Raw genomic sequence first — 72,089 nt, forward strand, 5'->3', positions numbered from 1 at the left:
TTTTTCTTCGGGCTCGTCCTCACTCAACTGGGCAGCCTATAGTTAGAAACTTTTTAAAAAAACTCTTCCGAGCTGCGTCGAACTGATGTCCTTTAAAATCTGAATCACCAACAGATGCGATGCGCCACTAAGCCTAACTCAACGAACTTCCAGTTCAGAGAGAATGAATGCAACTTTTCGTCGTTGTTGAAGAGAAGGTGAAAGAATGGTGAAATGGTGAAAGGTGAAATGTGTTCTTCTCAAGGTGAGCATAGAGGATATTTTCACAACTGCATTGGCCAAATTTAACAATCTAATATACGGTATGGAGTTTGTTAATAATAAAAAAACTATTTTCATAAGCTTACCCCTAGGCCCTAATGGATTGGAAATGGAATAGAAGGCAGATTTAAAGATGGAAAATGACTAAGATGGAAAGGGATGGAGGATTTAGATGATGGGATGGCAGGCAATCTTCCATTTCAATTCCACTATTTACTTTTTAATACGGTATTATGACATAAAACAAATTGTAAAATAACTTGAGCAAAAGTTGCAGTTTGATTATGTTTCTTAAACTGACATAAAACATTTTCTTTCGAATAATAAAAAAGAGTACTGAAGTCATGTGATTTATGCTTTGTGTGGAGCTACATGTGCTTGAGAGGTTACTGATCTTTTAGTTTTCATTCCTTGATCCTATATGGGTCAATTTGCATCCTTGTGGATCTTCCTCTTGCTTCATGAGCTAATCCCATAGAATGCATAGATGTTTGAGGTGGAACTCTTTTTTTTCAATTAATTCCCGCTTGTAGTTTTTGTGCATTCGATAAAAGTTTTCAATATAGACAGGATCCGTCTATCCGTTAGCCCAAATAAGGTGGTTTTTGCCTTTTTTCCATTTCAGTAGAAAAAAAGAGCTCAACTTAATATATATACATAATTATTCTAGTTGTCTATGCGTTGCTACTAAATCGTTGATAAACCAACTTGTGTGCAGATCTGCTTCCTGATCAAATATTTGTAATCACTTTGTGTGCTTTCCGAGACAATGTCAAACCAGGATTTCGATAAAGTGAATGTACTGCTGGCAGAACCAACCCATCCTTGCGATTTGGCGTTTCGATATTGGCAGAAAACTACTTTACATGATTATCTGAGTCCACTTTATGATTATGATGATGATGGTATGGACAGCAACGGTGAAGAAGGCAGTGATTACGGCCAACAAGTTACATCAAAGCAGCCTAGAAATTTGAATCACCAAGTTAATGAGGACCAACGTAATAGCAGAAATGCAGTGGAAGTTGAACAAACGTACAGTGCGATTTCGAAGACCTATATGAATACATCTGCATTGATAGAAGAACAGGAAACAACTAAGGATACTAGTTCAACTACATGCACATACTCGGTAAGACATTTTACATTGAACAAATGGTTAACTTAAAATTGTCCGTAAAACTTTTAAATGTTTCTGTTGTCATGTTTGCTATCCAGGCTAGTTCCTAATGGCATAAGATTTTAAGTTACACACACCGGAAGGCAAGAATGCAGATCTTCGTGTCCACTTTCAGTGTAAAAGTAGCTGAGCTAGTGTTATTTTGTAACGGCAACAGATTACTAGCCTGCAGTAGAGTCCACTGCGTGGCCAAGAGGTAGAGGAATTTAAGTACCCTTCAACGGTTTAAAAACCTTCAAACGCTTTTGGAGCAAAGGTGGGTTCTTTGGATGTGGACAACCATTTTATAGCACAAACAACAAAATTATTTTACCAATAATCTAACCCCAGTCCCATACCGATTTCACAACCAGGTTTTGCGTCTGATTGCTAAACTGGAAGCGGTTCAGACGCGTACCATTATCAACAATACAGCAGGGATGTCAATTTCAGAATAACGGATTCCTTAGATTTAGAACCGGTTCCAAATTGGAATTAGATCCAAATTATGGCACCGGAATAAAATACTCGCCAAATCAAGAATATTTAGATCTATTACACATTTACCGAGAACTCGACTTTTGGCCTACATTTGAGCCATCACCATCTCAAACCTTGCGGGAAAAACATTAAAACATGGACGTGTAGCGAAAACCTTGTTTTTACTATATCTTGGTATGTTTATTGCTATTATATAATAAGTTAGTAAAAAATGGATAACACACATTTCTAAGATTAGAAGTTTGGTGTGAGGGTTTTAATTAGAAATTATAAGACAGCTATTTCTAACATTACAAATTGGCAGTAAACACTCAAGGGGCCCGCTCGATCATTTGTAAACCGCATGTGGCCCTTTCGCCAAAAAGGTGGGGCATACCTGTTTTAGGCAGTTTAAATTTTTTTCGCGTTTTAAACTCGATATTTCACTACAAATTATCGTGTTTATACGCGTATCCTACAGTTGAATGTGATATACGTTCATAGGTGATTTTCTTTTCAAGCAATAGTGAAATAATCTCTAACAACAGAGGTGTCGAAATCAACAGTAAATGCGTTTTCCATTTTTTTTAACGGGACTTAAGTTTTTCAATGGGACTTCAGTTTCTCCATACTTTCTGCACATAATTTTCATCGATTAAAATTTCCAGGCATATAACGTTTTATCAGTATATCTAGGCATATAATCATCATCGAAGTTCCACCACACAAATAATAATTGACTAAAATAATTAGAACCCATTCTTCTTAAAAACATTTTTGTGGAAATTTGGCCGTAGCCTATGCTTGAATTCACGTATTCAATTGTACAAGTAGTCTTATAATAATTATATAATAGCCTACGCGTATTTTAGTCTTACGAATCAGTGCCGGTCTTAGGGTATTTTGGGCCCTGTGCAGAATATACTTTGCGGCCCCCAATGACAATGATCCAATTCAGTAGCGTAGCTAGGTATTTTGAAAGGGTAAAGGAGGTGGTTTGATGGTGTGTTTGACGAAGGCGACACCTAGCGGCGGAGGGTCTGGGGGGCCTCCCCCAGAAAATTTTGAAAAATTGCTTTGAATTTAGGGCATTCTGAGAGCATGTTCAACAAAAATTTGGGTATGAATATTATGTAAAATGGTGCTGTCCGATGGCATAGCAAAAGGATAAGATCATGTTTTCTTTGGCATTTTTCGGAAATAAAGCTATGTCTCTATGTTGAGTCTGGATGCAACCTATTTCGTCCCCTGAACAATTCGCACCCCGATTTCGTACCATAACCCTGGTACGAAATAAGTTGAATCCTTAAACATTTCTAACGCTGACGTGTTGCATAGCACGAACAATTGTTGAGAGAATATAATTTCCAGCACATTCTAGGGCGCATCTAGAAAATGTTAATACTGTATCCCTCAGCTTCCATTTAAGCAGAAAAGGTTTGGATTTTTAGGTTGCTTCAACGTTTGATGACATTGAATCAGCATAATAACGGTGAATTCTTCGCTAAGAATGGATGGGAGTAGCCTACCTACTTCTACACTAATCAGCGCAATTTAGTTCAAGTGTTACATCACAATGTCTGGCTTTGATCTCCGAATCATATTGATAAGGCAAGGTTGGTTACAAAATTAAATTATACGAGGAGGCTAAGTTGTGGTATTACAGTACAGCAAGAGAGAGAAGTTCTTTTATTTGCATCAACAGCACATGTGGAAAAAACAATACAAGATTACAATGTGAACTAGGTTGTTTTAATGTTTGCTGACGATGATGGAAGTGGCAGAAGGACCGAACTGGTCATCAAGTCTGCCACACCCGTGTGGTGTCATAGCTTATTTGACATGGAACGGTGTCGGAGTTGAACGCAAATATATATTGTATACATTACAAAATAAAAAACAATACACACACGAAATTTAACAGTACAATATAAAACAGGAATACAAGAAGCGATGCAGAAATACAAAATGGCATAGGCTATACATACAACACAGCATAAGGCTACTGGTAAGGAAAAAGCAAATATACAGTAATTAGCGAGATACGGTGAGAATAAGTAAAAACAGTGCAAGAAAGAGAAGGCCCAGGAAAAATTTGATAAGTGAGAATGAATATACGATGAACCTACAGTACTTGCTCTCCATCACTTTCGCTTACATGACACGCAAAAATAAACCTAAGGATAAAAGCCTATTGAAACTTTGCACAGCAGAAAACAATAACGTTAGTGCAGAAGTTTTCCGACTCCTGCCCAGAGCATTGTGACGCAAGATAAGCCACACGACCTCGTTTGGTGGAGGTTAATCAGTTATGTTGTGTATTGGGCAGCTACAGGGCGCTTTGACTCTTCAATGGTCTGGTCTGATCGGTCTGATGAAGGCCTTTCAGAGTGAAGAATTATCAACATAAAGTGATTAAGCATGACGATCGAAGTTAAATCTCGTGTGTCCGCCGTGAGACTTAATTTGTCCGCCGAGATAGCTGCTCAGACTGGACACGTTTGTCCGCTGTCAACAAAATTGAATTTCGACTTATTTCGTCCCCTGAAAAGATCGAGAGAAATTTTGAAATGTTTGCGGCAACTCCGATCAGCGATTTCGGCTAAAAGTTGTTTTTTTTCTCGATCTTTTCAGGGTACGAAATGTTCAGGGGATGAAATAGGTAGTTTTTCTATGTTTTCTTGTTGCTAATTCCTTCGTTGAATTCACTTGTTGAATTTTTCCATTGGTAATGACAAAAATTACTGCATTTTCTGAGTAAATTGCGGGCCCCCTAATTTGCGGGCCCTGTGCGATCGCACGGTTCGCACACCCCAAAGACCGGCACTGTACGAATGCTCTCATAGATTGAAATATAGTTTAAGGCAATCGCTGTTGTTTTCAGAGTTTTTTATTGTTATATTTTTGTCACGTTATATATATAAAAAAGATTTAAAACCAATTTTGCAGGTTTTGTAGCTGTGTGAAAACCCACTTTAAAAAGTGTAATAACTTTTTAGTTTCCAGGCTAATTTGAAGTTCATCTTGCCTTAATTTTTCCCAAAACGTTTGCTTTGTTGCATGGATAAAATTTTAATTAGCATTTGGTTCTATTCACATGAATTAAAGTTGTCTTTGGAATTATTTCAGATCTTTCAAAGCCTTTGTTCTTCCAATCGTTTGTCAATACACTCCGCTGTTTGCGTAGCCTGTTCAGTAGATAATTTAGATAAAAATTATACCTTAACATTCAGATAAATGTCATTGTCAGGTCGTTTGTCGTCATTAAATTTATGGTCTTGAAAGCTTTGTCTTGATCATGAAAGAGCTGTTTTCCAGATGTAAAATTCCCATGAAAAAAATAAAGTTTGTATGATATGGTCACATTGGTCAGATTCGATTAGAAAAGTTCCAACATAAACCTTGCTCACCAATTGCATTATTTACGCGTTGCTACTGATCGAAAGTAGTTTCATGTAACTCATTTGACCTCGTTTACTGGAATTGTTAACATTCAGATAACACAACATTATGTGAGTGGTAGACGATAGATCAGGGGTTCTTAAACTTTTTTTAACGCGGACCCCTTAAAAAAAAATTTGGTTTGCGTGGACCCCCTTTGTGGCCTAGTCCGAGAAACGTTTTTGATCAGGATGAATTGGACTTAACGCAATAAAATTAAAATGAATTGGTAACAAAATTTATGTTTTATTAAATTTAAGAAATAGCGAATGCAGATTGTTTTTCAATATCTTCGATTTAATTTCATTAATGTGAAGGATGCTGCTGTTTGTCTTCAACAAGAACATGAAATTGTGACTTCGTCTTTGATAGGGCAACACGCATGTCATGCTTTGCATCCAGCCGGTTTCGACTCTTTGTTTTGATAGTTACCGTACCAAAGATGAAAATCCTGACTCACATAAATATGTAATCGCAAAAGGGATTAAAGCAGCCATGGCTCTCTTTATCAAAAGAGGATATGCTTGCATCAACGAACTCCAAAAATCGCCAATACTTTTCGTATTGAAGGACATTCTTAATGATTCTATTGCCCTTAGTTCAATGAACTCATCTTTTGCAAGGTCTTCACCACTGATAGATTCCAGTTCAACGAGGAAAGGGTAACGTATCCATGCTGTATTTTTAATATCCTCTGCAGCTAAGCAGTAACCTCTGAAAGGGTTTTGCAATGCTTCCAAATGTCTGCACATGCCTGTGTGCAGAGAAGATGGTAGAGCATTACAAACTGCAATTCCATTTTGAAGCATCAATTCTTCTAACGTTGAGAAATTAGAATAGTTGTTATAGTCTCCAATCTCCTTTTCCACGGAGATAACTTGTCCTAAAAAGCTTTAAGTTTTTCAGAAGCGTCCATAGTTGTAACGGCAGGGCCTTGAATAGAACGATTTACCTCATTCATATGAGTAAAAGCATCCGCCAAATAAGCTAAACCTTGAATAAACTCTTTACTGTTAAACTGCTTTGAGAGTTCAATATTTTTGTCTCTTAGAAAAAAAGAAAAAGCACTTCAAAACTTGTCCCTTGACAGCCAGCGAATTTCTGTATGATAGAGGAGAACTTCATGTTCCGCTCCCATTTCTTGACATAACCTCTTGAATATTCGATGGTTCAAAGTGGGCCCGTGGGCGTTGATCAAAGCACAAGCTCTGATAAAATTAACGGTTTTCACACTACCAGACAAAATTACTTTCAAATTTGTTGGGAGAGTTTTCCATGCTCATGCATGGCGATGTGAAAAGCAATGAGTAGGCTAACGATGACCTGAGGAAAATCATCAGCGTTGTTTGAACTTAATCTCTTTTCTTTTAAAAAATTTATTCCGTTTTTGGAATTATATACTAAGATTTCCATTCGGTCTTTATGGACCCCCTAAAACTAGTCCGCGGACCCCTTGGGGGTCCACGGACCCCAGTTTAAGAACCCCTGCGGTAGATGTTGTTTTATGCTCCCATCTACATTATGACGTTTTACTACGTCACACCACTTTGAGCGTGCACTTCCACTTGCAACACACAATAGTCAATACAGTAACTCTTTTCGTTTTTACATGAGAAAGTGTTGGTAAACATTAATGTTTGCGAGGAGTTTTAGAAACTTTTCTGTTAAGTCAAGATTAACTTTAATTTAATAAAATAAGTTACCCGTCTGTCATTTTTGCCTTCCATGTTTTGCTGCTGATAGATGACCAATGATAACAACCGGATGTTTATTGATTACTTTAAATTAGTAGAGTGCACAACTGTTTTAGTCTGAAGACCTAATTTACTTTACTGGATTGAATATGAATAACTTTTTTTAGCTTAATAAAAAGCATTTGCAATCAGTTTACTCATAATGATACTGATGCATCTGAAATATGATCTCTTCAAATATCTCGTCTGTGTCAGCTTTGGCTGAAGAATTGGCTTGGCAAGTTTTCAGCATTCTGCTGATATGATTTGATGAATTACTTGAACTACTTAATTACATGCTTCGTAAAAGAAAGTTAGCTTTCTGCGTTTTTTTCCAAGATTTCATGAGCTAATTTCAAATGCAAAGCAAAGTACGGGCGTCACTCTTTTCCGCTCAAGCATGCGTTAATGGGGCATGGCCTCTTCCTCTTCTTGCGAGTGTGGTGCTGAGGAACAGACCGCAGACCACATCATTAACGATTGCATCTTTATCATCACCTTCAAACAGCGAAAGACCGTTTGACCATCTAGTCAGCTGCTCCAAGAAATAATGTTAAATAACAAAGTATTTTCTAGTTTTTCAATCTTTTCTTTACTTGTAGTCATTTTAAATTAATAGATTTTAGTAAAATGAGTAACAGTAGAACTCGGTTAATCCGGATTCGGTTAATCCGGATCTTCGCCTAATCCGGATGAAACTGGAAGTACAAATGAGTCAGGTTTGATAGAAACGTCATCGGTTAATCCGGATCTTCGCCTAATCCGGATGGAATCGCCGGTCAAATCGAATCCGGATTAACCGAGTTCTACTGATATTCTGTATTTGGTTGGTTGGTTTAGAATCTTTATCCTCGGTCTGACAAAGCCTTGATTGGTTATTCCTGGTAGTTTCGCATACTTGTAGAGGCTCTTGACGCAGGGCCGGTTACCGAGATTGACAGAGGGAGGTTTTGCGATTGTTGAAGTGTTGTTGCCGGAAAATTATTCCATTCACTAGGTGCCGCTGAATAGAGAGCATTCCTGAAATGCGTTGCTCAAGCGCACACCCCGAGAGCAGTGCCGGTCTTAGGGTATTTTGGGCCCTGTTCAGAATATGCTTTGTGGACCCCAATGACAATGATCCAATTCAGAAGCGTAGCTAGGTATTTTGAAAGGGGAGGAAGTGGTTTGGCGGTCGGCGGGGAAGCCTGATGGCGTGATCGCCGCAGACGATACCCAGCAGAAGGGGGTGTGGGGCCTCCCCCAAAAAATTTTGAAAAATTGCTTTGAATTTGAGGCATTCTGAGAGCATGTTCAACAAAAGTTTGGGTATGAATAGTACTGTATAATGGTGCTGCCCGGTGGCATAGCAAAAGGATAAGATCACGCTTTCTTTGGTATTTTTCAGAAATAAAGCTATGTCTCTATGTTGAGTCTGGATGCAACCTATTTCGTCCCCTGAAAAATTCGTGCCCCGATTTCGTACCCTGAAATTGGAGTAATAAAAACCAAATTTCGACCTATTTCGTCCCCTGAAAAGATCGAGAGAAATTTTGAAATGTTTGCGGCAACTCCGATCAGTGACTTCGGCTCTGTTGTTTTTTTTTCTCGATCTTTTCAGGGTACAAAATGTTTAGGGGACGAAATAGGTTGCACCCGTTGAGTCTCCATGTTTTCTTGTTGCTAATTCCTTTGTTGAATTTTTCCATTGGAAATGACAAAATTACTGCATCTTCTGAGTAAATTGCCGGAACCCTAATTTGCGGGCCTTGTGCGATCGCATGGTTTGCACACCACAAAGACCAGCACTGCCGAGAGTCGAACTTGCGCCGCGTGATTTTGAGCCGGGCGCGTAACCACTGAGCTAACGGAGCGGACGATTTCTAGTAAGACAATTTCTACTAAGACACCACCAATGGCGTGTAATGTGAGTTGTTTCAACCAAGTGGGCTGGTCAAAATTAAACACCAGTGGGGTGTCATGTGACGTGATAAAAACAAAAACATTTTTTCATTTGTTTCAACCAAGTGGGCTGGTCGAAATTAAACACTAGTGGGGTGTCATGTGACGTGATAAAAACAAAAGCATTTTTTAGATTACAAAAAAAACAAACTACTTAAAGGTGCACTGCAACGAAAATACATAGCTTTTGTATTTGTAGATCTTTCTGAAATAAAACGTTTTTCAACGATTTTTTTATTTTTTGTGTTACCATTAATTAAAAAACCTAAAAAAACGTTTTTTGAATTGAATGATTCTGATTGGTCAAAATTTTTGATGACGTCATTGGCTGGCAAAGCGGCATCCAAGGTCTATTGTTTTGCGTACAAACACAAGGAACAAATCGCGTAGGCTACCGAAACAGCGAACAATTTTGTGCTAAGGGAGTTTTTACACCCTTTAAATGGTGGCTACTTGTATGGCTCCCGGTTGCACTAACCGGGAAATCGTCAAATCTTTCATCGTTTACCTCTGAATAATGACGACAAGCTGAAGAAATGGATCTCAGCGATGAAACTCAAAAACCCACCTGTAAACAAGTACTGCCGTGTGTGCACCAATCATTTTCTGGCCAACGATTACCAACGCGATCTACAGGCAGAGCTACAAGGCACCAAGTCCAAACACCTGCTCAGTGCTCATCCCTGAAACTGTTCCTTTTGTCTTTGATTTTTCAAGATATGTGAAAGCCACTGTCAATACAGTACAGTACCCACAAAACTCGATCGACCTAGGTACAGGTCTGTGAGTACGATCGGGCGTTTGGATCGAATAGCAAAGCGAGAAAACAACAAGACTTTGAAACAGGTCAGTAGGACAGTAAAACATTGGCAGGGTAGGCAAAGGCATATTAGGCAACTCTGAATACATAGGCTACTTTTAGTTGATATAAACCACTTGGTTCAAGCAAATTATTTTCCTGCATTTTTTTCAATGCAAATTTTCCATCCGACTGCTGTCTGAACTGGTGTTGTCAGAGCACGAATCAGAATGATGTTCTTCGCTGTCAAGTCGCCGTCTTTTTGGTTCAAAGAGAAATCCTTGTCTTGTTTCAGACATCTTGTTTATGCTCAATATACAATGACCTATGCGACGTTTCTAAGGCAAATGCATGAAGCTGTTTACTTGGTTGCCAGCCGATGACGTCACAAGACACATAGCGCCATCAGGTGGCCGATTTTCATTTGGTTATATCTCCCAAACAAAAAGACATATCAAAAAAAAATTTTGAAAAATATAATACTTAAACACTAAAGAATCACCAAAAAAATTTTAATTTTTCATTTCAGGTCCCCTTTAATCGGTATTTCAGTAACACAATGCGGCCACATCATAGCCGTACGAGCCAGGGGGGGCAGCCGCCCCCCTGTTGTTTCAAAACGTCGCGAATTCGGGCAAAATCTTGAAATTATTAGGGCAAAAATTGCTATATAAAAAGCTACAAAATTGCATGAATTAAGAAAAACTATAAATTAATATCTTTTACCTATCAAACTAAGTACAGCCTCTTATTTGCACAAGAAATGTGCCGCAAAATTTTCATTTGGCACACCCGTACTGATGTATTGTATTGCATGGTAATCAAACTATAGTACGAAATGCATTTAACCAACTGCATCATGCCAATTTGGGCAGCCACCAAAATATGTCTCTAATACTTTAGTGAAACTGCCCAAATCAAAATACAAAATTTGCTATAGGCTATAGCTAATTTTATTAATTTTCACAAATGCATCGTGTTGATTTGGGCAGCTAAAAACATGAAATTATTTGATGAAACTGATTAGTCTGTTTATGCAACTGCCCAAATTAGCGTGAGGCAGTTTCCCCAAAATGAACAAATTCATTAATTTTTACCATTTACATAACTGTATCGTTTAGATTTGGGCAACAAAAAATATGAAATTATCTGATCATAGTCTATTTATAAAACTGCCCAAATTGGCATGATATGATGCAGTTGCCTAATTGCCTCGCATCAAAATTTACAAAGTCTTTAATTTTTTTCATAATATTCATAAATGCATCATCTTGATTTGGGCAACTACAAAATATGAATTTATATAAATCTGGTGAATAGCCTACTTTTACAAAACAATTCAGGTGGGGAGATCACAGTACTTTTTCAACCATAAACGGACATAGCTAAGCAACACCACAACATTTAACAAAAACATGTTATACCTGTTAAAAGTACTGTAATGTTAAGGTGTTGCTTAGCTTTGTTTGGTTACTTTTATAAAAGGTTCTGCTACTATTCGGCGAGTTTCATATTCGGCGATTTTTGAAAATCCAACAACGCCTTCTGCAAATCCGATGATTGAATATTATTCAATATTCAGACATTGAATCAATGTAAATACGTACTGTTAGGCTAATTGGGTTCTTTGAATCCTACGTCACCGTCTGTATGCAAACTTAGAATATATTAAACTTAGTTATTTTTGTCATCAAATTACCTAGCCTAACTATATTTTTAGAAGTAGCCTAGTGCTGCCAGACCTTTTTATTTTTGTACTAAAATTCGTATCATCAAAACTACTTTAATTGATTCAACAAAGTTTATTTGAACAGAAGTAGTAGGCTATGTCTGTGTTTTATTACATTTAATTATAATTTTTCTATTGTTATGTACTTTTTTCTGAATCTGCCTGGTCACCCTGAGCCGGTGTCCTGCAATGTTTATTTTTCTGAGTCTTTTATGACATCACAACTGAATATTTAAGTGGCCTTGTTTATTATTTGTGGTGTGTAAAACAATATTTGTTACTCCTACTTACCATGCTCTTCAAAGATGAATTCAGTTGTTCTATCTTGATTACTTTGGTAAGAAATTCTAGCTAGCTGGTGATCAGTGGCTTAGCCAGGGGGGTTGGGTATTGCAAAGAGCGAGTTTTTTGCCATTACTAAACATTCAAATATCCCAGCCAGGAATTAGCAACAAGAAAACATAGAGAATTGTAGCTTTATTTCCGAAAAATACCGAAGAAAACATGATCTTATCCTTTTGCTATGCCACCGGACAGCACCATTTTACAGGAATATTCATAACCACATATTTGTTGAAAATACTATCAGAATGCACCAAATTCAAAGTAATTTTTCAAAATTTTCTGGGGGAGGCCCCCCAGACCCCCCCGCTGCTGGGTGTCGTCATAAGCGAAACACGCCCTCAGCCCCTGCCCTTTCAAAATTACTGGCTACGCCACTGCTGGTGACCTTGTTATGTTACTTTTTCACTGTTATCATGCGCCGCATACATTATATTTGGGCAGTTTCTAATAAAAGCGTGCACATTTGGGCAAATTTACTTTCTGCCCCCCCAAAATGGTTTGGTCTCGTACGGCTATGGGCCACATAAAGGGGTATCGCTGGCCGTATGTTGCAAGCCTTTGCCTTGAACAAATGGACTGTAAATAAATCTATCTCCAACCAAGAGTGCTGAAGGATGTATTTTTTTAAACTCAACCGTATAAGTACTCCGAAAAAGGAACCCATTCACAATTTTAATTTTGTTAGATTTTCAGAAGTTTAAATTACTGAGGTTGCTATTCATGTGTTGTATGCATGCACAAACACTACATATCATTATGTAGCCTTTAAATGTGTAGGTATTTTTAAAATACAAAATAGGCATAGCCTCATGTCGTGCGAGAATACGCGCTTTGCTCGCAGTACTCGATGCCATACATAGGCTGGAGAGCTCATGTCTGTTTATTGGCCCACTAGTCTGGGAACCAACTGCCATTTTCCCCTTAACATTGCATTGCTGTATTAAGTTTTTTTTACTGTTGATTTTGGTAGCCAAAGGTCTCTATTATCAGAAACTGTTTAATGACATGTTGTCACCTTTGGGCAATTTAAGAAATTCAAGATGGCGTCCAAGATGGCCGCCATTACCTATAAATGATCATAACTCCCTATCCATTCACCTTAGGAAGCTGATTTTTGTCTCTATACCTAGGTCGTAGGAGTCCAGCTATCCATTAGAACTAAATATTATTATCGTATTACATACATAATGGTAGCCTAATTTCCAAGATGGCGTCCAAGATGGCCGCCATTACATATAAATGACCATAACTCCCTATCCATTCACCTTAGGAAGGTGATTTTTGTCTCTATGCCTATAGGTTGTAGGGGTCAAGCTATCCATTAGAACTAAGTATTATGTTAATATCGTATTACATATACATAATAGTAATTTCCAAGATGGCGTCCAAGATGGCCGCCATTACCTATAACTGACCATAACTCCCTGTAAATCCCATGTAAATATCATATTGTAGTAGACGGGCACTAATAATTCACTGTTGTCTTTTTAGGTGCTGCCCGTAGCCTAAGTATAGTATGACGATCACCAATAGTGAAACATGAATGGAGAAGAGAACAGTGTTTTTTCGTGTCCACATTTGAATGTGAGAATAAGACTAAACCGTTGAAATCAGTGGTGCCGAAGTAGGGGGGGATGGGGAGGATATATCCTCCCAATATTTTGGCAGCATCCCCCCCCCCAATAATTTAGAAACAAATATTTTCTATGAAGTTGTACTTCGATTTAGTTGTTTGCAAGCATCTCAAATTGCTGTTGTTTTTCTTTTATTGGTGTTTGGTCACAGTTCTAAATTGTCTTGGATTTGACGCTAGACAATGGAGGACCTTCATTGAAGGTATTAAGGACGAGTTAGAGGCTCGAGGCTCGATTGGGTGTAGGCTCGATGGCAGCTACTGCAGACACTTAACTGCATTATAAAATACTTTACAATCAGTTCATAGACTGGGTTATCTCTGAATTGACCGAACGGTTTGAAAGTAGCCTGAATTCCGATTCGGCGAAGTAGGCTATAAAGAACTTGCACGAATTTTCAAGACCGGCTGAGTTTCTGAAATGGTCAAAATTATCCAGAGCTATAAATAGACAATCGATGAGTTATCAAATTGATTCATTCAAAAAGGCAACAGGAGCAAAATCTCTGTACGATGCTAAAAGAGCTTACCAAACATTGTCTGAGTTGGAAAAACCTCTATATTCTCAAATACTCCAGCTGATTAAGATGCTTTTAGTTTGCCCGGTAAGCTCTGCTGCTTGTGAGAGGTCGTTTTCCAGTCTTCGTAGATTGAAAACCTGGCTGAAAAATACTTTGGGACGGGAAAGGTTGAATGCTAGCATTGTTTGCAACATTCACCAAAATGTTCTTAATGCCATCAGCAAAAATGACATTGCGAATGAGTTTTCAATGTGCACTGCCGTAAGACGCAATATGTTCGGTTGTAACAAGTTCTTGTGATGTGTTTGAAAGAATGAAAGTTTTTATTTTTGTCATAAATTTGCAGATGTTCTTCTACTTCTTCTTTAGCTTCGATTGTTTTCAGTCTTCTGACTAGTGACTTTGTCCTATAGTGCACCAAGAGTAGTGATTCTAGTGAAAGAGAGGACAAGAAGAAAAGTATAACTTTCGTTTTTTTTGGAAAAACTAAATATTCATTGGAAGATCATATAGGTTCGAACAGGTTCGAATCCCGCTGGAGGTACCAATTTTTCTTCGCTTGTTTCTTAATCTTGCAGCAGTCATTCGCAAGAGCACTGGTAGCTCTTTTATCTCTGGTCACAGCGGTAAACCATAATCTCTTCTTGGGAAAATTTTAACATAAAGTTCCCTAATCCGTTCGTCTGTATATAATGACCGAAGAAACACACACTTGAACTTCTTTTCAAACAGTGTATTCCTGTAAAATTAGCCCGAGGCTACCGAAAACGAGGGGGTGCAACGCGTACACCACTGAAAACTGTCACTACAGAACAGATTACTTGGATAAAAGACGGAACCTTTGTCCAGCTAGCAAGCACTAAGCCAACAGTTAAATGTGCGGCCAACTTTCAAACAATCATTTTACGAATGACCAGAATAGATAGCAATATCTCAAATTCACGTATGCAGTACTGTGACGCAATAATGAAAGACAATTATGAAGTCATTCCAACAGGTGTTTAAAGCTGATGTAATATTTCCTGTTTAAACAGGCCCAAACAGGTCTGACAGGTTTGACACAATTCTTATGAACGCTGGTGCAATTTTGGCACATTTTCTAGCAACTTCCATGACGTAATATTCAGTAGACTTGAACGGTTTTATATGACGTTTGATTTGTACAGAGATTGGCCGTAACATAGCGGCCCCTAGTTATGACAGTCTAACATGGCATAACTAAAAAAGAATTGAAGGACAATCGTGAGCCAATGAATAAAAACACATGATACACAAATTGTTTGAATCACTCACGTTTAAGTTAATACGCAAATACAAAGGGCATGCAAAGAATGAACAGCAATAAGAATAAACACGACGATACATGAAATTGGTACCATAGGTACACGCTAAATGACGCTATATACAATAGTTGCGATAATAACCGACTGTTCCGGGCTCAGACAAGTATCGGCCACCGCAGACAAAATCAGGCTCAAACCCTAACACTTAGGTGTTCTTTACGGGGGCGAGGCACGAAATATCCCTCAACACGTAGTCTACTTTCACTTTCCCCGTACTCTCATCATAGTTGCAGACGGCAACTTTGGCTCTACGAACCACAGGCTTCCCTTTCCTAATTTGTGGAACTACCTCATGCACCCTCCCAAGTTGATACTTCCCACGTTTACCAATGTCTTGGAGAGAACCTACCACTACAAGTTGACCAGGCTCCAAATTCTCGGCCATTTTTAGCCATTTTTTCCGGCCCTGAAGACCTGGCAAGTAAAAATCGATCCATTTACTCCAAAACTGCTGAGAAAGTGACAAATTGAACCGATAATCCCTTCTTAATTGGTCACGATCATGTGGTTTCCCAACAGCACAGTATGGGTCTAAGTATGGGGTCAAAAGTGAGGCAGGGGTGATGACAGTAAAATCCCTAGGGTCGTCACTCAAAGGTACCAAAGGGCGTTCGTTCACGATCCGAACGGCACTGCCTGTGTACGTAAGCAGTTCAATAAAATTGGGCTTACGTATTGAAGAGTCCAAAATGTGAAAAAAGTATTTGGTCACATCAGCCATGAAACCAAATCTTTCAAGCCGAAATCTAGCCAAGACATCTGCCAGAGGGTTTAACAAGTCAGACAATTCAGGACAAGAAGACATTACATCATTTACACAAGTTCCTCGGAATTCAGATTGTTTTAAAGCCTTCTTCTTTAAATCAGCAGCTCTATCTGACGCCAACACAAATTTGTTAGGTAAATCAATATCTTCCTTCAACGGAACAGGTATCTCAAATCGACCATCTTTCAACTCAATATTCGGTTCGACAAGTTCTCTAGCCAAAATATCATTGCGAGACAATTCACAGGTTTCATTTTGCAAAGTCAAATCCTGAATGACTTTATTCAGGTCTGCTATTTCCATATCACGAGACTCAATTTTACGCTGAAAGCCAGAGATGACATCCGACTCTGAAGACGTCTGCACTCTGCACACTTTAGCAACGCTTTCAACTAAGGGTGACTTACCACCACAAGCCAACCAACCGAGAGGAGTGAGTAAAGCATGCGGTTCACTGCGATTTTCACCAACACGTTCTTCTTTTGCCCACATCAAATAAGCGTTGTCGTTTCCAATCAGTACATCTACAGTACTACAATCATTCAAATGAAACATATTCACGTCATGAAAATGACGGAAACTACTTAAATCCTGCTTATGTGGTAAAGTCTTAACATCGTCAGCCCAAGCTGGGTTAACCACCGAAGTTATATCACAAAACAGTTCATTCGTCTCTAACGACTGAATGTTGAGTTTAACAAGTTCAGCACAAGTAGGTTTCTGACCAGCCAGAGTATCCATTTTAAACGACGCTTTATCATACGGTTTAAGACCAAGTTCGCACACCAAGTCACTCGAAACAAAGGTCAACTGCGAACCAGGATCATGCTGACAATACACCAACTTCGATTTGCCAGTCATTGGATTCAAAACACGAGCAGCAGTAACGCGGTTAAAGGCTGCTTTAACATTTCCAATCTTAACATTACGCACAGGAACTCTGGCACCAGCATCATCTTTACCGACCGAATCCAGAGAATCACGTGACGTCACATAAAAATCATGCAGAAGAAAATAGTGTTTCCTATCGTTGGTAGGTCCACACTTACGACAGTTATTTGCATGATTACAGTCTCTAACCATATGCTGGCGCAAACAATTCAAGCATTTGCCAGCTTTCACAATGACATCTCTCCGATCTTTAGGTGTCAAGCGCAAAAATTCTTTACAATTAGACAAAAAATGATATTCAACTTGACCACGTGATGAACAACAAAAACATGCCGGTATGTCACTACGTCTGGCCACACCGCCGCGCGGTGCGCCAACAGCAGTCGAGTACTGCGAACTCCCTGAAATCACATTATCATGGGGTTTTACCGACGTCTGCCTAACCGGACATGAAGGCAATTTTCCTTTGCCAAACTTTTTAAAATGCTGCGACTCACCAGAATCGCCCATTAGCATGATGCTAAAATCAGTCGACTTGCGCGTTTCCTCCCGTACTACAAAATCAAACAAACTCTGAAAAGTAGGTTCCTCAGTGCTACCATACTGATCACCTAAAAAGTCAAGATAACGCTGCTTGGCGTCAAACGGGAGTCGCTTAGCCAAATCCAAAACAAAACGTCCTTCTAATTTATCACGCTGACCATAAGCTTTCGCGTAAAGCAAACACTGCGACAATTCATCTTTAAACTCTTTCAAATCACTGGAAGAGATAGAAGTCAATTTGCTACCATAGCGATACTTTCTAATTTCTGGTTCTGCGAAAAGACCTCCACGAACTCCAAAACGTTGGGACAAGCGAGCTAACGACATTTCTATCCTGTCTTCCTCTGACAAGCCAGGAGTGTCAGAAACCAAATTAGCAATCGTTTGTGCAGCTGTTCTAACACAAGCTGCTTGCAACAAAGTCAAACGAGTTCCCTTAAAGGGCGAAGCTGCCATCAAGGCCATAACACGATTTTTAAAGAAGACAAATGGCATATTATTACCATCGTAACCAATCAAGGCCGCCTTATCGAAGAACGTCCTACTATTTTGGTATTCAAAAAAGCAATCCTGCTGTTGAGAACTCGATTTAGCGGGAGAAGACAAGCTATATCCCTTAAGGGGCTGAGTGGGCTCAGTCACATGCACAGCCCGATCACGATCCTCGCAAACGTTAAAATCAGGAGACGCGATACGCCTCTCACAACCACCCAAATTACGTGTAGCTGGGCGATCAAAAACTAGCGGCGCAGAAAACTGTGAAGGGGGCAAAGCATTACTGCTAATGGCGGCCCCGTGACCTGTACGCTCTGGGGGAGGAGTTCGGTTGTAATTTGCAGACCTTGGCTCTACAGCCTTCGGAAGACCCTTAGCCGCGGCCCCGAGACCTCCTGAAACAGCTGGAAAACATGTGGATTGTACAGGTCCACTTACGGATTGAACAGGCGTGTGGAAAAGGTTAGGTAAATTAAACTGTGATTGATGTTCACTTCTGGAATGCCTAGAAGAGCCCTTCCTAGAGCTACGCCGGGAGCCCAACTCAGAACGATATTCAGCTAAAACTACCTCTTTACGTTGTTCGGCCCTCAACTGAGCGTCTTTGAGTGCGAACTTAGCAGCTCTCGCTTCGGCCTCAGCTCTCGCGATGGCCTCAGCTCGTATGGCCTCAGCTCGTATGGCCTCAGCTCTCGCGGCGGCCTCAGCAGCTCTTGCTTCGGCCTCAGCTCTCGCGGCGGCCTCAGCAGCTCTCGCTTCGGCCTCAGCTTGGATCTGGAGCTCCTCTCGTCTTAACTGTAGGTTAATTTGTGCAACTATCCGTGACGAGCTCTCAGACATCCTAGTGCTTACATTTGAGGCGCTATCCTCAGGATGTATGTCAGCATCCAACCTATCTGACAACTCACTTTCTTTTTGTTCGAAGTTATTTTTTAACGAGTTAAATTCGGGATCTACCCTATCACGAAGTTCTGCCAAGATTGCAGAGTTAACAATTTTACTCAAAAGAGCATGGAAATGCCGTAATTCCTCTTCTAAAGTAGATAACTTAGATCTAAAAATTAACAGTTCCTGCTTATCACTCAAAGAACCTAGGGCTACAGAAAGTTTCCCAATTTGAGTCAAAATATCCCGTCTAAGATGCCGGGCCTCTCGAACTGACTTAGCCTCATCGTTAATGGGTCCCTCCCCAGAATGGCCTGCCCGACCGCAAAGAACATCATCAGGCTTAAACTCAGTCGAGTCGACGGCGGTCGAGTCCCTGTCACCACCGAGTGTAGACATATTAAATGTTAGGGCTAAATTTAACAATTAAAAAATTAAGTTACACAAACACACAAATTACAGTAGTTATAAAAAACTTAACTGCAAAGACCGTAAAAATACAAAAAAGAATTTAAATGCACGATACCGTAGCTGTACGAGTATGTGAAGTCCAAACGTCCACAAAACTTGCTTGGATTCTTCCACTTGAATCTTCAAGCACAGATGGATTGCCTTTAATCTTCTTTCTTGCCAATAAATGTCAAAGTTATTTTTCTTCTGTACCAAACTGAGAAGAAATGTCTTTACTTTTTAGCTTAAAGTTCTTCAGTTGCCTACCGAGAAGAAATGTCTTTAATTTTCTTTGCTTCTTTAGACTACCCACCAACAAGATCTTCTTTTATTATTTCTTTGCTTCTAAGTGCTTCTTAGCCTGCCAACTACAAACTTCGTCTTTTATTTTTTTATGTGCTTCTAGTGCTTCTTGGCCTACCAGCTAACAAGAACTCGTCTTTTATTTTTTTTGCTGCCTGTGCTTCCGTACAAACACTAGCCAGAGAATCGTCTTTTATTTTTTATGGTCACAGCGGTAAACCATAATCTCTTCTTGGGAAAATTTTAACATAAAGTTCCCTAATCCGTTCGTCTGTATATAATGACCGAAGAAACACACACTTGAACTTCTTTTCAAACAGTGTATTCCTGTAAAATTAGCCCGAGGCTACCGAAAACGAGGGGGTGCAACGCGTACACCACTGAAAACTGTCACTACAGAACAGATTACTTGGATAAAAGACGGAACCTTTGTCCAGCTAGCAAGCACTAAGCCAACAGTTAAATGTGCGGCCAACTTTCAAACAATCATTTTACGAATGACCAGAATAGATAGCAATATCTCAAATTCACGTATGCAGTACTGTGACGCAATAATGAAAGACAATTATGAAGTCATTCCAACAGGTGTTTAAAGCTGATGTAATATTTCCTGTTTAAACAGGCCCAAACAGGTCTGACAGGTTTGACACAATTCTTATGAACGCTGGTGCAATTTTGGCACATTTTCTAGCAACTTCCATGACGTAATATTCAGTAGACTTGAACGGTTTTATATGACGTTTGATTTGTACAGAGATTGGCCGTAACAATCTCCATGATTTCTTATCTGTATACTATGCTGTTAGCAGCTAATTTATCGAGATCCGGTGATTGTTTAACAAACTTAATACCGGTAGCCTACCACTAAAATTGTGTATAAAAATATGCATCCCCCCCAATGTTCAAAATCGTCTAAAATTTGATAAAATGTTGATTTAGCCCCCCCCAATCCTCAACTAACTTCGGCACCACTGGTTGAAAGACACTGGTCTTGTCAGTATTCAATACTTTATCAAGCATAGTTAAATCTATGGGGACAGGTAAGTTATCATGAACTTCTTGAAGAAAAAGTTAATGAAAATCCTGAATGCACAGTTGAATGTCACAGAAACTGTGCTTCAACATACACTTCAAGCCTCCAGGTTCAAAGGCACAAAAGGAAGAATCCAGAATACTCGTCTTACATTCCGCCTAAGACCAGGAGACGGTCATCACTACCAGGGTATATCTTCAAAGTACATTGTTTGTTTTGTGGTGAAACTTGTGTGCTTCAAAAAAATCCGAAACACCCAAAACGTTGGCGACCAGCATATTTATGTCGGAAATGGCCAGCGCAGATGGCAAGAAGTCACTTAACAAACTATACGTCGTCGTCGTGTGAGCTTCTAGGGCCGAGGGTCTACTCTTTACCACCCCAGATTCACGATGTTCCCGGACTACACTGGAAGGCTGCTAGAGAGCAGCCAGTCTTTGGTTTCATCATCTATGACACGCAGACCTTCCACTCCGTTAGGTGGCTTGAAGATGGTACAGTCATTGATGATGTGGTCTGCAGTCTGTCCCTCGGCACCACATTCACAAGGGGAGGAAGAGGCCTTTCCCCATTGGTGCATGGTTGAGCGGAAAAGCCCGAGGCCCGCACGGACACGGTTGAGGCGCAGCCATGCCCGCCTTGGTAGTGTCAGGCCAATGCGCCGCGTGTCGACGTCCGGATGAACGAATAGACCCGACGTCCACTCAGAATTCCATTTATGGTCCGCCCAAGTAGCCGCAGAGATGTCCCATTCATCAGCTTCATTGATCAGAAGTTGAGTGGCTGGCACGAATGGGTGTCTTGATTTCAGTCGACTGGGGTGCTCGTTTGGGAGAGCAGAGATCTTGTGGTGGAAAAGGTGGTCAGGCTCCAGTGCCCGTTGACTGAGGAACAGAGTGGCTTCTTCGCGACGAAGCTCAGCGGGTTGGATGCCAGTGAGAATGGGGAGATTGTCCAATGGTGTGGGACGCAGGCATCCGGCCACTGTGCGCAGGGCGCTGTTTATGGCAGTGTCAATGTTATGGCAGTGAGCACTGCGGCACCAAACAGGTGCATAGTACTTTGCTGAAGGGTAGACAAGGGCTAATGCTGTTATACGCAAAGTGTCAGCCCTCGCCCCCCAGCTAGAGCCTGCCAGGCGCTTGAGTAGCGCTTCGCGAGATGTGAGTTTCTTGCGCAATGAAACCAAATGGTGGCGGTATGTGAGCGATCTGTCCAGTGTCACCCCAAGATACCTTGGTTCGGGGCAGAAAGACAGAGATTTTCCGTTGTTCTGAACGTGTAGCTCACGATCAGCTTCCCGATTGTGGAGGTGGAAAGCTGCTGCCACAGTTTGAATTCGCTGAGTTTCAGTCGCCAGTTCTGGAGATAAGCTGAGAGAGTTTTTGTTTCCTGGCTCAAGGTGTCTTCTAGACTTTCCCACAACTTTGTGGAGGGGAGAATTGCCAGGTCGTCCTTGTAAGCATATTTTGCAGAGACCGTAGTTGGCAGGTCGTGGGTGTAGATGTTAAAAAGAAGTAGAGACAGGACCGATCCCTGTGGAACGCCGTTTTTCAGACGTCTCAGTCTGCTTAGACACATAGTGTAGATCAGGGGTGTGCAACCTTTATTAAAGGAGGGCCATATATAAACATCTGGGTGAAACCGCGGGCCGCACGTTTATTTAACATATGCTTTCTAGTAGTTGCAGGCACAAAAAAGTAGTTTATTTTTGTTATTGATCTTATGGCATTATTATAGGTGATCTCCTTGCAGAAATATTAAGTTAAGACGCATAAATTTCTGAAGAAAACTGCTATTCAAATGTATTGTCACACCGACTACGAGTTCAGTGAGAAATTTAAAGCTGGCTTCTTTTCCCGACGACCTTTTCCAAATTTACTTTAATGGAAGTGCTCGCAATTCGAAGTCCATTTTCCAAGTGTTTGTCTGTCAGAACCGATCGATAGGGCGATTTTACGACGCCCATTTTAGAAAAAAATTGTTCGCACAAATACGTTGAGCTAAAAAGAACCATTTTTGAAGCCATGAATTTTTTCGAATGTGAAAAGTCATCTTGGTAGAGATGTTTTTGGTAAAAATCAAAAAATTGATGACTTCTTTCCGCAGTTCGTAAAATCGTTGCAACATGCAGCCTTTGCTTAACCAACGCACCTCGGAAAAGTAAAGTAGATCTTTATGTGTCGTGTTGAGATCATCCAGAAACTTTTAAACTGACGATGGTTGAGCCCTCGTGCTCGAATGAAATTACTGCCTTAATAACCGGGCTCAAGACGTGTTTGAACTTCAAGGGTTTTGCGCACAGATTTTGCTGGTGAATGCTACAATGAAAAATTGCTATGTCATCATCGATTTTACTCTCCCTCAAGGTAGACTTCAAGAGACCTATGAATCCAATGCCAGTTCCGGACATGGATCGAGCACCATCAGTTGCGATTCCGCATAAGCTGGACAAGTCCAATTCAAACTTGTCAAAAGCATCAATTACTTCAGTAAAGATGTCAGCACCAGTTGTCGTGCCCTTCATTGACTGTAATGACAGAAGCTCTTCCCTTTCGTTCAAGTCTTTGTCAATTCCTTTTGCAAATAAGGCCTACTGTGCTGTGTCCTTCTGGTCCGTACTTTCATCGATCGCAAAACTCCAAGAAACAAAGTTCTTCACCTTATCCCTGAGAGTGTCACTAATATCACAGGCAAGATCATCGATACGCCTCGCTATCGTCCACCGTGACAGACTTATTTTCTCGAACTCACTCTTCATTTTAGGGCACATTTCTTCTGCGACATCGATAAGACACTGCTTCACAAACTTACCGTCAGAATACGGTTTCATAGTTTGAGCTATTCTCTGTGCAATTCTGTGCCTATGATCTACTAACGTTCCAAATAATTAAATACAATCGGATGAGCGGTGGCCGGGGGGAAATTTCTAAAATGGTTAACAGAAGGTGCGAAATGTACAATAATCTACTCTACAATGAATTTTTTGCACGTAGACTACCAGACTAAACTAAATTATGAACACGTTTCGCGGGCCGCACACAATTCAAAACTGGCACATCTTTGCGGGCCGCACAATTTTTCTTTGCGGGCCACATTTGGCCCGCGGGCCGTACGTTGCACACCCCTGGTGTAGATTACTTGGTAAAGTGGCAGCCATCCTTAGTTATGAATTGTATAATGTACTTTTGGTAGTTTGTGTGAGAATTCACAATTACAATTAAAGAACAATTGTTATAATATAACACCTGTTGTCGTTTTCCTTTTCATATTTTCCTCTAACATTGAATAGTAGGCTATTTAAGATAATGTAGAGTTACGACGGCCATCTTGGAAATTACCATCATGTAATACGATATTAACATAATACTTAGTTCTAATGGATAGCTTGACCCCCACAACCTAGGTATAGACACAAAATCACCTTCCTAAGGTGAATGGGTACTGGGTAGGGAGTTATGGTCATTTATATGTAATGGTGACCATCTTGGACGCCATCTTAGAAATTACCATTATGTATGTAATACAATATTAAGATAATACTTAGTTCTATTGGATAACTGGACTCCTACGACCTAGGTATAGAGACAAAAATCAGCTTCCTAAGGTGAATGGATAGGGAGTTATGGTTATTTATAGGTAATGGCGGCCATCTTGGACGCCATCTTGAACTTCTCAAATTGCCCAAAGGTGACAACATGTCATCAAGGTAGGCACTTTAACATTACCCACTCGTCGAAGAGTGCCTGCTTTTCAATGTGAAATTGCTTTGTGTTTTGGTGCAGCGTTTTTCAGCGGTTTAAAAATAAAAAATGTGACAATACTTTTACGGTACACAAACTCGACATTTTATGGCTTAGGCGCACCATCGGTTTTGTATTGCTGATCATCATTTGCAATGACTATTTCAAATCAGCGAAATTAGTAGCATATGCTATTTTGTTAGTTTGTAGAAGAAACGAAGCTATCCTCTCTCTTTCCTACAAAATGTTCTTTTTATTTTATTTTTTTCGTTCAAAAGAATAAGACTTGTCCAACATTAAATGCTGGTGAAACGATATCGATGTTGTCAGCCAGAAGCGTTGAGGAGCAGGGCCTTTGAGAGAAATTTTCACTAAGGGTACGAAGAGTCATTCCGGGCCCCCTTTCACTCCGGGCCCCCTTTGTCTTGGGCAAAAAGTGTGATGTTTGCTTAGGCGTATTTCACACCACACAACATTTTACTGCAGAATTGGACATCTGTGCGCAATAATAGTATCAGGCTGCAATAAAACTATTATTTTGTGTTGTGCATATCATGTGATCTGACCCTCGCCAATTTGTGTATCCTGCATTGAATTCGTGTGTCAGTTGTTGATGGTGCTGTTGAGAGGTGTCGCTTATAGTACATCTTTAATGTAAAATTTTAAACTAATTTTTTTATTTCTCTTAGATGTAGCTTATATTTATTTCTGAAGAGGACACTATGTGATGTTGAAAACGTTGGATTTAGTAGTTTTTTCATGTTTTTTTTGTGTGTTTAATGTTAACTTCATTAACGTTACTGAGTGTTATATGTATCTGGTATGGTACAAGCCAAGCTCTCTACCAAGGCTCAAACATATCATCTTGTTAAAACATAATCAAGTTAATCATCTGACCAATCCTAACCTTTCTTCAGTAACTTTTGCATTCACCACATGCCCAGCACTAGCAGAGGTGAACGAGAGAAGTCACTTTTTTTCCTCCGGCTCCGGTCCTACTCCAAAAGTATTCTCCGGCTCCTGCTCTAACTCCGAAATTCATTTTGAAGTGAAATAAGCGTGAAACTATCTTTGTCAAATAGTTTTTAAAAAACACAAAAAAAGCACCCGGGCTTTTTGCCTGGGTTTTTCTCAAACCTGCTTTTGCTACACTATGCCCCTCCCCCCCAGGACAGGAGAATAATTAACTTTTATGATTTAATTTAGGGTGCTTTTAACAACATTTTTACACGTAAAGCATTAAATTACCACTTTAGGCCCCTAATTTGCTCGCAAAGCACTCGATTACCTTTCTGGGCCCTTTTGCTAGATTACGGGCCCCCCAGGACTAAAGAATAACAACTTTTATGCTTGAAATCAGTCGGTTAGGATGGTTTTAACCAAACATTTTTACGTGTAAACTATAAAACCACAATTTCGGGCCCCCAACAAACTCAGGCCTGGGCCCTCAAGGGTACGCCGTACCCTCCGTACCTCCCTCTCATAGGCCCTGTTGAGGAGATTATCCAAGGTGTACTTTTGAATCTCAGATGGTTTAATTGATTCAAAAGCTTTTTTAGAAAGGTTCGCATTTGGAAGGAAACTCTTCAACGCCAAGTTTTTGGAGTGGCCTTAGTAAAAGTGTTAGAGTATTTTTCATCATCATGTTGATTGTTGAAGTATTTTTCGTTTGACTCAGCGTCATATATTTTCTCAAGACAATCACTGCGTCATTCTTTTCTCTGTTTATAGATTTTGTATTTCCAGAGTGATGCAATTGAAAGTTTTGGAGACGGTCGTTTTCATTGGCAATAGGTGCAAATTATCCTCTGAAAACGGCCCTGTAGGTTATAGTCTTTTATTTTTTTAGTTAAACTCCGTAGCTCTTTGCATTGTTATGCAGTCAAAGATGGAGTTCTAACAGATTTTGGAGTTAGTCTGATGCTTTTCAATGTTAGTTCTGCAACTTACAAAACTAAAAAAAAAAATAATTTTAATAAATCATAAAGTTTTATTCTAATAAGATACACACGAAAAATTATTTTAAATAAAAAAAATAGGCCTAGTTAAGTTTTGTTTCACAAACTAGAAAGTAGTTTTTACAAATCGTAAACTAAAAGTTTTATTCTAATAACATAAACATGAAAAATTATTTTAAATAAAAAAATAGTTAAGTTTTGTTTTACAAACTAAAAAGTAGTTTTGACAAATCGTAAATTAAAAGTTTTATTCTAATAACATAAACACGAAAATTAATCACAAACTCAACTTTTATTAAACTGAAAAATAGTTTTAACAAATCACAAACTTTTAATTGCACAAACCAACAACCAAAAATATTTTTAACAAGTTACAAACTTTCAGTTTGTATGATTGATAAATTAAAAAAAAAACATTAACTAACGAGGTGCAAACTTTATGTTCCATAATTTACTACTGAAAATTAGTTTTAACAAACGTTTAAGTTCCATAATTTACAACTTAAAAAATAGTTTTAACAAACTACAAACTTATAAGTTCCATAACTTACAAACTGAACATAAAAAAAATAGTTTTAACAAATTATAATCTGAAAGTTTAACACATGAAAACATACACATGAAAAATTATGTTAAGTGACAAACTTAAGTTTTCTTTTACAAACTTAAAAAATATTTTCAACAAATTGCAATTTTATTTTTACAAGCTTAAAAAACTATAACAAAATATCACAAGTTTCTGTTGCATAATTTGTAACGTTAAAATCTGTGTTTGGAGATTTGTTTGTATGTTTTTATCAGCAGGTGTCATTACGTGTTGCAAAATTTGTAACGTTAAAATCTGTGTTTGGATATTTGTTTGTGTGTTTTTATCAGCAGGTGTCATATTCTGCTGGAATTTGTATTTTTTTATGCTTGTCTTAAGGTAACAATTTGTGATGTAGATTGCGCTAGGTTTGTTGGTTTTTTTTTCCAGTCCTCAGATTGTAGAAGTATATGTTGCAACAATTTGTTCTATAGCTGTTCATTTGGGTGTTCTCGTTGTTTAAAAGAAATGTTGATTGTTTAGCTGGTATTAGCATCATCTAAAATAAAAATGTAAAATTTATTCCTGCATGATAAGCCTAAAGTTACGTTGTTTTGACCAAGCTATTACTCCAGGTTAGTTACATGTATCAAACGTTACTATAAAGGTTTAGCTGAAACCACTGTTTTAGCGAAACGTAGACCTAAAGAAATAAAGGTTTACCGAAACTAACATAAACCAAAACGAAGATTAACCGAAAAGATGAAAAAATGCAGTATTTATTATTATTCAAGATGATTAAATGCAGTATTTATTAAGGTTGTTGGACAAGTCATAGATTATAATAATTATAACCAACCCTTTGATCATTTGCCGTACAATGAACTAAAACCATTCCACTGATTAAAAGATTCATCAAAGTACAACAAAATATTCAATCAACCTAAACATTCCAAACAACAGTGAAACCTCATATACCAATAAAATTACCAAAAGATCCCACCAATCAATGACAAGTTATGGAACTCGAAAGATCTACTGCCCATAAGAATGAAACACAGTATTCGGAAAGACCTGGAATCGAACCAGTAGACCTATCCATCAGAATCAATAGTGAAAACACTATTCCTGCAAGCAAACAGCTTCACGAAAAACATGGCTGCAACCAAACCGATAAAAAATTAACAAAACATACAGACACATACAGAACATATACAAAACATATACATACAGACAGTTTGCTAACTTACACGCGATCAGTTCTCACTACGTATTGTACGAGAAGAAAAACAAACATTCGTTGGCATATGGTATTTAAATCGTGATGCTCTATATGCCTAGAACCAAAAGATCTGCAGTTTAAATCAGCAACACTACATTAGCTAATATTTGTGCGGTTGATATTTTATGTTGGTTGAGCAAGAAATATAAATAACGTTAATAAACCTTTATGATCTTCAAGCATATGCTTTAGGTGTGCTTAGGACTTGTATTGTAGACAATTATGAACGCCTACAAGATTAAAACGATTACGCGATTAAAAAATTCAATGCGCAGTATCATGAAACAGAAGCGATGACACAAAGGTATTCTGTAACATTAAACAACCGCAAACATAGGTTGTTTCCTTGCTAAAGCGTTTAAAAAAAAGTAATTAAGCTTTGTAAAACGTTACAATCAGATTCAACATCTAATTAAAATCAACTTGGGGGTATGTTTCAGTTTTAATTAGTCCATAACCGACTCAATCTTAAACTTTACTGACATGTTTCGGTACAACTTATTACATTTAACCTCTGACACACTCTGGCAATGAACAACACAAGGAAAAACTGGAAAATGTTAACTGGCTATGAATTCATTATGCCTGCATTCTGCTTACTAGGCTAGTTTAAACAATTCTGCTACAGGATGCAAACCAAGCTACTCATATCCTGACACATATAGGCTACTGTTTACTATAGGCAAGCCTCTGCTTAGTGAATCAACATCCTTTTGCATTAATTTAACGTTCGTATCGAACAACCAACATTCATTACACCAGCTGTGTAAAGCCAAACGACTTCATTACTTTTGACAAAATGAAATTTATATTTAAAGAACCTTGTTACCAAATATATATTCTACTCTCATGTAGTAACCTACTTGTGCAAAATATAATTGATGCTACAGTAACAACAATTGATCAAACACTAAACGAACCAATATTATACTTTTACCGTGCGGGCATTTATGTTGTTGTCGAACTTGTGAACAAAAAATTAGTACATGTCCTTGTTGCAGAAAACGTATTTTAAAAACTATCATCGTTTATCGTATTTAATAAAATATACTTTCATAGAGTGACGTAACACACCGAATATACCTATATAGTTTGTCAATACCCACAAGATGTCAATACCCGTAAGGCGACGGCACTTGTCAATACCACTTCCGTCAATACCCGTAAGGCGACACTACCCACTTCCGTCAATACCGATGGGGGGATAAGTCAACATCTCCAACTACTCGTGTGAATGTTTGGCACCTAGCAAACAAAATTAGTTTGCGCTAGTGTATGTGCTGACGCTGACGCCGCCAACCTTTTTACAAGTTACGTTGGCACATACGGCGTATGGTTTTTCGAACGTTTGCGTTTACGCTGACGGCGTCAATATTTTTTGTATGCGCGTACATCACTGTTCACATGTTTAAGTAATTTAATCTGTAAATACAGTGACATACGCAAAGAGGGTGAGAGTTGATATTTTACCAACCGACAGTCTAGGGCTCTAGGCTACCTTAAACCTTGGTCAGACTATAAAGTAGCATTAGGCTACTCTTGTAAAAAAAGTCAGGTTATATCGAATGCCCCTTTCCCCAAAACAAAACAAAATTTCCACTGAACGTATCGTCAATTGGTAATTGTCCTTCCCACAAAACACAGAAAAGCAACTTTGCTCAAGGTATATTTTCAAGGGTATATTTTCAAGTCTGATTAATGTAGACTAGGGATGACAGGACCAGGGGATTGCACACTATAAAAAAGGTGGACAACTGGAGGGTTATAGTGTTATGACAAATTTGGTGCAACTGCAGCCTGAGGTCTACTGCCTTATGTCGCACACTCAGGTGCAGTGCATGTAACCTGTTTGAGTGTGTACAAAGTGTGTACAGCCAAAATAGATGCATAGAAATACGTGATATCATGTTTATTTAATAATATTTAAATGTAGGTCATGATGATGCAACGGCATCCACGCTACAATGGCATTGATAGGTTGCCTCACACTGCTACAGTAAAGTTTTGCCGATGTTCTAGCATACAAAATTTCAAGAAAAATATAGCAAGCCGTTTGAAGAAAATGAGTTGACGCATGGCTACCTAAAGATACGGCCTGATTTGTCCCATTTTTCAGAAATTTCTAGATTTTGTTAACTTTGGGCGAATGTTTAAATAAATTTTTCTAATAATGATATTTTTACGCTTTCTTTACTGTTTTTCCCAGATGACAGAATAGGTTTTGACATCCTCGCATGTCGAAAAACAAAGAAAATTTGATTTCGAAGATTTTAGTCAGACTATTAAATTTTCAATAACAGTCTGATTCAGCGTTTTTCAACTTACTTTTTCTCATTTGCTATTGCTTCCCCAAAGCAACAAAAGCTTTTATATCATTAGGAGACAGCAATATCACAAGAAAAAATTAGCAATATCACAAGAAAAATCAGTAAAGTGAGTCGTCCCGGCAGTAGCGTAGCCAGGAATTTTGAAGGGGGGGGGGGGTTATGACGACCCAGCGGCGGGGGGCCTCCTCCAGAAAATTTAAAAAAATTACTTTGAATTTGGTGCATTCTGAGAGCATTTTCAACAAAAATGTGGTTACAAATATTCCTGTAAAATGGTGGTGTCTGGTGGCATGGCAAAAGGATAAGATCATGTTTTCTTCGGCATTTTTCGGAAATAAAGCTAAGTTTCTATGTTTTCTTGTTGCTAATTCCTGGTTGAGATGTTTGGTATTGGTAAAACCTGCTCTTTTAATGCAATTTTGTTTAAAATTAGGCAATTTTTTTTAGACTGAAAGCATCATTTTCAATATCGTGACGTCACACGAGTGCCAAAGGGGGGGGGGGGTTGTAACCCCCAAAACCCCCCCTTGGCTACACCACTGCGTCCGGTATGCCACTGCCCCTAATGTAGACCAACATACAACATAGACCAACATAGACCAGCATACAACATAGACCAACATACAGTTGAGTTTTGTTGGAATCGTACCCTTATGGCAACTCGCTGGATCCGCCCTGCACAGTTGACCACTGACGCAAACGTAAATATAAGTGAAATACACATAAACTTAAGTTGAACAATAAATATCTGTGCACTTCTGTTCTAATACAACTTATTTATTTATTTCAGGTGACAGCAAAAGAATGGCAAGAATTTCCAGGCAACCTTTATCGTTACTATAATCAATGTAAGAAAATGTTAGAAGAAACTTTACCAACGAATGGTAAGCTGAATACCGAAAAGTTTGGGTGTTTATCAGGACAATTATCGTTTCTAGCACTAGTTGCAACGTTCATCTGATGAGATTGAAAGTAAAACAACAATAAACAGGATGGTTTATTGCTTCACTGACGTTTCGCGCATCATGACAATGCGCATCCTCAGAGCGAATAACATACAAAATAAAATTTCAGATGGTTATATACTGCAGTGCGATTGAAGGCAAGAAAAAATATGAAAACACACACAATATTTTCAAAATTGGCCAATGATGTATGAGCGGTTGCTTTCCACGTTAAATTAAGTAAAAACTTCCAATAATAAACATGAATTCGAAGCTGTGAGAACCAACAGAAAAAATGCGATTGAAGGCAAGAAAAATAGAACACAATATTTTGAAGACTGGCCAATGATGTGTGAGCGGTTATGTTCGGACTGGGACACAATGTGTTGTGTCAAAATTATTAGAAGCCAAACTAAGCTGTACAAGTAAATACATTTCGAAACTAAATTTTACCACTAAAAGTATAAAATTGTCTTCAGGAACATTCTGTCCAGGAGAATTCGACGGCTTCATGTGCTGGCCTCATGCCAATGCGAGTTCACTGGTGATGCAGCCTTGCCCAGATTTCGTCGAATTGAAGAACGGTAGTTTTTTTGTTTGTTTTAGTTGTTTAGTATGGATCGTTTCTTTTGAACCCGCCTGCACTGAAAAGTTGTTCATTTAGAACAATTCCGTCATTTTTGTTCTATTTACTTTCATCGTTTGTGTTTATTATGCAAGACATAATTCAGTATAGTAACGTAAAAAATTTCAAGCAATTTTCAATTTCAAAAAACTTTGAGTTTCAAGTCGTGTTTTTAGTCGAACTATTTTTTACTAAAAAAACGAAACACGGATGCTTTTGATTGTATTATTGTTCATTTATGATAACTTAGTTCAAAACATTTGGTACTTGTCTTAGCCTACACCTAATTGATGTTTCAGTGAAGCAAAGCTAAGTGAGTGCAAAATTCACGTTGAAATTTGTAACGTAGCCTAACGCAAAAAAAAAATCATTTAATGGATTTGATTCACAAAACATCATAAGCTACCAGAAGTATTTGGGAAGGACAATCAACTTTATGAAACAAAAAAATCACAACAGTTATACAGTTTTCTTCTTTTTATTTTTTATGTCTATTACAAAATGTAATTCTGAATTGCAAACACAAAGAATCCAGCAAGAGGAAAGGATCATAAATTTGATTATAAAATAAATCTTACACAAAGTGAAAGGTTGCGAGACGACGCTTCTAAGAATTCTATTTTGTTCTAACAACGAACATGACTTCTGTATTTCAGTATTTTCTTGTAAATTATCACACAACGTTGATTTTGTCTTACACTCGAATGAACTTGAACCACCCTTGCAGGGAAAAAAAAATTTAAAACAATTCTCTTAGAACTGAGACTCCTAGAGCTTAGAGCTAGATGGACTTTTACTTTATCTCTTTGAAAAATGCGTTAACTATAAGTTTTCTTTAAAAAAAATGTTTCGGCGGCTCAATTACCCTTTCTGGGACTTGTAATTGTGTTGCTCTTGTATTTACGTTATTTTACTGACCTGCCTGCTAGCGGCAGGTGTAAAACTGTGAAACTGGCTCTTCTGCTCAATGCCTACTGCACATAGAAGGAATGCCACGCCTTTAAAGTTTTAGTTATCAGTCTTCGTTAAAAATTCAAATGATGCCAGGACGGTCTTTTGCGTGGACATGTGTGACAAAGTTTTTGATATGTAACTTTATCAATCAACTGACATCCTTAAATAAATTACTAAAATCAGGTTTTATCTTCATCATCAAACTCGGTAACTGAGATCAACGCAGCTTATGTGCAACGTCAATTTGAACAAAAAATCAAGAATTGCAAAATTTGCATCTCTGACAGTCGAGTAGCTTAAGCCGGTGATAAAAGGCAAGCATCACGCCTCTACTCTATCTAGGGGAGACCGGGGCAAGTTGAGCAGGTTTTTTTTTAAATCAAATTTTTTTTTTATTTTACTAACTTTTTCGAAGACTCAAGTATTGCATTTCAAAAACATGCTAATAAGCCAAGTTTTAAGACAAAAACTGGTTGGTTTTATTTATTATTTTGCACTGTATTCAAGTTTAAGTAACGATTGCGCAACTTGCCCCGGATTATTTTTCGGGGCAAGTTGTGCAACACCATGGTGGGCAAGCTGTGTAGCACCATGGGGTAAGTTGAGCAACATTAGTGCCAGGGGCAAGTTGAGCAACATATTACGACCATATTACAGTTGCACAACTTGCCCCGTTATCAATTGCACAACTTGCCCCATTCACACTTTTTTTAAAGAACAAAAATTTCAAGAAAACCAACATATGTACAAAAAAATTTTACTTGCGAAAATACAATTACATCACATGCCTACTGACCCCTGCTGCTAAAGCTTGACTAGTTCTATTGTGCATCCAAAAAATCAAAATTTCGTTTGCATCCGAATTTCGATCCTAAGACCTAAACACCTTATATCGTTGATCAAGCCTAACCTGCCCAAAAAACTGATAACTGCAATTCACGTGCTTCAAAGGCATTATAGGTAAAATATAATAATGGCGTTAAAGATTCATTACGCTCTTTATTTCCTTTCAAACGGGGACTTGCACAACTTGCCCCGTTGCACAACTTGCCCCGGTCTCCCCTACAACAAAATAAAAACCACTTGAGCGTCTGAGCACCTCAACAAAAATGTATTACACTTCTCTACAAGAGAACTGATTTCTTTTAAGGGCTGGTGACAACGTGATTAATATCTTTTATCTATTTCTTATTTTTGAGTTTGTTGGTGTTTTATGAATAATTTTTATCGACGTAAAGGATGCAACAAAATCAGTAAACTCTGTTTTTGCTGGACTTGATGCCAACAAACAGTAGCCTACGACTTAACAAGGACAACAAAACTATGAGCATTTTCAAACTGTAAACTTTAACTTTTCTTCTTACAACATTTCACGGAAACCTAGAGTTTGGGCTTACCGGATTGTTTATTTTGCCAGGTTCCTTAAACGGGTATCGACATTGCACTACTGACGGAACATGGTTTACAGTTCCAGGAGACAATGAAAGTGTTTGGGGGCACAGGGATCAGTGCAACCCATTCACCCTAAGTGATTCGGCCAATCAATCTAATGAAGAAGTATACATCTATAGAACTGGAAGATTAAACGAGTTGTAAAATGATGAAGTTTTTGGAAAAAGTATTTTTTAAGGACGTGATTGCTTTATCAACCTGCTGGGAAACGTATCCCATAAACATTATACCTGTATTTTACTTTGAAAGTAAAAATGCAGTTTTATTTGTTATGAAAATATTTTTTTTCCACTGCCAACTCCAATTGGCTAAAACAAGACTTAACGCCCTTTTAGAAGCTCTTTACTGTGTTGCTCTTCACGTAAAATAAGATAAAAAAAAGTAGATCGAGTATGTTCATCTAAGATTTTGTTCTAATCTTTTAGTAAACTTCATTACTCAATATATCGCAAGTATTTTTATATATCTTCTTTTCAAACATGCAACCCTAATCATCTCACTTAAATGAAAGTGGTTGATAAAAGTCGCTTTGAAACCTTTATTAACCATAAGTAAACGTTTACCACCTTTAAAAGATCTCTTAAAAGAAAGCAAAATCTCAAATTTAATTTACAGAGTTCTTGTGATGTTCGCAATTAAATTTATGTTGGCCATATGAAACGAAATCTTAAATCTTGCATTGACGAAGACAAAAAGGCTTTGAAATATCAACGCCCTGAAAAACCTGCTCTTTGTAAACATGCCATAACTTCAGATAATAATCTATAACATGGAGCAATGCTAAAATTCTCAAAGCTGAAAGTGATCACAGAAAAATGACGTTTTTTAAAAGTTAGTTTATTAGTCAAAAGCCTCATGTAATGAATCGAAATGGTGGCAAAAACATCTACAAAAAACTGTTGTAAGTTCTTGACTAGCGTAGCCTATTTTAATTTGTTTCAAGCTGAGTGTAAACTGTGTTGTGGTGCATGTAGAATCTGATCGCTGATGATTCTCACTGGCTTCTTCCCTCTCTACTCTCATTTTAGTTTCTTGGTTGACTGACAACATTTAAATTCTTGTTATTCTAGCTTCAAAATTTGCGCGCAATAATTTTTGATGCGAAATTGAATTTAGTTTTGCAAGTTTTGTTTTCACGTCAACATGGTTCTGTTTTCTGCCATGCTAGAAAGGCAGTTTTTGCCTGATCTAGCCCCTTAAAAAGTCAGTCCTGTCTTATTGACGAAACGTCTTAATGCAAACAGCTTACTTCACAAATGTAGATACAAACGACCCGTTTTAGCCTGATGCTGCGAATTTGCTGCGGTAGAGAAAGGAACTCGCCACCCTACTCTCCTTAGTGCTGATGGCTTAGTACAATGAGAACCTTATCTTCTCATCCCTCGATGTTGAATCAAACATGGGACTCACCTTTACCTTATAGTAGCGGTTTCTACCAGCTTTTGGAACGCAGTTTCCTAGTCACAGCAAACAGCGAACTCCAAGCATCAGGCTTAAACATGTCGTTAATATCTATATTGTGAAGTAAGCAACAATCATGCTGCTATAAGCGAAACTCAATCTATTGCCAACAGCAACAGCTTAGTAGAACGTTTTATGTTATTGAATATTAACAGTTTTAAAAAGATTACAAAAAATTAACACATTTTGTGCACCGGACTTTGCTTAGGATTTTTATTTTTATTTTCAATTATAGGAAAACCTTCTCAACACTTTGAAGACCATATACACCATTGGATACGCGGTGTCGCTCGTTTGTCTTGTGGTTGCTCTCTTCCTGCTGGTGTCGTTCAAGTAAGTTGAGATCATAAATTGGACAACTACCTAGAACACATAGCTGCTTTCATCATCATTAAGTTTCTTCCTCTTGTCGAGAGCTGGAGGCAATAAAGCGCCAAGTTTCTCTGTTGTAAGATTTTTCTACTGCCGTTTTGTAATTAAGCCCTGACCAGTCCAATATCATTAGTCCAAATTCTTGGTGGTCTGCCCCTATTTCGTTTGCAGTTCATTTTTTCTTCTAGTAGTTGTCTTTGAATAGAATTATTACAAATCATGTGGCCAAATATTTCAATTTTCTTGATTTATTTGTTTGTAGAATTTCCATGTTGGTTTGTATTCTAAATAGTACATCCTTGTTTGTGATTTTATCCTTCCATGCAATTTTAAGCATTCTTCTGTAAATCCACATTTCAAATGCCTCAAGTCGTTTAACCATTTGTGATGATAGTGTCCATGTTTCTGCATTGGAAAGTAACGTAGTCCATATATAGCATTTCATAATTCGTTTTCGAATGTTGATGTTAATTTTGCGTGTTGTTAATGTCTTTTTCATTTTTACGAAGTTGTTTCTTGCTATTTCTATTCGTTTCAATATTTCCGTATCGCATCTACCATTTTCAGTTATTGTGTGTCCCAGATAGGTACGGTAAAGCTTTTGACTTGCTCGACCAACATTCCGTCAATAGTAATATTTAAACTTTGTACATTTTCTTTTCTTGTAATAATCATCGTTTTCGTCTTGTTTCTGTTGATTTTCATGTTAGATTCCTTTCCAGTATTGTTCATTTTTTCTATTATTGTTTGGAGAGCTTCTGCTGATTCCGCCAATAAAACAGTATCGTCTGCATAATGTAGGTTGGATATATCCATACCTCCTATGCTGATATCTTCTATTCCATCAATCTGTCTGAAAATCATTTCAGTACACAGGTTGAATAGACGTGGAGATAGTATAAATCCCTGGCGAACTCCACGATTTATGTCCATTGCACCAAATAAACCATCTTCCATCTGAATATACGCCTTTTGCGTCCAATATAGATTAGCTATCAGTCGCAGATCTTTTCCATTTAAACCTATATCAGCCAAACATTGCATCAATTTGTCGTGTTTAACTCGGTCAAAGGCCTTTTTATAGTCTGTAAAGCAGATATAAACGTCTCTATTGATTTAGTTGTAGCGTTCACATCAGTTCTCATATTGAAACTCCCTTCCCGTGTTCCCTTTTCAGGCATAAAGCCACTTTGAGTTTCATTAATTTCATTTTCGATGATTTTTCTATTTCTTTTGAGAATAACTCTCAGCAAAATTTTTAGTATATGACTCATCAGACTAAGGGTTCTAAATTCTGTGCACTGTGTGGCTTTTGGCTTCTTCGCAGTTTGACAAGAATGGATTCATTCATTTCTAGTGATATGTGGCCATTCATGTAGATGTTATTACATAAGTTATAAATATGTTTCAGTCCTTCACAATCCAGAGCTCTTATCATTTCCGTTGTTATATGATCTTTACCAGAAGCTTTATGGTTTTTCAATTCATTTATGGCTTCATCAATTTCAGATTCCAGTATTGGTTCACCTTCTTCATTATTAATGGCAGGAATATTTCCTCTCTCATCTCCATACAGGTCGCTAATATACTCTTCCCATCTTCGTGTTGCCAGATCTCGGTCAAAAATCATTTTCCGTCTTTATTTTTGATGCAATCGTTTTGTCTTAGTTTTGACTTTCTATTACCAGTCATTTCTTTAACTTTTTGATGCATATCCCGTGACTTGTGTGTACTGTAGCTTCTAATTGTTGTATAGTTTCACACTGTTCATCTCACCACTTTTGTTTTGCTGTTTGACACTTATGATTTATTTCTTTGTGTATCTTAAAATACTGGATGATATTGTCTTTGTTTCTTTTTCTTTCTATCATCAAGTCTAGAATTTCTTGATGCATCCATGATTGCTTAGAGGCATTTTTCTTTGGTTTTAAAATTTTTTTGCTTGCATCATTCAAGTTCTTCTGTATTTCATGCCATTGGTTTTCAATCATGTTCGCAGTGTCGCCTTCTTGTGGTCCAGATTCGTTGTTCAGTAGGGCAAATTTGTTGTTCACCAAAAGCTTTCAATTTGTTTGAAAGTTGAGAGTTGCATCTCTAGCAGTAGGCTAGCTAGTATTTAAATTTTCAAAATGATTTTTTCAAAGCAAACTGTATAAATGTTTAAAGTTATGTGAAATTTTGATTTTCAAAGACATATAATATTCGATTGGTAAGTTCAGTGGATTAATATTAATCACAGCTGTAAAATAAGTTTACTATTCACATCAAGCTGTCTTTCACGTCTTATCATCAATCTCTTGACTGTTACGTAACCATGATGACATGACGTAGGCTCCATTTTCCAAACACATTTTTCTCTACCATGTTATTATGGTAAAATGTTTGCTGTATAAACAAATGCCTTGTTTTGTACACAATTCCACATTTTGGCAGTTCAAAAATGTACAGTTAAGTTTTAGTTGTACTTGTAAAAATATTCCGATAGTAATAAGAAATAGTAATAATCGTGTTCTATTTTGTGCACATTGCAATAACATACAGGACACTTGATTGCTGGTTCAACTCAGCAGACAACTGGAATTAGCAAAGGGTCATGCAGTCATTCAGTAAGCTGCCCCCACTGCTATGGCATCCCATTAAAAGTTTCTTGCCGAGCCATAGACACGTGCTCTAGAGCGGTGTCGAACCAACGTCCTTTTTTACACCACTCGAATGGCAGGCGACGGACTCTCTGAACTGCCAAGCGAAGTTTAGTCAAGTGATTGCTGCTTCGCTTCTTGTTATGTGTTCCCGGTTCGAAACCCGGCTAAGTTGGTTGTAAAAAAACAACGATTCCTTCTGTGAGCATGGTCACATGTAAGAATAAAGTAAATCTGACCACTAGCAAGTGCTTTCATGGGAGTCATAGGCCAAGTACCATCACATTGTTTTCCAGGCTATGTATTTGATTCGGAGTGTGAAGTTGAAGATGCTTTACTTTTAGTTTTCGATAAAGATGAAATCAATAAGAAATGCTTTCTAACACTAAACCACACCTTTTCTTTTTTCAGAAAGCTTCGTTGCACCCGAAACTATATTCACATAAATCTAATGCTGTCGCTTATGATCCGGTATATTGCCGTGTTGGTGAAAGACGCGGTTATCCAGGAACAATACAGTCCCAAACAATGTGCTGATAATCCTACAGAAGGCGAAATGATAACATATTGTGATGGAATAACGGTGCGTTGTTAGTCATTAAAATTGTAACTTTTTAGCTCAGGGTTATCAGATGTTTTACGCTTAATTAGCTCAGTGGCGGTGGGACGGCGCGGCGGATAAGACGTTGCATTTCCATTTAGGCAAACCTGGTTTCACTCCCAGCTTCAGATGGTTGTTAAAAATACCGCTCACCTTTTCCTAAGGTGTAATAAATTGGGTGAGCATAATTGCTGCAGGAAAGGCGGCTAAGAAGGAACTGGCCACCATACTCTGCGTAGTGCCAAAGGCTTAATACAATTAGAACCTTAACTTCTCATACACGACATTTGAATCAAGTAGGGAACCACCTTTATCTTAGCTCAGTGCAGGGGGTTCAGTGGTTAGAAGCTCGACTCAAGGTCAAAGCGGCGCTGGTTCGACTCTCGGTGTGTACGCTTGCAAAACGCATTTCAGGACTGCTTTCCATTCAGCTGCACATAGTGGATGGAATAATTTCCCAGCAACAACATTTCAACAGCTATCGCAAACTTCACTCTGTTGATCTCTGGAACTACCCGGGGTCAAAAGCCTCTACAAGTATGCGAAATTGCTAGGAATAACCTACCAAGGCTTCGTCAATCAAAGGATAAAGATTTGAACTAAACCAAATCAGATGACTCTTTTTCACCAAGTCGAACTCACCAAAATGAGAATATCTTTATTTCAACTTGATTTCAGAAACTTTCAACTTGTCTTGGCAGGTCCGATTTTCAAAAAAACTTGAAATTTTGTTGACTAAAAACTTGAATTGAATGGAAAATCACCAAAAAGTACAAAACTCCACGACAATGCTATCAACTGCTCATCAGCGTCTTCGTTTCTTGTAAAAGTTATCAAAATTTATCCGAGTTTATATTAATGTACTAGAGGTTTCTTTCTTAGTTATAGAATGACTTTGAATAATCGCTTTCATAGTTGGAAAACGTGGACTTATCAAAGAAAAGCTTCTTCACATCTGGATAAAAATTTCTGTAGATTAATCCGACTATGGAATACAATATTTTTGCAATAAAATATTTACAATATGAATTTCTATTCCGATTTATTAATGAATTTGTTAAAGTAACTTATGACAAATGGAACCAATATGAATATATACTGTGCTTTAATGGTTTTTAAATACTTAAACAATTATGTTTTGAGCTGATGCAATTCTTAAGCATCGTAGCAGCAACACATGTTTGAATTGTTTTAGTCACTGTGGATACTTCTTTGTTTTCTGTTTGTAACTTGATGTTGAAAGCAACCCATACCTGCGATGGATACAGCGCTATATGAAAACATACATAGTGTTAAAGTTCATACCAACACGTCTTATCAATGTTTCAGATAAGCTGCCGAGTAGTCATTGCGCTGATGCATTACGCGGTTGTAGCAAATTATTTCTGGTTGCTTGTGGAAGGCCTATATCTCCTTGCATTGCTCGTTTTCACCATGAAAGACGACCTATACTTTCCCGTTTTCATGGCCTTTGGATGGGGTAAGTTGACACAAAACCTATTTTAGAAGTGAAAGAAGCCGATGTAAAAACTACTGAAAGAAGAAACTAGAATTACTTTGCCAAATTGTTTTTTTTTCATCGAAAATTTAACATCGAAACTTTTGTCTCTTTGTTTCGACAAAATGAGCAAAACGTAATTTACAGCAAACAATCTGTTTCTTCATTCGTCAATCAAACTTTGTTCTCTAAAAAGCTACCTGTATCATTGGATCATTGCATCTACTAATCTTGTTTCCTCTCTTTTATTGCCTTTTGAAATCCATGTAGTAAGTTTCATTGCCACTTTTGTGTGCAGGTGGTCCATGGATTCCGGTTGGTGTTTGGGTTGTGCTTCATCTGGCCTTGGAGAATGTTGGATGTTGGGAGTTGAATAAAACATCACAAATACTGTGGACATTAAGAGCACCAATTATTATATCTATTGGGGTAGGTATTTTGTTACTTGACAAAGCAAACAAAAAGTATTCAAGCACAATGGCAATAATTATTTAGGCAATGGTAAGTAATTTCGTGAAAACAATTTACTTAAAAATATTTAAAGCCTCATTGCACAGTACAATTTTCGTTTCAGTTGATGTGAATATGCAAGTATTTGATTGTATACGAGCACTGGCTTGTTCTTTTTTTTTTGGTTTTACTATGAATGCTGATTCATAATTAGTGCAGACAAGATTACAATGTCAAAACCATTTCGAACGTTGCCTTTCGAAATAATTTCAATATAAAAATACTATTTTGAATATTTGAGCAAAAATCAGTTCAATCTTAGTAAAATTTTTGAAACATGCTGAAAGTTTTGCCCAAATGTTTATCAAATTTTGCCAAATTTTCCTCTAATTGAATAATTTAGGAGTGCGATTGCACATTATTTATATTTGCATTATAATTTTGAGCAAAAACCAAAACTAAGTTCAATCTTAATAAAAATTTTTAAACATGATGAAAGTTCTTGCCCAAATGTTTATCAAATTTTGCCAAATTTTCGTCTAATTGAATAGTTTAGGAGTGCGATTGCACATACTAATATTTGATATTTGCATAATCATTATTTGAGCAAAAAATCAAAAATGAGTTCAATCCTAATGAAATTTTTGAAACATGCCGAAGTACTTGCCCAATTTTTTTTTTAATTTTTGACTAAAAGAAAAGTTTGGGGGTGCAGTTGCATTCCTTGCACCCCTAGGTCCTGCGGCAATGTTTAAGGATACCAGTAGGCCTACTTGCTGGAGAATCGAATTAAATTTGCTCCATTGGAAATGACAAAAATCAATGTGTTTTTTGAGTAAATTGAGGTCCTCCTAATTTGTGGGCCTGTGTGATCGCACGGTTTGCACACCTCAAAAACCGGCACTGGGCGGATCCACCGCTATGTGCCACACTAACCTTCACACCCTGCCTCCATATCGACCTGTCTAAATCGTCCTCTTGTCAAGCCCACTTCACTGCTTCCCTCCTCAAATTTCCTATTCCACATTTTCTTGGGTCTTCCTTGTTTCGTACGACCATCAACTTGCAACTACAAACATAAAAAACATCATATTCATCCCTTTTCAAAACATGTCCAATTGTCCATACCACTTTACTCCATTTGCCTTCGCCAATTTATTCTCATTCAACGCCATTAACACTCTCATTCAACACAAGTAAGGTCATAAGTTTCTTGGCATTCCTTTTCTCCATCAACATGTTGTGCAGAAAGTGATCTCTGGGAAGGATGCGATGTTGTTGACACATCACAATTCTATGTCATTTGGAGAAGAGAGCATCCATTCATCAAGCGTATCAATATGTCTACAATGAGATCGTTTAATAATGATGTAACTCTGATATTTTTGCATTCACACCGTGAATTTAAAATGGAAATACTTCACAAGTATAAAAACATTCTTGTGTACTCCTTCCTTGTGCACTATTTGTTTTGGAAGAAAGCAAGCATCATCATCATCGTTGATGATGTATCATCAATTCATGTATTATGATGTATGTATGATGTATCATCAATTCATGTATCATGATGTATGTATGATGTATCATCAATTATATCATCAAGCATCATCAATTCATCAACCAACCAAATCTTTACAGATTCACTTTCTCGATAGTTTGCTTCATGCACATCATCTTGAGGAGGAGGAAGGGGAGCTCCACCTCTTTTTGACAAGGCATTTTTCTACAAATTGATCAAATAGTGGATCAAACCTAATAAAGATTAGGATTATAACTAAAACTTCTCTTATGGTATTCAAATGCATGCACTTTGAAATGTCTCAAGTGCCCAGTGTCCACTTTTGAAGACACATTACAATTAGGAAATTTTATCAAGAATGAAAGCAACTGTGCCAAAGATTAGCACTTAAGTCTATAATCTAGTGATTCTAGTTTGTGTTTGCTACAAAATTGACAAAAGCAAACCATTAATTAAGAATAAACTACTTTTTAAAGTATGTCGAATTTACTTTGTCAAAAAGGGTTAGCGCTCCAAAACAACAAACAAAGTAACTCCACGTGATTGCTCTGACGAAGACAAAACCTTTATGGTATCCTCACGTAAAATCTTTTCAAAAACGAGTTAGGGAAAATGAAGATATTTTGATTTAAAAAGTGTCCACTTTTGAGGACACTATATAGGCACTAAAGAGTTAAAAAAATCAAACTTAATTCTGAAAACACAGTTACGAGGTAAGTTCATAAACATGTAAAAATCACAACTTTTTGTTGCTTTTATCTTTTTATAGGCCAACTTTGTCAACTTCATATTCATTGTCCGCATCATTGTGTCCAAACTGAGAGCCAAGAACATGACAAGGAATGATTACAAATACAGACTTGCTAAGTCTACTCTTGCGTTGATTCCTCTTCTCGGAATACATTACATAGTGTTCATCTTTGTCAACGACGAGGATATGTATTTGAGCAACATTATGGTGAAACTCAAAGTTTCTTTTGAAATGATCTTGACATCGATTCAGGTAAAAGAAAAACAATGTTGTGTCTGAATTGTCTGAAATGTGTTTAAATACACTGGTCTACAAAAAAAAAAAAATTTTTTCTGCGTTTGGACTTTGACAACTGATTTCAGGTAATTTTGGGATGCCGAATCCGAATCTGAACTCAGATTTTTACTATCACATAAAATTTTTGAGATATGATAACAAAAATACTTTATTTTGCCAAAAGTGAAAGATTTGGCGTTGCGTTTACTACTAACATATGCAGTGCTATAGCGAAAGGTTAGTGTTAGACAGGCCAAAACAGCTTAAGTAAGGTTACTGAACAAGCATCGCCATAGGCCTGCTTAAATCTTTGTGGTTTCATGCAAAACATTGACAGGGAGGGGGTCAGTTATACTTTTAGCCTCCCTTTTAGCTTGTTATTACTGCGTGGTAATGTTGCTTAGAAAACAAATTGGTATCAAAATTGTAGTTTGTGGGTGTATTTCAGCTACTTATGCACTACATGGCCTGGATTTCTGGATATAGCACAATGCGTATGTGTGATAAACGCAACGTCAAATTTTCCACTTTTGACAAAAGTAACAATTTTTTGTTATTATATCTCACAAACCTGACGTGATAGGCAAAATCTGAGGTCAGATTCGGATTCAGCACCCCAAAATTACTCTAAATCAGTTTTCAAAATTCATGCCGCAAAAATCGTGTAGACCAGTGTTATGTCTAAAATATTTAAGTGTTGTTACTAAGGGGAGAAAATTATTTAAAAATTTCCTCCAGTGTAAGGGTTATTGACAAAATTAAAATTTGAAAAGCAAATAATAATCAATTTATATAATGATGCATTACATAGCCTATGATTGTTTACATAGGCTACAATTGTCAATCAATCAATACTTTGATAAGACGAGAACATCACTAGTGTGAAGAAAAACATAAAAATACATACAAGTGTTTATAAAAACAATAAAAACTATTAATACTACAAAAAGTGCTCAATGCTAAGCTAAAAAGCAAAGCAGAGCGAATTAAATCAAATATAGTTATTACTATCTGAAGCCTTAACAGCCTGTTTCACCTTAACGCAGAGGTGGGGAACCTGTGGCCCCCGGGCCGAATGCGGCCCGCGTGACTGTTCCATGTGGCCCGCGTCAAAATTTCTTTACCCAAAATATATTGAAACAACAGCTCAAAAAAGAGTATAGGCTCTGCATTCTCGGTATATTGCGAATGGCCTTCTATGACTAGTTAATCCATCATAGAATGCCATTTATAACAACAATGTGTACGTCACAATGTGACCAGTCATTGTTAATCGGCCAGTCATGCCATTTGTGAAAAGTGTTTTGCAGAGTAGCTTACTTCTCAAATTAGCAAAATTTTACGTTGTATAATGGCTTTTGGAAAGAAAAGAAAGATTGGTGATCAAGGCAGAATGTTCCGGAAAGATTGGAACTGACTGATAAAAACGTGGAGATGCAGTTAAGAGTTGCAACATCTTCCGTGTCAGCAGACATCACACGACTCACCAAAAATAAAAACTTTCAGCCATCCCACTAGCTGTGAAAGTGAAATAAATCATTGTCTACTTCGCTGCATTTTTTATCTGTAAATAAAATTTTGAAATTTTTAGTGGCCCGCCTGTGTTATTTTATGTGGCTCGCAATACTAAAAAGGTTCCCTACCCCTGCATTAACGGATCATCAGAAGGGTCTTGGAGGCAACCAAACAACCATACGGTCTACTGGTTGATTTCCACCACTGCTTGTCAAGTAGCCAACTGCTGCTGTGTATCAGTAAATTAATATTTGAGAAATAGAATGCAGCAGTTCAAACAAAAATATCCCCTGCGTCCCATCAAAACTAAAGCATCACATATGGACACGTTACTGTATTCTCACATCAATCACTGGCATATCTCAAATCCTCGCAACACAAGCCACAAAACATTGGCTGGGCACCACAAAATTCCCTGTGAAACAAAACATCAAGTGAAGGTTTAACCACTTTCCGTCAGTACATATTCTTCTCATACCTTTACATATTACTGCTGAAATATACAGAACACTGTACTGTTGCTGATGCTTATGTAACCTACTTTATATATCACTACTACTACTCCCGATAAATAAAGTTAAATACCACCTTTAGTTTCTTGCCGGAGTAATCATTAGATTATTCCCGCTCATTCACCCTTATTCAAATAAAGTACAATAAAAATAGGCCTATATAGTGTAAACATGGATAAATTATACATACCTTTGCAAATTTTTGTTTTGATTATGAAAACGTCAGAAATTGTTTAACAGTTTTTGGTTGGTTTGTGAATAAGAAGTAGGACATGATAAAACTTAGAAGTCAAATACAACATCCTCCTTAAATTCTGCGATTGTTAGACAAAGTTTGCTGTTACTCGACGTATGGATGAACCACTGTAGTCTTCTATAATCTTCAACACATTGTTTTACCAAAAGTAAAAAAGTTTATCGTTTGCCCACCATGGTATGGTTGATATATAAATCTATTTCTGAAATACGTTCTTGCAGACACTGTAGTAGGCTATAAACCGGATTGAACTGACTTTCTTGCAAATCGCTTTGAATTCATTATTGATTTAATAACTTTAATCACGCCAACACACCATAAATAAATTAAAATAACGTGCTACAAATAATAAAAATCGTTTTTATTGTTCTCATTGGTGAAGAAAAGGTTTAAAGATTTGCTGTCCAGAATGGACGGGTAGCCTATGTTAGCGCAATCTTAAAGTCAGTCTAAGAAATATCGGTCTTTACGTCCACCATGACATGAGCTCTGACTACTACAAACTAACAGCGCTTTTAATATGATCTAGTGCGCGTAGTGTAAATTAAATCGTGAAAGATCAGTGGCAAGTTGTTGGAAAACTAAAAACAATGTTATTTTGCAGGGGACTCTTATTGCATTGCTTTACTGCTTCCTAAATGGTGAAGTCAGATCTGAGGTGCAAAAAGTAATACACAAATGGAGATTGAAGCACGATCTTCCATCAGTTATACCACGTAAAAGTTCCACCTATAAAACCTGCGGTACTCAAGTGATCACTCTTATACCATGTCATAATGGTAAAAAAATTCACAAAGACACTATTCATCTGTCACCAGCAGATAAATGGAACTCCACTATAAGTGGCCGTCGGCTAACGGATACCAGCGGAGATCAATCAATTGGAAATCTAGAGGGCTCCACAAAGCCATTGATTAAAGCCATCCAAGTAGATAATCATTCACGCAAAAACAATGAGTTTGTTTGAAGATGTATTATAAAACAGTAACTAACCATCGAGAAGTGCTGCCAATTAAGGTTTCAACAATATCGAAAAAAGTTAATTTACGCGTGGAATTAGGAGTGGTTGGTGGCAATGGGTAGTGATGACGTATAATAAATTTTATTTATTGCTTGCCTGTGTTTTATGGTTGTTCGATGTTTATTCTTAAGAGAATTCGAGCAAGGGTACACAAAACAGCGGGGGCAACAATTAAAACTCCAACTGGATTTCCACAAAGTGACTCAATGAAAACAAACTCATGACCTAACCGAAACAAATCTTGTTGTTATCTATTGGCTCCAGTTGCTTTCCTGGGTTGCTTATCTCCACCCAGAGTGACTGCTCTATCATGTCTTTCGTTGCCTTCCTTCGACAACGTTTGTGTTTAAAGTTTTTAATTTTTCCAGGCTTTGGCTAATTTAATCAAAAAATCAAGAGCCCAAAATGTAGATACCAAGCTCATGTTCAGCAAGCTTTTCGAAAACTATACTGTCCTCATCTTCAGTGCTATAAATATATTCTTCTTCTATCGAGTCTTCGTTCTCTTTAGAAGTTTTAGTAGAATTCGCAGCTACTACTGTGTAGTGTGCTGACAGGGATCGCGACGTGAACGCTTCTACTATGATCCCCTATAAATGTATTATGATCGTTCGTTCATTTTATAAACATGTATAAACATTTATAGCACTGAAGATGAAGACAGCATAATTTTCAAAACGTTTGCTGAACATGAGTTTAGTATCTACATTTTGGGCTCTTTATTTTTTGATTAGATTTACCAGATATTTCAACTGTTTTGGAGATAACTTTGGCTAATTCCTGTGCATATTTTATGAACCCATTTATTGCAGTAACTATAGTACGTCTTATGGAGTTGCAACTAACTGTTACTGAGCAAGGATCAACATGGATCAGCCTTTGCTGGATTAACAGTCTTTTCAACAGTATGGAGTGCTTTTGTTTTGGTCACGTTTTTCCTCAAGCCTTTAGATTTTAATGTGTTGTTTCATTCAATATATCGCTCTTCCACTTCCAGTCAGTTGGCCCAAGAAGTACCAGATCCGCATAGAAGTATTTCTTTGTCAATCTTTCTCTGACATCCTTTGTTACTTCGAACTTCTTAACATTTAACTTGTATAATTGCAAGTAAATCATAACGTTTGTGAAGCTACTGTACATGCAAAAGCAAGGTTTCGCATCTACAAAAAAAAAATAGTGTTAAGTTAAAAGCATAGTTTGACAAGAGTACAGGATGTCTCATTGAAGCAAGGCTTTAAATTATTATCGCTTTCATCCAGTGCTTGCCGACGTCAGGCGGTTTTAAGAATATTCATTGTTCTTGTAGGTTGTTCTTGTTCATTGTTCTTGTATTCATTGTTCTTGTTCTTGTAAGCTATGCGGTTTCGGACACGGGACTTCTTTGGTATAAAATAGAATTTAAAGTTTCAAAGCAGGTGGTGAAAAGTTAATTCAGGATTTAGTTCCGTCCAATACTATTATATCATGTGTCCTGTTTGATGGTTCACAAATGGAGCATGGAGCATAAAAATGGCTTGGTTGACTAATATCCATGCTAAAATATGATAAAAAATGTGATGCCAATAAAACGCAATCTATCTATTTGTTTATGTATTGATTAAGTGTAAATAGCAGCGGATTTTTATATGTCGTCACATGATTTGCTTTCGGTGCTTGTTTCTGTGTTATAATTTTGGTAGAGAGGTAACTTTGTTGAACCATGAGTAAGTCAAACCAAGCAACGACACAGCATTTTGCATAATATGCAGAAATACAGTTAAAATCGCAAACGTTCCAATAGGACTTCGTTTGCCGTGTCTGCTTAAAGTACCATATTTGATAGAATCTTTATCCTCGAACTGCGAAAGCTTGTTTGAGAGCTTAATCCTGGGAGTCTCGCAGACTTGTAGAGATTTTGAACCACTGATACAGGCCCGGTCAGCAACTTTCCAAAAGGTACCCTAAAAAAATTCCCCACTTTGAAATTTGACCAATCAGAGTCGCGCTGATCAGTAGGGTAGTCACTTTAGCATTTATCAGTTTGAACTTTGTTTGGGAATTACAGAAGAAAAAAGAGCAACAGCAGAGGTGGGAATCAAACTTACATCAATGAAATGACTACCATCGCCCTAAACCTCTGCGCCAAGTCAGCCAATGGCAAACCAATGACTTATTGTAAATTAGCTAGGAATTGCGTTTTTCCTTTGTTCTTCCGAAGTTTCAACATAGGGGATTTTTTTATGGTACCTTTTGGAAAGTTGCGCCCGGTCACCAAGATTTACAGAATCAAGTTTCCGTTTGTTGTTGAAGTGTTTTCTGGGAATTTTTATCCACTAGATGTCGCTGAATGGTGAGTAGTTCTTAGAATGCTTTGCTCAAGCGTACACCCCGAGAGTCGAACCAGTTGATCTTGAAGCTTATTTGTTCATGAAGTTAAGAGCTTAAACAACTGAGCTATCGGGGTGGGTCATTTACTGAATGAATGTATCCTAAGTCATTTGCCATGTTTAATATAATTTTTTTGCATTTTGTATTTCCTTTATGCTAACATGTGTAGGCCTATAGCCGAAAATGTTTGCGACTTTTAGATCATGTTGTATATTATTTTAAGTGTCGACTCGTTTTTTAGTTCTATTTGCTTATATTTCTGTTGTGCATAATTTAAAACTTTCCGTGGATTTATCGGTGATGTAATTGTTATTTTTTGCGTTCCCATGACACTTTTTATGAATGCAAAATAAATTTGAAACAATTTGAAAAGGGTAATAATTATTTACATCACGACATTTGCTGGAATGAAAGAACAGTTATATACCAGCAGTGTAGCGGTTGCAATAATTAACAGGTAAACTATTAGCTTATGCGAATCGTGGAGAAATTGTTCATTTATTTGCTTTTAATAATTTTTTTGTACTAAAGACAGGCAAGACACAACAATACAACAGGGTCGAGCATTATAACAATATAGTTTACGTATTATATTTACAAATAGTTTTAACTGTCGAACGTTTTTTAGGCTTCACTTAAGTCCTTATCAGGAATCTAAAAATATTTATAAAAATGCAATATGCAAAATATATTGTTATAATACTCAACCCTGTTGTATTGTTATGTCTTGCCTGTCTTTGGTGCAAGAAAGCAAATTCTCTCCCGAAACTATATTTAATAAGCAATTGATTGAGTTTCGCTTTTAGCAGCATGATCGTTGCTTACTTCACAGTGTAGATTCTAACGATCTGTTTAAGCCTGATGCTGCGAGTTCGTTGTGGCAATATTGAATTACACTAGCTTTCGGAACACAGTTCCCTAGTTATGTGCTATGACGAATGGTGTTGAATTCAGTGAGTGGTATTTAATAGAGATTTCAGAGAGAATATTTAATAAATTTTACAAGCAACACGTTTTGACCTCATCATTTAAAAATACACTTGCTCCTTTAACAAAGCAACTAGCAACAGATAGAGGCAAGGAGATAAACACAGGAGTTAAACCAAATCAAACTTTCTTGGCACCAAAAGTAGTGGGTGGGCTTGCTTACTTGCTACAAACGTTTCGTTACGTCACTCCTCAGAATTCACTCGTCTTGAGTAGAAAATTGTGATACAAAAATGCCGAGGTTGACAAATGTATGGCGATAACTGTAGCGTCAAACTCCATATAGGCTGCGATGTATCCTATACTATACTTTCAATCAGAGTTGGATCAATTACATTGCAATTGAATGTAAATATAATTACATATTTTCTTGTAATTGTAATTAAAATTGCGAATTTTTGTTGTTGCATAATGTAATTGTAGTCTCAAAAAGTCCAATTTACAATAAACTTACATTTAGTAAGTTGCACACATGATATATAATGCTCCTCCACTAGTTGTGAGGTTCAAAATGGACTTTTACATCGCAAACTACAATGCAACTGCTTTTGATGAAATCAAACAGTAAAAATCATTGATAAAGATAAATAATGAAACATTTAATTTTTGTAAATGAGACGTGTAATTAATTAGTCTACATTTGGAAGTAAATGTAATTTGAAAATGTCAGAACAATGCAATTTAAAATGTACCGATATTTACAAATTTTGATGGTATAATTTGTAATGTTATTGAACAGAAACTGTTGAGTAGACCAAACTCTGCTTATAATCTACGTAGCCTATGTAAGTTATCCACTCTTGCTGGGTCTACTTCTACGCTATATGTAGCCACTGGTTATAGGCAAATTGTTCGTAAGCAATTGTTCGTAAAGCAATTGTTTGTAAGCAATTGTTCGTAAAACAATAGTTCGTAAACTGTTTTTCGTAAAATGAAATCCGTAAAACAATTCTTCGTAAAGCATTTCTTCGTATACATCAAATTTTAACTGCATGCACGAAAATATGCTTTAGGAAGAATTGTTTTACGAAGAATTAATTTTACGAACAATTGTTTTACGAACAATTGCTTACGAACAATTGTTGTACGAACAATTGTTTTACGAACAATTGCTTACGAACAATTTGTCGGACACCGTCGCCACTGGATGAAATTATTAGAATTGTCTCCGATAGCCTGCCACATCATTTCTCTCGTCAGATTTGCCTTGCCGCCTTATTGTAAAGAGACACCAACTTGTATCAATTCTACTGAGTTTGTCAGTGGCTTACACCAAAATACTTTTTTCTAGTATCTTGGTTGAACAAGACCCGGGCAGGTGAACACGGTCAATACAATGCAATTTATTAATGCAATCCAATTTCCACAAATACTGCAAAAACAGAATTTTGAAATACAGAATATAACAGTAACACTTCCACGAAACTATTTTATTGACTAAGTGCTTTATACCCAACCCTGCACAGTTTCACCTCTGCGTTGCAAGGTTTTCATGCATGTCATATTTTGTTCGAGTACATGACGATACCAAATTGCTATGGTTTGGACATGAAAGAAAATAAAGGGATTTTTCGAGTTGGGTACTTGCTATTTCAATACAATAACCAGTAGTAACTTATAGCACTAACTGCCATGGTTTACATCACAATGAAGCGCTGGCGGTTTATGATGGTTAAACAATGTAGGACAGTAGGCTACAATAAAACATTAGAAATTTTAAACTGTAGTGAAGAAAAGTATAACGCAGGACAGGAACAAACATCATAAACAACCATATTGTTGTGGTTTGTAAACTGGAGTGTAAAATACTGAAAAGCGGTACAGATAAATTAAAGGCAAAGAAAAAATGAACTTTTGAGGTCTGTATCCCTGAACACATAGCCTACTTGCTATCAGCCACCGCATAATGTAGCCAACACATCGTTTAATTAATCATACGATGTTACGATATTTTTGCGATGAAAATTAGTTCAATATTATAATCAACACATGATAGAACATTTATCATCACAAATTTTCTAACGCATTGGAAACGCTTTGGCGAATAAAAAACAAATAATATAATTTTTGGTGGGTTAACAAACAGTTTGAGATAGGTTTATGCTCACTGGAACAAACTGGAGACAAAACAACCTGTGTACCAGTCAAATAATTATGGGAATCTTTATCATTGAACTGGGAAAACCTTTTCAGAATCCTGGCAGTTGTGTATATTGTGGATGCGGAGACCTTAAACCACTTACGCAGGCAGGTCAGCAAGATTTACAGACTGAGGTTTCTACTTGTTGTTGAAGGTGTTTATAAATTATTGCATTCACTACATGCCGCTGTATGAAGAGCTAACTCTGAAAGTGTGTCGTTCAAGCGCACTCACCAAGAGTCGAACCACCGTTATTTGATTTTGTCATTTCCTTGTTCTCACAGCTAATCGCTTATCCAATAGTTGCCACGTGACCATTAACCAATCGAAAACACGAACTGCGATTGGCTATACGGTCAATCTTCTAGAAAAGCAAATCTTCCAATAACGATTGATTTCTCTCCCTGGATTTGTTATTAGGTTAACTGCAAACTATGGTAGGCTACAGTGATTTTTAACACACATTGCTACTTGATCACAGGCCAATACTGTAGTTAGAAAGAAAACAAAATAATAATAACAACAAAATATGTACAGCAATATCGATACAAAAGTGGGCTATGATAGTGAAACGAAATAAAATTTGCTTTTTCACATTTGTAGAAGTTTAGTAACTAACTTATTCACATGAACAATCAACGCTTTTCGACGTTTGTTAATCTCAAGTGCTAAGTTATTTAAAATGCGGTCAGCCAGTGGTTCCCAACAGGCATCTGGCAACGTTGAAAACGAACTCAAAACAAAATACTGTGGAAATAGTTGCTTGATAACAAGTTTAGCACGACGACTTGGCTTGATCATTCACTTCTTACGCAACAAAAGGAACGATGTTGCGATTTAAAGGATTTTGTAGAATTTAGATTGAAAGCACTCTAAAAATCTGGCAACACTGGGCTTAAACATGTTTCTTAATTTTCTTCACATCCTGATGAGAAAGCCAACATGAGCTTGAGACATTCTTGCCATTTTCAAATGACGCATCAGAATGGCACAAAGTCCATTTTTAAATCTTTGCAGTAGGGGAATCACTATACTTACTTTAGAAAAACAAAGAAAAAACAAAACAAAGTAACAACAACAAAATATGTATTGCAATATCCAAAAAAAGTAGGCTAAGATGGTGAAACGAAATAAAATTTGTTTTTTTAAACATTTGTAGAAGTTTAGAAACTAACTGTTTCTTCAAGACTGTTTCTTCATTCTTGTGTTTTTGAGAAGCTGTTGCATTTCTCCTGGGTAGATATTAGGCAATGACGGTCGAGGTGTATCATAAAAGTCACCTGAAGTGCATAGAGAAGGTCTTGGAGAATCGTATAAAAAGCCTTCAGCACTTGCTGGACTTTCGGGGGGACTTGCACCTCCCAAAGAGTTGTTTTTGTGTGCTTCATCTGCTAACCTTTGTAGTCGACTTCGTATTTGAGTTATATCATCACCAGAAGTATAAGCGCATTGCAAAAAAATGTCCGGGACAGAAGGCCTTGGATGCTTGTAGCGGCTGGCCTGAATCAACTGGCCATCACTATTTTTTCTGTTTGTCGGCTGCTGGGAGGTATTTTCCGGTGTGTTGTGAGTTGCTTTATTCACAAACTTTTTTCTTGGGACTATTTTTGGAGGGGTCATGCCAACTTTTTTAACATCTACAGGGTCTTCGCTGAGTAAGTTTGGCATGGAGGAAGCGATATTCTCGAGCTCAGAAACCGGAGGCAAGCCATATCCTTGACATTGTAAATTTCCTTTCAAAAGTGAAATTTCAGTGAAAGAATTTTTTGTATCTAAAATTTGATTTGAGAGCTCGTTGTTATCAAGTGGAGTGATCGACAAGTAGCCGTCTTTGCCCACCATTGGATCTTCATCGTTAGAGACGGTCACTTCTGCTTGAGAAGACGATTGCTGCCATGACTGGCTTTTATCTGCGTCCTCAATCAACGATTCTGTAGAAATGTAAGTAGCTTTTGGCAATCCTTTTGTAATTTGCTGCACTTCACCACTTGTTGAATATTCTCCTACAGGAATGCCTTTGTCAGAGGGAAACACAAACTTCCTTTCACTGTTTGGCTCTTGCGTTGCATCGTTAATAGTTGCATAAGCCGGGGAAGCAAGATCGGATTCGGTTAACTGCGGATCAAACGATTCATAGGTGGTTGCATAATCCGTTTTTTTTGGAGATGAGCATGGTAGTGGAATAGGAGGCCTGACGTAATGGAATGAAGACGTTGCTGCAATCGCTTCTGATGGATCAACACGAGATGTTTTTCTTGGAAGAACAGAACGCGATTGAGATTGATCACAAACGACCATTTTCTTAGCGTTGGTTTCAGCTGATCGCGAAGGAATTTCAATGTCGATGTATTTGTCGGCAAGCTGACTCAGTCTTTGGAGCCTTTTATCAACCTGAAAGAATGTGTAAACTGTTAGCTAGATTTTTTTAGAAGAAAACAACGTCTTTTTATTTCCTTTTCTACTTGATTACTTAATCTTAATAGTCAACAAAAAATTAAAATTAGAATTTCCTAAGATTTCTTAGTCATTATTTTTTCGTGCAGGGAAACACTTTATGTAGAAAGAGCGATCTACCTGGCAGTCAGCACAAGGCTGAGTCATACTCACTATATCAGCAAGTAATTTCGATTCGCAAACCAAAACAGTGTTACCTCTACGCAAGCCATTAAGACTATCCAATCAACTACAAAGAATTGCACCGTTAAAATGTACCCTAATGCGCAAACTGGGACAAAGGTTGGCCTGGTAAGACTGCAAGATATTTGTTTAAAGTTGGAGAGAGTTATTACCTGACCCAGACAGCCACTTTATGTGATAAAGATCTTTACCAGATCGGGTAGAGATCTGACCATGATCTTTATCAGGGCCGATGAAGTGGCTGTCTGGGGAGCAATAAAATAGATTTGAGAAGTGGTGAAAAAAGCTTAAATGATTTTCATATCATTGCAGCAATAAATTTTGAAAACACACAAACGAAAAAACAGATTATGCAAACGACTCTTCCTATTACACTATTGCAAGGTCAAGTTTGATACCGTTTGGAACTTTTAGATTTCGAGGTAGGCCTTACTTGCTTGTTAGGTCAGAACTCAGCGTTGCCCAAACTGCGGCCTACGGCCTACAGGCACGCCGAAATACTAGCTATGGCACCCGTCTGGGCTATACGATATACAATCTCAAAGCTTAGCCCGAATTTCAAGGAGAAGAATGAGTGAAGTATTTGTGGCTAGCTCAGTGGTTACGCCCAGTTAGCTCAATCGGTACGCGCCCGGCTCAAGATCACGCGGCGCAAGTTCGACTCTCGGGGTGTGCGCTTGGGTAACGCATTTCAGGACTGCTCTCCATTCAGCGGCACCTAGTGAATGGAATAATTTTCCGGCAACAACACTTCAACAATCGGAAGCTTCACTCTGTCAGTCTCGGTAACCGGCCCTGCGTCAAGAGCCTCTACAAGTATATGCGAAACTACTAGGAATAGCCAATCAAGGCTTTGTCAGTCCGAAGATAAAGATTCAAAACCAAACCATTTAGTGCGCGGCCATCCACTGCACAGTGGAGCGTATACAAGCCGATTTTTTATGACTCATACAGTTCACTCTTTCTTCCCTCTGCAGTTATTTAAGTTTCTTGTTGATTGATAACATGTAAACTCTTTTCTTAGTTTCAAAATTTGTGAGCGATAGTTTTTGTTTGGAATTTGAATTTCATTTTACATGCTTTGCTGGTTTACACTTTACAGCAACATGATCCTGTGGTTTGCCATGCGAAACAGGTAGTCACTGCCTGATCTAGCCTCTTGAAGAAGGCAGTCGTATCTGATTGACGAAACGTCGAAGCAAAAGCAGATTATTACCTTATACATCTTGTGACATTTCAGCTTACTTTGCTCCAGAAAAACTTATATCATGTTATTTAAATAAATGATGCTGCTATAATTAGCTACAGAATGGTTATCTTCATTCTAATTATGATAGATTTGAAGCGTGATGCAGTCAATGCCTTCTATTGCATCATTTACAAATGTAGATTTTAAACTACTCCAACAGTGTGGTTGTCACAAGGAGTCACTTGGCTCCCTAAGGAGGAATTTATAACTTGAAGGGACGAATAATAATTGTATTGAGAAGGAAAGTAAAAAAAAAATGTAAATTGAAAACGATACTGAAAACGGTAGGCCTATAGCCTATTTCATCTGCAGATCCGTTTTTAGTAATCTTTTTGTAAATTATTGTAGGGAGCAACAGACAATACTTATGGCGTTCAAAGGAAGAATACGGCATAAATGTTGAGAACCACTGTAACTACAAGTTGATCCATGATGTTTACGGTCAAATATCTCACTACTGCTCGGTTGAATAAATGATGTTTTGAAACAAGCTCTGCTTTTTTTGTTTTTAAACTTATTTTGTAGTTTTTTTTTTCTTACATAAAAGTTAATGGGCCACAGAATTTTTGTGTAGAGCCACGAAAGGAAAAAAATGGGCCACGAAAGATAAAATTTTGAGAACCACTGGGCTTCGACCAAGAGTTGTCATCCTTTTTTTGCACATAGACCACTTTGCCACCACTGAAGCTATGGCAGGGAGCAGTAATAAAAGACAGATAAGTTGACTTCTGCTAGAAAAGAACTCGTTTTGTATTTTATATCTAACAACCACATGTTGTTATTTATCTTGGAATACCGGCACCGCAGTAAAAAAAAAATAATTGAACAACACTACAGCCAGGCTAAGCTTCTTTGACAACACTTTTAACTTCTTAAATTTTCAAACTAGGCTTTGTAGACTATAATGTTCTCCAGCCACAAGGAACAAATTTAGCCAACACTTTTGTGAAAAAACGAAAGAAAAAATATCTTCAAACAGGTGTCAAAGATATAACAATGCGAGGTGAAAACGGATTGACAATAGGTCTTGGAATACATTCACGAAATAATCAGACGAACGAATGAACTTTCATACCGGATTTAATGGAGTAGCGTGCGATTGGCTGCCATTGTTGGTAGCAGTTCCTTGTGGTGCCACTGGGTTTTGAGTTCCTTTCACTATTCTTTCATACATTACATTGTTAATTGCCTGAGATTGGTAAGGAGGCAGAGAAAGAGTTGTCCCGCTGGTGTAAGTGTTTACTTCCGAATCTGGAGGCTGCAAACAAAAAACTCTTCAACTTAGCTTTTTCCTTAGTATAGATTTAACAACACAAAATTTAAAATTATTAAGTATAAGACTACTCTTAGCTCAAAATTCCACTTGTAGGCATTACCAACATGCTAAACATTGCAGTATATTGTTTTGCTAAGTTACCAGGAAAGCGCCTTACAGGCAATAGTGGGAGACAAATCTTTTTATAACAATGTAAATGCATTTTCAAAACATTTTTGCATATATGTTTTGAATCAGATTTTGACTCAAAAACAGGTAGGCTAATTTGCAACTGAAACGAGATGAGTAGATTTCTTTTGTGTCTGTCCCACTCGTACAACGTTTTAAATACGAACCAGTTACTTCTTTTGCCGTGCACTACTGTACTTTGAGACAGCTTTTTATCATGCGCTTCGGGAAAAAAAAAGATGATAAGATTACTCAATAATTGTTGAACATTCTCTCGATGGACATAGTTTTATCAATAATAGCTCTTGATTGAAATTGTAGAGCAAAGGAGCTTACAAGCAACGCTGCTACTGAAATTAGGAGACCTTATTCTGTCAAACTTGCGGACATGCTAAAGTAATAGATTATACAGTACGGTAGGTCAGCAGTGTGAGATTCTAAAGTTTCTCAAGTATTATTGTTTAGATGAGTTAGGATCTCCTCAGTACCTTCTCGGTAAGATGATAAATATTTTCTCAGTTGAAATTACAAAGTTTCTTTTTAAGAAAATGCGGTATAGTATTAGATACAAACTAAAATAAACGGAAATTTTACCATCTTATAATACTATTTTACTCACCTTATTTGATTCTCTTCTATTATGGTAAGGACGGTGGTGTTTTCGTAGCTTCCTTATGACAAAAACAACAGAGACAAGTACAAGAACAGCTGCCAGCACTAAGCCGATGATCAAGTATATTCCAGAACTTTCGTCGGCGGCTGCGAGCATTTGTTGAGTTGTGTTGCTTTCTTTTTGTGTAAACGTGATCTTTGCTGTCGCTGAATGCAATAGAAAATCTTTGAAATGTAAATTTTTTTTGCAAGATAAGTCTGTTCTCATTGCTGAATTTATTACGGTTATTCAAACGAGTCAAGAAAAGTATACAATGATTTATTGCGCATTTTTTTTTTAATTCACTACTAAACCATAGGCATAGTATTTGTCGTTTTTAAGTTGGTTTTCGATGTTCCAGTTTCAAGACTGGCTTAGACAAAATAATTAAATGCCAACTTTTTAAAAAGTATGGAAACACTGCTTCATTTTGTTTTGAAAGCCACTGTGATGCTCAGCGTAATAAAACAAAATCTATGGAACAAATTACATCGTTTTAAACATTAAAAAAAAAACAATCTCAGTGACACACATCGCAGGAACACAATTCTCGAACTGGTAAAGTTTAAGAAGTTTCTGATCTCAAATAATTTTCTTGATTTGCTGAATAATTACGGACCTCATAGAGTCTCTGCATGAATTGTTTTGAAAACGATGGACATTACTTACTTTTACCTTAGCTCAACTGCAAAAAGTGTAATAACTCACTTGTCAAGGTTGGGTAGGTGTAGTTCAAAGAGTGAGCAACAATCTTAAAAGTTGCTTTTTTAAAGGTGATGTTAACAGTGCTTGCTGGGATTACAATCTCTTGCTCTTTCTTGTAGCTATCATCATGATTGCAGATATTAAGAAGTGGCTCTTTTTTATCGTCTGGAATCAAAAACATTAACTTGTATCAACAATCAAAAGGGCACCGGCTCGATACCGCTTAAGAGCATGCGGCAGCGTCTTTGGAAGGACACTTGAAGACATGCCTGAAGGTGGACACGAAGATTGGCTTCCTTGCCTTCCCGCCTACTTAATCTAAATCTTCAACCACCGGGTGTAAGCTTGGACACGACAAAAAAACCGTATGCGGTTCGTGCAGATGCCGACAACAAACAATGGGATACCGACGCATCAATCATTCGCAATAAATCGAATAAGATGGTAGGCCTATTCAAAAAAGCATTTAAAAAAAATTGAAAGATATCCAAAACTGCTTGATCAACGCTTTTCAATAACATGGTTGGTGGATAATGATTAACTCTTATCACGTATTGTTTTTAAGTCACGAAGTGTTATTTGGGCAAGTAATGAAGATTCATAATCACCTCATATGACCTGTTTGTAAAATAAGTGCAAAGGTCCACACGTATATACATTCTACAATAAATACTATCTCATTCAAAATACGTGTTTACACTACACCGCAAAAACATGATATGATGCCGAGATGTCCATGTATTTATTAAATTATGCGTTGTGTATTAGCAAAGCATTTAAGTAGCAGCTTACTTTGCCATTAATGGCATTAACACAGAAAGTCTTTTTCTAAAAGGTGTTTTAATGTGCTTACACTTCAAACTGTTAGGAGGCAGGAATGATGCCACTTGCGATGAGCATTCATGAGTTATTTATTCAGGAACATGACAGAAAATGGTAATTGTTTCCATTACTCCACATGTTCCCGGGTGGTGGCAGAAATACAAGAAACATAAAATCGGAACGGGAAACTAAATGATTGCATTAGAAATTAGAAACGTTGATTGCGTGATTCTTTGAAATTTTTGACTCATCACTGCGCCGCTTTAACTCTTTCTGCACAGCAATGTATCCAAAGAACAATGTAACTCAGAAAATCTTTTTTGAAAAATTCACTCGTCTTGTATAGAATCTTCACTTGGCTGTGTTAGCAGAAAAGCACACAACTCCTACTCCTCGATTTATACTGGCCAACTTTGCCTCCACAACTGCGACTCCGACTCCACAGCCCTAGTATTGGCTGCTGAAATATGAATTGATTGACAATTCACTAATTCAATTTTTTTTTGTATCTTCACAACACTTGACTGTGCAAAGCAATACTGGTCTGCCTTATACTATTATAAAGAGCTGAGAGCATCTATCTGAAGATTATTCAGGTTCGCTGTAGTGAAATACTTCGACGTGTTACTTTTCAGAGCAATCTTTGTGCTCTTGATTAGCTAATTGTGTCATGCAATATGGTACAACATAATGATGTGGAAAAAATGACTAGCATCAATAACATTAGAGTTTAGTTAACAGTCAAGGCTGCAATAAAAATTAAAAGACATTTTTCATCTTTAAACAGCTTTTAATAAATTTTGTAAGAATTTTAGCTTACCCTGAAAATTCTTACATAAAAAGAGCCCGTAACCATGCCCTTATCTTCTTTTCCTCAGGGGGTTGGTGTAGGACCGTTTTCCTCAACAGCGCAGTCGATTTTCACATTCAATCAACCAAGTAGGCTATTGTAGCCTACAACACCTACTACGGTTTTTTAACGACTGTTCTTTTGTTATTTTTTTTCATGCTGACGGTGTAAGTAAACACTTTTCACTTCGATTTATTTTTACTTGTTTACGCGAGAAATGAATAAGTTGAAATCATTTTTATTGTCTTTGGTATGACCCAACCAAGAAACGAACCCAGTGTAATAATCATACCCGGCTGGTAGGCTATTATTAGTTTTACACATGCACAGATGTTACATCCTCGGTATAATCAGGAAGCACTTGATAGCCTAGGGCTAGGCTACGGTTAAAAATAAATAACTTAGCTTAGGCCACAAAGGACAAAGTAACAATGTTCAGAGCACAATCACCAGTGGCATGGTGGCTTTGTGCCAGAGAGATTTCTATTTATGTACTTGTCATAGTTTGAGACAAATATCTTGCTTTGACAATAGGAAACAGTAATGGGACTCAATATTTACATGCAGGTTGTCAGCGGAGGCGATTCGCTCTCTAGGTTTTCTGTCAGATACGCCTCTGACAACTATACACACTGTTTTGACTCATCAGGAAGTTGTTGTAGCAAAAAACAAAGTTGAATCACTGTCTTTGAGGTCATGACCTACCTCGGTTCAGCTTTTTTTAATTTCTAAAATAAAGTTGGAATTAATTTTAGATGCGCGACATGGTGTTGCTAAAAACACTGCATTGCTTGTTTGTGTGCATACTTCGACATAAATTTTTAGAAAAACAATGGGATTTAACTTTCATTTGATTTGTGCTTTATTAGATAAACAAAAGCTACGTTGGATCCAAAACTTTCAAAATTTTCCAAAGTAGTTAATTCACACGAAACGTCTTTCAATCACCCCCAAAAAGAGCATGCATTCACACTGCTATGAATTGAAAATGGGAAGAATTGATGTAGGCTACTTCAACGAAATGAAAGGATGATTCCAACACAAGCCCAAGCTCATTGTAGACTTAGAAGTCAATCATAAAAGCTGTAAGGATTTCTTAAATATAATTTTTGGTCTTTCATTTCATCTTATTTCTTTCATTTCATTTAATATGCACAACTGCAAAAATAGTTATGTCAGTTATGGTAATTAAGATAATATAAAATTAATTGGCCACTTTTATAGCCTACAATAATGTGCATATGGTTTCAACAGTTCAGCTTATTTTGTCTTGTTCGAAAAAACAAACAAATAGGCCTACAAAATGCAATAAACACAAATAATTCGCACAACAAGGATGGCAGCGAAAGACCAATATGAATTGACTTTACATGAATGAGGGATAATTTATTTCAAAAAAACTAAAAAAAAAATGGAAGGTTTATTATAAAAATGTTCAGGGTTTTCAATAGAAGATTTAGCCATCTTGGTAAAGTTCAGCTTCCAAATCCTCTCAATCTGTTTCATCTCAAAGGATAGCGTTCCGGGGACAGTCAGAATAACCCTTGTTCTAGAAAAAATGTCCTACGTCCTAGCAGCTATACGTAGTATCTATGTATGGAATTGTTGAAGTACACGTACTCCGATGTGGAGAGACTATCGTTCTTCGTAAAGCAATCACTTTAAGTTGCATTTACAAATCAAGGTTGTGTTAAAAATTAACTTTGAAGAAAAGTGATTGCAATTGACTGATAAGGTCAATGGTATCAACATGTAAAGTGTTAACAATGTTTTCATCCAATTCACAGTTTGTAAAGCTCTTTTGTCTCATAAACATGTAGATTACGTGTTTACCTTGGACAACAAAAGTTACATACGACTGACCTCATGGTTACAAAATGATTTGCAATCAACTCTTTAGTTATGAGCTGAAAGAAAAGGATGTTGCAAATAATTGGACCGGAAAGATGCAAAGCAAACGTGCGCATGACCTACAGTAACTCAGGAACTGAACTGAGAGAAAGTGTGACCACGCACATGAGATGTTCCACGTACCCAGCGACCAAACAAATGTGACAAGAAACAGATACCTCCAAGCTGTGACTGTCAGCGGAACCAGCATAATGATTTTAAAGAAATGATACGGAGACAGTCAATCAAACAAATGAATCGTTTTTTAACTTTTTGTTTACTAACAACATGTGATGGGATATATAGAATAGTCCCACGTGACAACACGTGAGAAACGCACTCACAATGCATCCTGTGTTTGACGCATGGTGACGTGCCATTGCGTGGTGTTTCCGTTGTAATCAAGCGTCATTTCAAACATATAATTTTCCCTTCGATCAATATCTTTGTTTTCATGTGGCTAGAGTTTTGTTTATGGTTAAATTTTTACTCTGTTCAGACAAACCTCGCACGCATATCTTTTGCTTTCATGTTTTTGAAACTTTTAACAATGTAATGAATTGACTTCGTACGCTAATTCATCCTTTCTAAATAGACAATGGTTCTTGGCGTATGTGCCGCAGCACATAAGTGTGCCGTACAAATTTTGAAAGTGTGCCTTTTAGGGTTTTATGTAGGATATAGTATATTCCAGGCATTCTCTTCCACAACAAAAATCGATATTAAAAATATCGCTTTGATCTTAAGCAAAGACATGTTGCTATCTATGAAATTTTCGATACAAAAACATTGTTGAATTGAAGTAAGAACATGCAAATATCTTCGCATAATTTGCAAAAGAGCACTTGAGTGCCTAAAAGTTACATAAACTGTATCTGTTGCGTTACTTTTGAAAATTTTGAAATAAATGCGAAACGAAGTGTTTTATTGACTATGTATCATAATGTTTGTTTAAGCGCAAACAACCCAGAGCCAGAATAGATTTAGAGAACTTACAGTTCAGGTACAACATCCCGTTCACCACATGTTTTATTCCGCCTTGTGAGCGGAATCGGGAATTATTTCCTAACTCTGAATGAGTGTCAAAACTAGTGATAGGCTATCACTCATGTACGAGCTTCAATCATGAAAACCAAGAGAGCAATTGCCTTCCAATTTTTTTTTAATTTCAATTTTGTTCAAAATTATGCCATGTTGTTGTGCTTGCTTTGTCATGTGGTAAAATGATAATTTACAACGGAGTTTGATCCATGTGTTGCTCGCTACATAAACCTCGTAAGATAAACAATTGCTTGTTATGCTGTAGTTGCTACTTTTGCCTTCACACGGAACCAATACTTCTATAGGTTGCACATTCCATTATTGTAGGAGCAAAAAAGCAAAAATAGATCCTTGCTTTCAGTTCAAATAGCAATGTCAGTTATGGAACTGAATAGCAAGCCTCTTATGGTCATGTATTGTATGTGCTTCTATTACAATACTTAAAACCAAACGTGCGTTTGGTTGGACTTTCTCAAAGGAGGAAGTACAGTAAAAATATAAGCATACTGCAGGTGAACAATGAAAGTCGTTTTTTAAAAAAAAAATTGACTATTACTAAGAACAAACATGGTGGTTTTTGCAGTGTCGGTGCAACCGTCACCGTGCAAGTCCGCATTCTGTTTGCCCTGCCACAAAATCGATACTTTCTAATGTGGTGTATGACCGTTCGTGGACCTAAAGTTAGTTGTCCAGCCCTGATCGGCAAGAACAGACTGTATGTATCCGTTTTACAGATGCAAATCTTGGGGAGTGTTCATAATTTCATTTGGCTCCAAATGTGCACAAAGTTGTTTTATTCACAGATGTAATAGCCTATATCCCGCTATATGTTCTATGTAAAATATATATTTTAACCTAGGGCATATTATTGGAGTTGCAAATTTCTTGGCATGTGACTGACGTTTTGTGCCTGTGTGCCATAAGCTACAAGAGAGAGAGAACCATTAGGTTAAAAAAAAACTAATTTAGTTAGTAACAAGTTCCTGGTGTCACCTCAAAAAAATTTTGTATTCTAAGAACAAAGAATTACAAATTGTTTATTTCTAAAACAATGTATTAAAACATGAAGCTCAATGTGTATGCCCAAATCCCCTGTTTTGTCATACACAACTTATTTAAAAAAATGGTTGTCTTTCCTCTGCGAGCATAATAAATTTAAAGAAACGTATTCCTTCTAAGTGACAAAGTATCCCTATACAACCAGCATGTTGGTTATGAAGCTTTTGCGGCAGTAACGCAATTACAGTAGCCTAAATCAGCAAATTAGTTCTTTTCTGCATTATCTAACGTAAAAAATGGAAAAACGAACTGAGTTGGTGTCCAAGTTTATAAATACGTTTTTCTCATGAGGAAACTTGGCCAAACTATGGAAAAACTTGCAAAGCGCAAATGTGCTGATTTTAGAGTTAAAGAAAAAACTTTCAACTTACCGTAAACGTTCAAGTACGCGGTTTTACAATTAACAGCTTTCTTGCTTTTTTTAATTTCCAGATTCTTGAAAATTATACGGAAGTGAGTATTTCTTGCGTCTTTGCGCAACGCGATCCACTGAGGAAATTTTCTTGATGGAACATGAAAATTTTCTTCCACTGCATTCGGCAGTAAGTATCCTGAAAATTCTATAACAACACAGACGTCATTAAAAATCTAGCAAACTACATTTCGGTAGAAATCAAAATGCAGATTACAGTCATCCTCGTTTACTACAGGAACACCAAGATGAAGTCAAATTTCTGTGGAGAACGGTTCGATTAAATGTCTGGTGTTTAATGCTTATTATACTTTAACGTAACAAGCAACAAGCTATTCTCAATGCTTTCTCAACTGCTTCAAAAACTAACCAATAAAAGCAAAGCCTACTATGCCAAAGCCTGAAAATATGTGATTCGAAAAAACACAATGCCAACTGGTGTATTCTGAATCATTAATAGATCCAGGAGGGAGGCGATTGGAGAGACCGTCCCTCTTAAAACACAGAAAAGCAACTTTATTTGTAAAGTATTTGCATGCAAGGTCGAATTCATGTAAACTTAACCATTATTGTGCTTCGTGTAAATCGCCCTCCTCCATAAAGCTACTTGCTAGAACCGCTATTGATCTGAATATTATGGTGGTACGTGTTGTTGAAGTGTGATGTTATAGTTAGACGGTGTTTATAGACACAGTCTACTTTTCGTTGGTGTAGGCTAGTTAGCAAAATTCATTTACCGTTGCTTTATATACGGTACCAAATAACTGTTTGGTTGAATTGTATGGTAAAGAAAAGGAGCCAGGCTCAGTAACTCCTGTGGTTTGTTTATGTTACAGCTTTTACCAGCCCAAAAGTAACTTCGTCAGTAAGCTTACTCAAATAGAATCAAAATAGTTGAGCTTTGTGGCCCCAAAGTTTTTTATAAGGTGAACTTAAAGCTTATGATAATACAAATATGTGTTTTTATATAGCGCTGCATTCATCGCGGGTATGCGTTGCTCCTCAGCGCTTCACAAAGCAAACAGTTCAATGCAGCAGCATAGAGGTCCAGCCGAATAGAATTCGCTATTACGCCGAATCCAATCCCACCATTCATCATCATCATCATCATTTTCAGCCTGTGAGAGCCCATTGCAGAGCGTAAGCCTTCCCTTTTTCATGCCAATTTACATGATTATGTGCTAGTTGGTACCAATTGGTTGTATTGCATTGTTTGTCAATGTCGTCCCTCCATCTCACTTTTGGTTTTCCTTTCTTTCTTTTGGTTTCTCGTGGTGTCCGTGTTGTTAATTTTTTAGTCCATCTATTGTCCTGATATCTTGCTATATGACCTGCCCAGGACCATTTTAGTTTCTTGGTTGTGCTTAATATATCTCGTAATTTCGTTTGATTTCTGATCCATTCGGCAGTCTTTTTATCTCGCCATGTTAAACCCATCATGATTCGTTCATGTGCTCTCTGCATACTTCTTAGTTTAAGTGTTAATTTCTTTGTAAGGTTCCAAGTTTCTGCACCATATGTAGCGGTTGGAAGGATGCATTGATCGTAGACTTGTTTCTTGAGAGAAAGAGGCAGTTTTGACTTAAATATCGAACTTGCTCTTCCGAAGGCTTGCCATCCAAGTGATATTCTTCTTTTGATTTCATCTTCTTCATTGAGGAGTGTTGGGCCATGGCCTTCCATGCTGGCCCAGTGCAGGTTGAAAGGTGGGAGAGTGATGTTAGTCTGACTACTCGCCAAGAACCTCTCTGATTTCGTTGAACGTGTTCAGTACAGCTTCTTGGGTCTTTGTAGTACACAAGCTTCAACACCGCGACAAGGTCTCACCCAAAATTGAAGAATTGTTGAATCCCATCATTAGAGTGGCAGAAATAAGATCTTGTACCATTTTCAAAAAATTTTTGGTTACGTTGCAAAGGTATTGAACCTACTCTACTGATTCAAAGACTAAACTCGAAATGCTTATAAAGACATAGCTTAATGCCAATGAAAATGTATTGAAAGGGGTAGGTATTGGATTTTAAATACCATGCGGAAGCTAATTTGCTTATTCCAATCGCAGTGCTTGCAAAGCAGTTTTACTATGCCGTTGTGCTTGTCATGTTCTATTAATACCTTAGTTTCTGAAGTGTTTAGAAATATGCTTTCTGTATTCGCCTGAAAGAACTAACAAAGTTTCAACTTTTACATAACTTTTGAATCAGGGCTATGCTTGCTTAACTCCCCAAACGATAAATGGCCATACCCAGATAATCATCTTTACTTGAAAACTAACTGCAAATTTGAAGAAAAAACTTAAAAAAAATGTAGCTGTCAATGAAATTTCTGAACATAAAATGATGTGCAAGACGTAAGGATTTAAGTGACAAAAAGTAAGGGAGGAACATAGGCAATGGGCGCATCTTTTCTAGTTTAGGCCTATAATGATTGCAAATAGCATGTTGCTGCATATTACTCAAACAATAATCCTTGTACGATTTTCACCATTTTTACTACATATTTTTTGGATACCAAGAACAGTTGGTTGACAGTACAGTACACAAAAGCCTGTCAAGTTTTACTGAGCCGTTCGCAATGTAGTCTATTGTATTTACTTCTGATAGTACTGAAATGTCTTCTAGCTACTTTGCGCCACTACTGTTTGCGTACAAATGTATGCTTTTTAGTTTGTGTAGGCCAATTTTTGTATTTGAATATGGATATTTTTGTTTGATGCAACTAAATAATAATAATACTCTGATAAATGGGACGATGCTTCTATTTCGTTCTTTTTTGTATCAGTTGAACAACAAATGGCAGATTAGTGCAATATAAAAATCACCTATGCACCATCATTTCATACTTTGAATATTTACTGTATCCTAACTCAGCTATACGTGTAACTTACTTGCAGTGATTGCAAATACGAAGTCTCCATCTGATTGGATGTTTCTGTAGAGTACCTCGATGCTGTTGGACGATATGGAAGGTTGTATGGGACGATTTGTGCAACCTCTAAATACACGTTCCATAGAGTCGTTTGGAAAAACAGTCACTTCCACAACGGGTACATTCCTGTAATGTCGACACAGTTATTTACAATAGTAGGCTAACAAGCGTATTTTTGGGCCCCAAACAGCAAATTAACTGTTTGTCACATTGATTCAACGTCTGCAGAAAACGTTTGTAAGCGGTTGAAAACGGTGTCGTCATAGCACATGACTAGGGAACTGCGTTCCGAAAGCTAGTGCGATTCGCAGTTACCACAGCAAACTCGCAGCATCAGGCTAAAACAGATCGTTAAAATCTACATTGTGAAGTAAGAGTGTTTAGCACAGTGGTTCCCAACCGGGGTGCCGCGGCACCCTGGGGTGCCAATTGCAATGCTCAAGGGTGCCGCGAGATATTGAGATATTGCAATACTGTGGCCCATTCTTTATATTTACTTTAACCCGTTAAGTGTGGAATTTATTTATTTCTAATCAAGCTCCAGTGTGTATTAAGTTTCGCGTTTCGCAGTTATTCCCGGCTCCTTTCTGGAGAATTGCTCAGTGGGGAAGTCGCTGGCGGTAAGTAGATAATCCGCGGCAAGCGTTTGTTTTCCCGCCCTAGAAAAACAGCGTGAAAGAGATTTTGACTCGTTGCTGTTCTAAGTAAGATGGTTGTCGCGTGGAAAAGCATTGTCACGAGTACCGGTATATGAGTTGAAGGATGAAATGCTCTCTTTTTTCAGCCTTGAAAAGCAAAAGGAATTTTGTGAATTGCTTTGCGATTACAATTGAGTCTCCAAATTAGCGTATTTAGTAGATATCTTCGACCATTTAAATAACGTGAATGCCAAAATGCAAGGCAAAAATGAAACTCTCCTTCAACCGATAAAACGAAAGCGCTGAGAGAAAAACTGCAAATGTGGTCCTTAAAAGTGGAGAACGGAAACTTTGACATGCTTTCACATTTCTCTGAAATAAAAAACAAAGAAGTTGTCTCATTAATAACTCAGCACCTAAAATCATTGGAAGAAAAAAAGAGAAGTATTTTCCCAGCTTGTCCACGGAAAATTACGCATGGCTTAGAAATTCATTTACTGGACTCTCATATTGTTTTGAATCTTAAAAAAGAAGAAGAATTAATTGACATTCGTAATGATGGAAATTTTAAGCTTATGTACAAGCAGATAGACTACCTCTTGACGAGTTCTAGATATAAATTCAAAATGAATATCCTTGCGTTGGAAAGAAAGCTGTTGTGCTTTTGCTGCAGTTTTCCACGTCATACCTATGGGAGAGTGGATTTTCCGTATTAATAAACTAAAAAACTAGAACCACTGCTTATATCGAGGAAGAAATGCGGTGGATTTATCGAATGTGTCTCCAGATATTAAGGGACTTTGAGCAAGAAGTCAAGCCCAAATTTCACACAAACTTTTAAATAAATACATTTATTTACGCACGCTATAGGCTACTGTACAACTCATTCTGTGTTGTTTGATACGAAATACAGAAACCTCATAAAATTGATCCAGTTTTGCCAGGGTGCCGCAAACTCTTTATCTCTGTGATAGGGTGCCGCAAAATCAAAAAGGTTGGGAACCACTGGTTTAGCACATACAAGCTGTTTTTTTAAAGTGCCTCTGACAGGTAAATAAATTCGCTAAATTTACCTAAGATACCAAAAAGATGACACTAACAAACTTTCCTGACCAACAAATCGTAAAAAATATCAACAGGCTACTAAGTTACACGCTTGCAAACTTTCGTTGACATCGGCGAATCTGGCACTCATTCAATTGCGAAAATAAAAACGGCAACACCGCTGTGACGTCACTGTAAGCAGGAAGGATACATTCTTTCTCTGTGATGACTTGGTAAAGTATGGTACGGCTACTGCAAAACGTGAATGTGTAGGGCTCTGTTGGTCTAAAGCATGTGCAAATTAAGAATTACCGAATGAAAAAGTGAACTTATTATTACTATCAGGTTTCGATCAAATAGGTTGAGTTTACTTTTATCAAACAGCATCTCAATTCAATTGAAATTGCAGTTTCATAGGGCTACAATTTTCATACTTTTTTATTTGTCCTAATCTGGCTATAGCCATTTGCAGTGTAACAACAGTATCTCACAAACAGTACCTATAATTTATGGTTGAGGCAATGCCTACAAATTGCTGTTTATGTGACATTGTCAGTGACAAAGACCGTGTGCTTTCTTTGCCCACTTTCCCACAAAACAAGGTACGGTACTGAGAAGAAGATGGTCAAAGTTTTCTTCAAGTGTTCGAAAGTGGGATGGGCCATACAAAACTAGTCGTATATGTTCACTTCACTGAAGAAGATTTTGTTAATACCACTCAAGTAAAAATGCATACAGGCATGTGTTGGAGTGTATACTACAAGGTGATGCTCTCGGAAGCAACAATCGGATTGTGATGCCGTCATGCATTGTTTGGAGAATCAGAAACAATTTTCCAGATCCAGATGGCCGTTACACAGGATTTCAATGGCCAACTGAAGGCACATTATGAGAGAGAGAGAAAACTTTTATTTATTTTTAAATAGTGATGATGAATTAAATATGAATGATGATTCGTACGATTTTTTCATTTTTCACTTCAAGTATATTTTAGGTTTTGTAGGAACGTATCCAATACAGTTTTATTAAACTGCAAAAAACAATAAATCTTCGAAAAAAGCAACCGCTTGTATCAACTCCGACCAAACTGTGATCCACCAATTACATCTAAGAAGCGTTGGTTTCATCCGTTGCTAACGACGTCCACTTAGGATGACGTAATACCACCAAAGTCGTCCCAGAGCAGTGAAATATGGAGTTTTGTCTGTGGTGGCGCTGCGGAGCATTTGTTTTATTAAATTACGCCCTAACCAGTCGAGCTACGAGGTTAAGATTAAAAAGTTTGCTAAGTGTAATTCTGCGCTAGGAAATGCTTTAAAAAGTTACTATACTTGGATCCAACCTGTCAGGGGCACTTTAAGCTTAGTTATGCAACTTTACAAATTTCTATTCAATCCACATTAATTTGATAAATGCGACTGGTTACCTTGAAGCACCAACGTGCGTTTATGTCTGACCCTAATCGATGCTAAATTTTGGGCCAAATTGCTAGATTGTCTGGGAAGTTTTCGAACAATATTCCATAAAATTGAGACAACTTAGGGCAAAAAATAAAAAGTGTTGATTCATGTTCCAGCACTTCACTGATATCACAGGAAATTAAACTTTGGAATATGAAACCTCAAACAGGCACAAAATGCAACAGAACAGAGAAAAAACAATGCAAGGATGAAATCATCTTGCAGAAAGCAATGTTAGCATACACTATTTTTTAATAATTTATAAAAAAGCTGAAAGTCTAATTCTAAATAAGTCAAATTATTGATTTTGTGCAAATTTTTGATCAGCTGG

General features: G+C 37.4%; 2 protein-coding genes across 3 annotated transcripts; one reads left to right on the plus strand and one right to left on the minus strand.

Moving 5' to 3' along the window:
- Positions 1-1,030: 1,030 nt before the first annotated feature.
- LOC145780310 (secretin receptor-like) lies at positions 1,031-47,379 on the plus strand. Its single transcript, XM_082592013.1, has 10 exons — positions 1,031-1,393; positions 31,378-31,471; positions 32,011-32,115; positions 34,528-34,667; positions 36,259-36,356; positions 39,446-39,617; positions 40,965-41,115; positions 41,432-41,562; positions 43,872-44,105; positions 47,017-47,379. Exons 1-10 carry the CDS (start codon positions 1,031-1,033, stop codon positions 47,377-47,379), a joined length of 1,851 nt encoding a protein of 616 aa, XP_082448139.1.
- Positions 47,380-52,115: 4,736 nt separating this feature from the next.
- LOC145779719 (uncharacterized) lies at positions 52,116-59,867 on the minus strand. Of its 2 annotated transcripts, none has more exons than XM_082591356.1 (4): positions 59,618-59,867; positions 58,877-59,076; positions 57,991-58,071; positions 52,116-55,318 (listed from the first exon to the last, which is right to left on the minus strand). In XM_082591356.1, the coding sequence occupies exons 1-4, from the start codon at positions 59,793-59,795 to the stop codon at positions 54,110-54,112; spliced, it is 1,668 nt and encodes a 555-aa protein (XP_082447482.1). In that variant the 5' UTR covers positions 59,796-59,867; the 3' UTR covers positions 52,116-54,109. The 2 variants fall into 2 exon arrangements, with proteins under 2 accessions (XP_082447482.1, XP_082447481.1); XM_082591355.1 differs by having other exon boundaries at positions 57,889-58,071.
- Positions 59,868-72,089: the final 12,222 nt, after the last annotated feature.

Source organism: Aplidium turbinatum, chromosome 11, assembly GCF_918807975.1.
Source record: "Aplidium turbinatum chromosome 11, kaAplTurb1.1, whole genome shotgun sequence".
Classification (NCBI taxonomy): Eukaryota; Metazoa; Chordata; class Ascidiacea; order Aplousobranchia; family Polyclinidae; genus Aplidium; species Aplidium turbinatum.

Excerpts from the sequence above, each read along its gene's own strand:
- LOC145780310 (XM_082592013.1), top strand. The coding sequence starts at position 1,031 with ATGTCAAACCAGGATTTCGATAAAGTGAATGTACTGCTGGCAGAACCA. Across the intron at positions 1,394-31,377 it reads CAACTACATGCACATACTCG|GTGACAGCAAAAGAATGGCA; the intron begins GTAAGACATTTT and ends TATTTATTTCAG. Across the intron at positions 34,668-36,258 it reads CCAATCAATCTAATGAAGAA|GAAAACCTTCTCAACACTTT; the intron begins GTATACATCTAT and ends TTTCAATTATAG.
- LOC145779719 (XM_082591355.1), bottom strand. The coding sequence starts at position 59,795 with ATGTTTTTGATTCCAGACGATAAAAAAGAGCCACTTCTTAATATCTGC. Across the intron at positions 59,077-59,617 it reads CACCTACCCAACCTTGACAA|CGACAGCAAAGATCACGTTT; the intron begins GTGAGTTATTAC and ends TATTGCATTCAG. Across the intron at positions 58,072-58,876 it reads ATAGAAGAGAATCAAATAAG|CCTCCAGATTCGGAAGTAAA; the intron begins GTGAGTAAAATA and ends TTTTGTTTGCAG.